Source organism: Euphorbia lathyris, chromosome 4 (genome assembly GCF_963576675.1).
Source record: "Euphorbia lathyris chromosome 4, ddEupLath1.1, whole genome shotgun sequence".
Taxonomy (NCBI): domain Eukaryota; kingdom Viridiplantae; phylum Streptophyta; class Magnoliopsida; order Malpighiales; family Euphorbiaceae; genus Euphorbia; species Euphorbia lathyris.
The window spans coordinates 11,410,680-11,482,768 of NC_088913.1; the positions used below are offsets into that span (position 1 = coordinate 11,410,680).

Genomic DNA, 72,089 nt, shown 5'->3' on the forward strand with positions numbered 1-72,089 from the left:
CATCTAATAGCAAATAAAATAATATTAAGTTTAGATATTGTGAACTAACACAAAACTATATAGTTTTCTACAAAACTAAAATTTGTTCATAAATGTTCTAATCGAGCATGCTCGCGAGCTTTCGAGCCGAGCTTTGGCCTGTTCAAGCTCGGCTCGTTTACGAACCAAGCCAGTAAATCGTGTTCACAAGCGGCTCGTTTACAAATCGAGCCGAATCGAGCTGAGCTTTTATCGAGCCGATCACTGAGCCGCTCATGAGCGGCTCTGCTCATTTACAGCCCTAAGTCTGGACCTCCTCAAACCTGTACATAAAATGGATTGTATTTAAGATTTCCCCTAAAAGTCCGAGTCAAGCCTATCCCTCTATAATAATAATAATAATAATAATAATAATAATAATAATAATAATAATAATAATAATAATAATAATAATAATAATAATAATAATAATAATAATAATAATAATAATAATAATAATAATAATAATAATAATAATAATAATAATAATAATAATAATAATAATAATAATAATAATAATAATAATAATAATAATAATAATAATAATAATAATAATAATAATAATAATAATAATAATAATAATAATAATAATAATAATAATAATAATAATAATAATAATAATAATAATAATAATAATAATAATAATAATAATAATAATAATAATAATAATAATAATAATAATAATAATAATAATAATAATAATAATAATAATAATAATAATAATAATAATAATAATAATAATAATAATAATAATAATAATAATAATAATAATAATAATAATAATAATAATAATAATAATAATAATAATAATAATAATAATAATAATAATAATAATAATAATAATAATAATAATAATAATAATAATAATAATAATAATAATAATAATAATAATAATAATAATAATAATAATAATAATAATAATAATAATAATAATAATAATAATAATAATAATAATAATAATAATAATAATAATAATAATAATAATAATAATAATAATAATAATAATAATAATAATAATAATAATAATAATAATAATAATAATAATAATAATAATAATAATAATAATAATAATAATAATAATAATAATAATAATAATAATAATAATAATAATAATAATAATAATAATAATAATAATAATAATAATAATAATAATAATAATAATAATAATAATAATAATAATAATAATAATATTCTTTCTTTCTTACCTAGATTCAATATTTTAGTGTTTTGTTAATCTTTTTTAAGTTTATATTAGTTGAGTTCTATATAATTAATTAATTAATTAAATTTTAGTTTGTTCTATTTTTATGGCATAACAGTCATTTGACTCTCCAAACTCAAATTTTAAAGTCAATGAGAATCTTAAACCATCAAAATTATCAATTAGATCTTCGAGTCAAGTAAAAAATCATCAATTGAGTCTTCGTTCTATCCTAAAATAAAATACTGTGACTATTTGATATGGATTGTAATGATCTTTGTCTTGGCTCAAAATATGCTTGGGTAAAAAGGATCTGAAACTGTTCAACCGAATGATTTTCGAGAATGACACAATTGATGATTTTTGCTTAGGATGATGACTCAATTAATGATTTTTGGTTAGTTTAGAGACTTGATTCATGATTTTGATAGTTAAGATTCTTTGAAGTTTAATTAACTTTAGATTTAACTTATTTTTTAAATATAAATATATTAATTAGACGGATTGGATTATGTTTGGAATTAGTTTTCTTAACTTTGGCTCTGTTCGTGCTCATTCCATATATAATGTGGAGTGGGGTTGGATAAGCTAGATAACTATCAAGTTAAGTAAACCCCTGCCTGACCAGACTCATAAACATGTCTAATCACAACCAACCACTTAAAATAGAAAAAGCGAAAATTAAAAGTCTATTTGATTCAGCTGTTAGCTAATAACTGTTGTTGTTAGCTGTTTGTTATTAACCTAACCAAACGAGTTTGGCAATGTTGAGGAAAGAGTTTTTCGTGAAAAGCTCAAAAAGCTGCAGTTTCAAGAAAAAATGCTAAATGCTGCTATTACATAAATCTAACCAAAACCTATATTTTCTGCGTTCGGAGTGAAACGCTAAATGCTCTTCTGAAAAGCTGAAACAAACACCCCTAACTTGCTCTAAATGCCATGAAAATATGCAATCCTGTGTGTTATTCTTGCATTGCCAAAGCAATTATTCACCATTTACAGATAACAATCAAACTCAAAAAGATTCAATTTTTCTGCAATAAATCATGCAAGTTCTTAACAAAAGTATCAACATATGTTTCTTGCATATCTTTATCCAGTAGAAACTTTCTCCACCTAGCATGATTCCTCTTCATCGCCATAGCCACTTCACTATCCGCGCTCATAGCAGATTCGATAGCATTGCTCAAACTCGCCTTCGAAATCCACCCGTTTTCTTGCCTCTTCACTTCAACTGCAACTTTCAATTCTTCCACCATTAGCATAGCGTGCACAACATGATCAAACTTCGGCGGAACAAGAACTATCTGGCAATTGCTCGCCATAGCTTCCCACATAGAACTCGAGCCACCGTGGCTAACAAAGCACCCAACAGACGGATGGTTCAGTATCTGCTCCTGTGGAACCCATCCTCCATATACCAAACCTCTTTCTTGAACCCTTTCTTCAAACCCATCAGGCATTGCTTCTTCCATAGTTAAGCAATCACTTGGTTGAGATAAGGCAGCAAGAAACGGCATCCCACATAACTCAAACCCGAGAAGTAGCTCTTGGAACTGATTCTTTTGTAGTATGTTTTGGCTCCCAAATGCACAGAACACCACAGAACCTGGTTGAAACTTGTTGAGCCATTTTTCGCATTTCTCGTCGAGGGGTGCTTCAGCTTTTTTCAGCAAGAGAGGCCCTGTTAGGAGTACTGGCTTTGCAAGATGTTGTGCAATATGATCAGCGAAACGAGCTTCAATTTCGTAGCAAGTCCTAATTGCTAACGCATCACTCTCCTTTGCACCGGTGTGTAATCTCTCATAAAAAGACACCCCACTGCCGAACTGATCAGCAACGGGTTTGATAGAAAACTCCGCCCGGACCTTCTCTACGTATTTCACGGTTCCAATGATCATTTCCTTACAAGGTACTATGACTAGAGATAGCAAAGCTGCACATACAATGCTGTACCTAATAGACTTAAAGCCTAACTCTCTACCTATAGAAGGAACCCAGAAAGCGAAATCGAAAAGCACGAAATCAGGCATGATTGTGGCTAAAATGGCTTGAACTTGGTCTCTTGTTTGATCAAAGGCTGTGCAGAGGTGGCTCTGGAGTGAAATGGGTATGTCAGATAGAGTTTCAACACCAGGAGGAAGGCCTTCACCATGAGGAATGGTGAGAGGAAAGAAGTGAATGAGGTTTGGGAATCTGTTGAGTTTGGCTAGTTTTGGCTCAACTCTTTTAGGTAATAAGAAAGAGATTCTGTGACCTCTTTCAGCAAGTTTATTAGAGAGGTGAAGATAGGGTATGAAATGCCCAAATGCAAGCCATGGATACATAGCTATGTGAAGATCTGAGCTGCTCTTCATCTTGCTATGCTATCTGTCAAAACAGTTTATCGTAATCGTGTTATGTGATCTATCTATTCTAGAGATAGGGTGCAAATGTAGCTTTATAGTTAACGAGGGAGAACAGATTTAGACTCTACATTTAAAATTTAAAATCGTGCAATGTTTTGTAGATGGAACAATTGCAAATTTCAATAACGGCAGATTCAACAGGAGCATACCAAATGTTAGTACTGCAACATTGTACGGTTTAATAAGTGGAGTCTAAATTTGTTTTCCCCATAACCATATGGTGCAGACGGGAACCAAATTAACGAGAAATTGACTTTTGTTGAAATGTGTCATTAATGAAGTCTAAAAGTGCTATATATATTGCACATATGTCGTTAATGAAGTCTAAAATTGCTCGATTTATAAACTGTTAGTGTTAACATTGCACGAGATTTTATACCTGAAGTCTAAACACATAGCTAAATTACGGGGGGAGAACAATTTTAGACTCTACATTTACAATCGTGCAATATTAACATTAATTTTGTAGATGGAACAATTGCAAATTCGACTAACGGAGGATTCAACAGGAGCCTACCAAATGTTAGTACTACAACATTGTATGGTTTAATAAGTGGAGTTTAAATTTGTTTTTCCTGTAACCATAGTACTATATTCATAGCTTGTGTGGTGCAGACGGGAACCAAATTAACGAGAAATCAACTTTTGTTAAAATGTGTTATTAATGAAGTCTAAAAGTGCTAAATCTATAAACCATTAGTGCTAACATTGCATATGTGTGGTTAATGAAGTCTAAAATTGCTCGATCTATAAACTGTTAGTGCTAACATTGCACGTGATTTTATACGTGAAGTCTAAACACATAGCTAAATTACCGAGGGAGAACACATTTAGACTCTACATTTAAAATCGTGCAATATTAGCATTAATTTTGTAGATGGAACAATTGCAAATTCGACTGACCGAAGATTCAACAGGAGCCTACCAAATGTTAGTACTAGAATATTGTACCGTTTAATACGTGAAGTCTAAATCTGTTTTCCCCTATAATCGTAAGACTAAATTCATAGCTTAGGTGGAGCAGACCTGCAATCAAGTTAACGAGAAATCGACTTTTGTTGAAATGTGTTATTAATGAAGTCTAAAAGTGCTATATCTATAAACCCTTTGTGCTAACATTGCACATGTGTGGTTATTAATGAAGTCTAAAATTGCTCGATCTATAAACCGTTAGTGCTACCATTTGCACGGGATTTTATACATGAAGTCTAAACACATAGCTAAATTACCGAGGGAGAACAAATTTAGACTCTACATTTAAAATCGTGCAATATTAGCATTAATTTTGTAGATGGAACAATTGCAAATTCCACTAACGGAAGATTCAACAGGAGCCTACCAAATGTTAGTACTACAACATTGTACCGTTTAATAAGTGGAGTTTAAATTTGCTTTCCCTATAACCATAGTACTAAATTCATAGCTTGGATGGTGCAGATGGGAACCAAATTAACGAGAAATCTGACTTTTGTTGAAATGAGTTATTAATGAAGTCTAAAAGTGCTATATCTATAAAATATTAGTGCTAACATTGCATATGTGTGGTTAATGAAGTCTAAAATTGCTCGATCTATAAACCGTTAGTGCTAACATTGCACGGGATTTTATGTGTGAAGTCTAAACACACAGCTAAATTACTGAAGGAGAACAAATTTAGCCTCTACATTTAATATCGTGCAATGTTAGCATTAACATTTTGTAGGTGGAACAATTGCAAATTCCACTAACGGCAGATTCAACAGGAGCCTACCAAATGTTAGTACTACAACATTGTACGGTTTAATATGTGGAGTTTAAATTTGTTTTCCCTATAACAATAGTACTAAATTCATAGCTTAGGTGGTGCAGACGGGAACCAAATTAACGAGAAATTGACTGTTGTTGAAATGTGTCACTAATGAAGTCTAAAAGTGCTATATATATTGCACATATGTCGTTAATGAAGTCTAAAATTGCTCGATCTATAAACCGTTAGTGCTAACATTGCACGGGATTTTATATGTGAAGTGTAAACACATAGCTAAATTACCGAGGGAGAACAATTTTAGACTCTACATTTAAATTTGTGCAATGTAAGAATTAACTTTTTGTAGATGGGACAATTGCAAATTCCACTAACGGCAGATTCAACAGGAGCATACCAAATGTTAGTACTACAACATTGTACGGTTTATAAGTGGAGTTTAAATTTGTTTTCCCTATAACCATAGTACTAAATTCATAGCTTGGATGGTGCAGACGGAACTAAATTATTGAGAAATCGACTTTTGTTGAAATGTGTTATTAATGAAGTCTAAAAGTGCTACATCTATAAAACATTAGCGCTAACATTGCACATGTGTGGTTAATGAAGTCTAAAATTGCTCGATCTTTAAACCGTTAGTGCTAACACTGCACGGATTTTATACCTGAAGTCTAAACACACAGCTAAATTACCGAGGGAGAACAAATTTAGACTCTACATTCAAAATCGTGCAATCTTAGCATTAATTTTGTAGATGGAACAAATGCAAATTCGACCAACGGAAGATTCAACAGGAGCCTACCAAATGTTAGTACTACAACATTATATTGTTTAATAAGTGGAGTCTAAATTCATAGCTTAGATGGTGCAGACGTGCAATCAAATTAACGAGAAATTGATTTTTGTTGACAGTTTGTCATTAATGAAGTCTAAAATTGGTCGGATCTTACCACAGATTAATATAAGATCTACGATTATCAGCTTGAGCTTTTAGTTCCATCGGTTTCACGACAGATATATAAATTCGTTAGTCCTAACATTGCACGGTTTTATATGCGAAGTGTACCCAAATAAGCATTTAGCTTATAGCTTTTGTTATCATATTCATACAGAATAAACATAACCCAGACCAAATCTTACAAATTCAATTAAAATTCAGAGCTGCACTTTCAAGAATTAGATCGGAGTTAACTCAATAAAGAAAACCAGACAGAATTTCATGAATTCAATGAAAAATTCAGAGCTGCGCTTTCTAGAATCAGGTCGAAGTGTACTCAATTCAGTTAGGGATTATTGGATTACGCTTGATGCTGAAATTAATCAAACTCAAATAGCATTATTACTTACCGGAGTAACCGACTGATCTGAGAATAAGCTGATCAAGGGCAAGGCACCGGCACTTCTCCTTGGGATTTGCAGCACCGATGGCAAGTTTAACCGCAAAGATAGATAAAGTATGAAAATACTTGTATCATTTACCCGCCAACCTTAATCAATAAATGTTGCCGGGATCCCTCTGCCACACCAGCAGTAGCGCTGATGTGGCACAATTTGAGCTCAGTCTGGATTGTCCGGGATCGTACTTAAAAAAATTCAAAGAGTTAAAGAGTATAATATTAGTCTCATTTAAGGTATTGTTTAGTGTGGTTTTTTTTAGATTTTTATGTGGTTTTTTTTAGATTTTTATGTGGTTTTTTTTTAGATTTTTAACCAAACATATCTTAGCTTTCACAAGTTACAGTAGATACAAAATGTGGTCATGTTCCTTTGTTATTTTCTGTCTGTCTATTTATGCCAAATATAACAGTTAAAAAACTAAAAAAAAAAAAAAATAGACACAATGATCAAGGGGTTAATATTGATTAGACCTGGACATGGGCCGGCGAGCCCGCCCGTCCAACCAGGCCCAGGCCCATTTAGCCGGGCTTGGACACATGGAAATACTGTTAGGCCGGGCTGGGCCCAAACCCGTATAAACCCGTCAAAAACTGGGCGGGATTGGGCTTTACAATTTTTATATCGGGCAGGCCCGACCCGGCCCGATATACTATATATATATTTATATAAATTATAATATATGTATATAAATTATAATATATTTTTATAAACACAAATATAAATAATTTTTTTCAAAAAAAAAACTTTACTATTATATATTTCAGGAAAAAAACTTTGCTGTTTAACTTATAATATACATATATTTATATAAATTATAATATATACATATTTATATAAATTATAAATTATAATATATTTTTTAATATATAGATAGGTTTGGACGGGCGGGCTTAGGATTCATATCTTCGGCCCGAGCCCGGCCCGAGCCCAGCCCGAGCCCGAGCCCGAGCCCGATTAAATTTCTTGCGGGTTGGGCTGGGCTTGGGCTCGCCAAACTTTATTAAAAGCCCGACAGGTCCGGTCCGGCCCATGCCCAGGTCTAATATTGATAAAAGATAGAAATCTTATAATGTGTTTTTCGAAATAAGAGGACTAAACAGTGTGTTAGATAAAAAAGATGAGACTAATAAATTATTTATCTAATTATTAATGACATTATATTCATTTGGCTCGTCAAATTAAAGCTTTGAAGTCAATTAACATCTTAAACTATTAAAAATCATCAATCAGTTTTTTAAAATAAGCAAAAATTATTAATTGAGTATTTTATATATATCATAATAGTCTATGTGTTGGTTCAAAATGAATTTAGAAAAAAGGATTTCAACTGTTCAACTGAATGATTTTCGATGAGACCTCAATTGATGATTTTTGTCTAGAATGGAGACTCAATTAATAACTTTTGCTTAGTTCAGAGACTCGATTGATGATTTTGATATTTTAAGATCCTAATTGACTTTGAAAGCTTAGTTTGAGGAGTCAAATGAGTATTATGCCACTATTAATTATTCATTCTCTGGAGCCTTATTTGATAACTCATTTAATCACTAAAATTAAAATATTAAACATTTATTTAAGTTAAGTATGTCTGATAAGAGTGATTTCTCTGCTACTTAAATTAATCAATTAAGTTAAAATTATTTATTTTGATATGTCAAAATATTTAACTTAACATTTTAAGTTTTTTTTGGTAAGAAAGGAAAGGAAAAAAACAAAACCAACAAAAAACCTACACCGGGATCAGTCTAGTCCTCTAGGAGAGAAGGCAAAAGAAAAGAAGGAGGAACAGATAGGGTAGAAACACCTAACATTCTCCCATGCCCAGCAGCTGCTAAGCGATCCGCCACGCGGTTTTGCTCCCTAAAAATATGGGAGAAATTAAGATACTCAAAGGCAGGACGAAGCCTCAAAATAGCTTTGATGAGATTCTGGCTCTTCAGACAAACAGCCTGGCTATCTGAAATCCTGTTAATAGCCTCCAGATTATCAGATTCCACCGAGAGCTTTTTAACACCCATGCGAATGGCGAGTTTAATACCTGACAAGATACCCCAGAGCTCCGCAGCTTAACATTTTAAGTTAAATATTATCAAATAATATTTTTATATTTAGCACTTATTTTTAGTATTTATCAAACTGTTAAATCATTTAATACTTTCGGCACTTATAATATTCAATACTTAAAATTCAGTACTTAGTTTTTCACAACTAATTTTCAGTTTTATCATTTTTAGAGTATCCCTTAAAAATGTGTTAATCCACCCGCTAAAAATAATATAAAGGGCAAAGTATAAAAAAATGCTCGTGGTTTGCTTCATTTGCAAATAGAGAAATGTGGTTTAAAAGTTTACGAATAGATGTATGTGCTATGTTTTTTTACAAAACAAAGTATTTGAAATTACACTGTTAAGTTCGGATGACAATCAATAACATTTTTAAATTTTTTTAATTACATTTATATATTGACATAACACATAGCCCAAAATCAAATTTCAATGGTATAAAATGAACTTAAATATCAATTTAGTTTATAAACTGTCAAATTAATAAAAAAATGTAAAATGTCCACTATATAATTTATTGTTTCGATTAGAGAGTAGTTCTTTGGGGGTTGTGTTTTATCGATATATAAGAATAATTTTTTTAGACAAAAATACATAGGTAAATAATTTTTAATCCCTTAGTTTATGTATATTACACTAGTCAGTCACTCTATTTTTAGAAACATACTATAACGTCCCTGAGTTTTGACAAAACTAAATGATTCGGGATCTGAATCAGGGCCTGAAGGCCCAGGAGGGCCCAAAGCCCAAGCACCCTCTATAAATACACAGCTCATCTTGGGAATCCAGACGGGTAACTCTTTCTATTTCTTACACAATTGATTAATAAACGCTCTTGAGCTACTAATTGTCTTGCTCGTCGGAGTATCCGCAGGGACCTTTCCCGGCGTAGGGACGAGCAATCGGAGAGCCAGATATCATCACCGAAGGCCAGGATCACTGTATTCACATTCCCATATTATTTGGTGCGGTGAACGTGGACTACAAGTGACTCCAGAGCTTCAAACAAGATGCAAACCCCTAATGACTCGGCACCAACTGTAGTACCCGAAGCTGGAGCAACCAGCTCCATGACGCACGCCGGAGGCGTGATCCCAAACCTTCCGATCTCCCCCAGAAACCTTGGGCCTTTGATGGAGGAGGTAAGCCCTGAAGAGGAGGAGACCTTTAACACCACTCAACTCCTCAGCGCAATCCAAGGTTTTCAAACGACCCAGGCCGTACACACGGCGGCTCAGATGAAGATATTAGACCAGCAGAGAAGCCTGCAGGAGGAGAACGCCAAAATTTGGCAATACCTTAAAGAGGCGGCAGAGATACAGAAGGAGGGAGCCTTGCCAGAGCAAGCCCTAGAAGCGATGGTCATCGCGGGAAGAGGAGCCGGGGCCGTTGCGACCAGAGAGGGCGAGGAGCGGCGAGAGGGGACTACAGTCGCGAATAGCGAAGAGTTGTTGGAGCTGAAGATTCAGCGTTTTCTCGACAAAAGGGCCCTCGGGGGCGTGATGGGAGGAAGCATCACCTCCAGCAAAACACCACTGGTGCAAAGGATCATCGAGAAGAGGTTCCCGCGCGACTGGAAAGCTCCTCGACTAACCCAATATTCAGGGACCGAGGATCCCAACGACCATGTGGCATCGTTCATGAGCACCATCAATTTATACTCAAAGGATGAGGACATCATGTGCAAGGTCTTCCCTGTTGGTCCCTTGTTTAGTTGCAAGTATAGTTCCAAGGGGGGGGGTTAGGAACTATTTAAACTTTTTGCAATTTAGGCAGACTTTTTTTTTTAAAAAGAGTTTGAACAGCGGCGCTGAGTAAACAGTAAGGTACTGGCTTAGTCAACAAGTGACTAGGTCAGTTTCTTAGCTTAAGTCAGGAGATAGCACTTAGAGTCTATTCCTGAGCTCAGACGTTCAACGCGCACAACTCAACTTGACCTCTTTACTTGGTCAGTTTTGATTATTTAAAGCAAGCAATATAAATAAGGAGTTAAGGTAAGAAATACTTCACTCAGCAGATTTATCCAGGTTCGGCTTCTTCTAAGCCTACGTCCTGTCCCCGGAACACGTTCCGAGATTTCAAATACTCTACTGAGCTCTTTAAAGGTAGAGCCTCAAACCTTTTACAATATCAGCAATTGAGTATGACAAGAGTACCTTCCTCTATACTTCTACTCAATCCTAATCTCCCCGCTGAGTACTTAAAACCGAGTACTCAGCCTCTCCTTTCTATCTCTAGAAATGATAAGTGTTTTGTCCTAATACAAAGATGTGCTAAGACACTTTAGACGATTTACAATCACTCTAGACTTTTACACAGATATGAGAAATGTGGTGTAAGAATTTTTGCTTTGCTTCTTGCTTGCAGAACTTGTAGAGATTTGGTCAGCGTAATGGCTTGATCAAGTTCTGTGTATTATGAAGCTTGTGATGGCACTATTTATAGAGATGTCTGGACGTCGGTCATTTCGAATTTCGAAATAACCGTTGGAGGGAAACGGATATGTGTCGTTGTCATCCCGACTTGCTCAGAGCTGTCGACCAATCACAATCGTGTATCTTCTGTCCTCGGTCAACTCAGCAGATGGTCTCTCCTTTTATGGTAAAGTCAACTGGACAGTATACTGTGTCGTCTGAACTTTGCCAAAAGAGGAAACACTTTGTCTGGAAGTTTTCCTTTGCCAGCTGCTGTCTTGTACGCTTTGTCGAGATGACTCAGCAGCTTCATTGTGAAGTTGTTCCCGAAGGTCTTCTAGATCCTTCCGTTTGCTGAGTCGCGTTTTTGTTCAAAAACGGCAACGTCTTGACATACGCGGGCCGAGTGTACTGAGTTGGGCCTTGGCTTCCGTATTGGGCTTGGGCCTTTCGATTCTTATGTCTTATAGTATTTTAACTCAACATTGAACAAACACATTAGTAGAATTAAATCAAAGCATTTAAACTTATTGTGTTTAGAATATGTATATATATTATACTTAACCAATTTTGTCAAATCAAAATTATGTGGAAAGGTGTTTCAACATTCCCCACCACTCTCTCATCCAATGCGCAGGAATGGTATCGGGGACTTGCTTCAGAATCCATTGATTCTTTTGATCTCCTAAAGGATCTTTTCCTCTCCCGCTTTGCCGCAGTGGCAAAGGTCAGGAAAATCAGTTCGGACCTCAACGGGCTCAAGGAGCGAACAACCGAGCCTCTGCGCAATTTCCTCTCAAGGTTTCATCACATGTCCTCGCAAGTTAAAGGCCTCAACCTGGAGATGGCCCACGACGCCTTAGCAAAAGGGACCACTTGCGAGCCTCTAAAGCAGAAGTGTTTCCGAAAGATGCCGAGATCTTTCGAAGAGCTGATGACCATGGCACAGACGTTTGTCCGATACGATAATTGTGACCGTCCCACCGGCTACGAGGAGACAGAAAGGGACAAGGCCAAAGGCGACACGCACAAGCAAGATAGAGGCAGGACGGTCCCGGAATCGCGTAAGGAGGCCCGAGTCCGTAAGGAGGCTCCGATGCCCTTTCCGGCCCGAACCGAGCGCGCCAACCCGGAGCGAAGGAGAGATCGATCCCGAGGCAAGGAAGTTCATTACGCTATTCAGAGTCAACCTCGCCGATTCACACAGCAGGTTCCGGCCGGAGACAAAGGCAAAACCCGGGCAGAAAAGGAATACTGTAAGTATCACAGATCCTCCGGACATTCCACGGAGAACTGCTATCAACTACAAAAGGAGATCGAGCGGATCACGGAGCAGGGAGCGCCACCAAAGGCGAGCAGGCAAAGGGAGCAAAGCCCGAAGCAGAGGGACGCGGGGCGAGCAGAGGAGCCAAAGAGGCCAAGGTACCATGGGGAAATACACGTCATAAGGGAAGGAGCACCAGCACTTTTCGCACCGCCCGAGTGCTCCCGTAAGAGAAAGGCGATCGGGCAGACACTAACGGTGCAACCTCCACTCCGTACCAGCCACTCGGAGGCCCTTGTTGTCACCATTAGCATCGCAGGTTTTAAAACACACCAAGTGCTTGTGGACACAGGAAGTTCGGTGAACTTTCTCACCTGGGCAGCACTCCGCGCAATGAAGAATACTCGCACCGCCCTCCGAGCCGGGACTTTCCCTTTGGTTGGCCTCTTAGAAATCGAAGTGCCGATAAAAGGAGTTATTACACTACCGACTATCTTCGCCGAAGGGGTCGAGGAACTCGAGGATACCGCAGAGTGGGTGGTGGTCGATATCCCCCTGGCTTACAATGCTATTATCGGAAGGCCTCTTCTGGCCGCCCTGAGGGCCACGGTGGATATCTCCGGACTATGCTTGACTTTTCCCCTTCCGCGTGGAAAGATCACCATCCAGGGAGATCGTATGCTGGCCAAGAAATTGTAATGGGAGGCGACTCAGCCTCGAACAGCGCTCTACCTAGAGGACGGTCTGATGGACATGAGGGGTTACAATCCCGTGCCTATTGAACTAGTTGATGACTGTATCCTCGGGGACAACAAGATAGTGAAAATGGGAACGAAACTCGCTTCCCCACTGGCCGAAGAGATCAAGGCTGTCCTAACAGAGCATTCAGATGTGTTCGCTTGGTGCACCGGGGACATCACGGGGGTCGCACCTGAGAAAGCAATGCACAAGCTGAATATCGACCCCTCTGTTGAACCAGTGAAGCAAAGGATGCGAGTGCAGGTGAAAGACAAGCAGGCAGCAGTAAAAGCAGAGATCGACAAACTCCTAGCTGTAAAATTTATCCGTGAGGTCAACTATCCAGACTGGCTTTCTAACGTTGTACTTATAAAGAAAGCCAGCGGAAAGTACCGCATGTGTGTAGATTTCACGAATGTCAATAAAGCTTGCCCCAAGGATTCTTATCCGCTGCCTAACATAGATCAACTCCTCAATCAAACTGCCAGTCGCAAGATCTTGTCTCAGTTTGACGCCATAGCCGGTTTCCAGCAGATCCCTTTGGACCCGGCCGACGCCGAGAAAACCTCTTTCATTACACACGAAGGCACATATTGTTACAATGTCATGCCTTTCGGGTTAAAGAATGCAGGGGCCACGTACCAGCGTTTGGTAGATAAGATGTTCGCCCATCTCATTGGTAAGACAGTACAGGTGTATATCGACGACATGGTGGTCCTAAGCACCGAAGAGGGCGACCATTCGCAAGACTTAGCAGAAGTATTTAAAATCTTCAGAGCCTATAACCTCAAGCTGAATCTGGAAAAATGTTTCTTCAGAATTCGCAGTGGCAAATTCCTGGGTTGCGTGGTATCAGAAAAGGGCATCGAGCCTAACCCCGCAAAAATCGAAGCAATTCTAGCAATGGAACCACCGCGCGATCTGCAAGGGGTACAAAGGCTCAATGGAAGAATCATCGCTCTGGGACGTTTCATCTCATGCTCGGCGCAGCGATGTCTCCCCTTCTATAAAGCAATCAAGAAGGAGCACCCCTTTAGGTGGTCTACAGATTGCCAGGCCGCGTTCAATGCCGTAAAAACTTTCCTCGCAACACCCCCTCTGCTCTCGGTGCCAAAACCAGAGCAGGAATTCACTTATATTTCACCATCACAGATGAAACAGTAGGGGTCGTTTTAACTCAAGAAGAGGGGACGGAGCTTTTTCCAATCTACTTTCTGAGCAAAGTGCTGAAGGGAGCCGAAATCCGATACTCCGAGGTGGAAAAAGCCCTATTCGCCATCACTCAAGCTTCAGAACGTCTGAGACCATATTTCCAAGCACACACGGTCGTGGTCAGGACCAATTATCCGCTAAAAAAGGCCGTCCAGAGACCAGAGGTTTCCGGGCGTATCACCAACTAGTCCGTTCGTCTCTCCCAGTTTGACGTCCGTTTTGAGCCCCGCACGATGATCAAAGCTCAGGCCTTATCTGATTTTATTATCGAATTTACCGGCTGTGCTAACACCAAACCTACGACAATGGCAGCTCGCACTGACGACATCTGGACTATGAGCATTGATGGATCCTGCGCTCCAGGATGGGCAGGCGCTGGTATAGCCATTCAAGGACTCGGCAATCTCCACATGCGGTACGCCGTCCGGCTAAATTTTCCGACCACTAATAATCAGGCCGAGTATGAGGCCTTGATCGCCGCCCTTCGGCTATCAAAAACAATAGTGAGCGGACGGCTGATAATATGCTCGGACTCGGAGCTTGTCGTCAGCCATGTCAGCGGCACTTACCAGGCAAAGGACCCGACAATGTGCCAATACCTGGCCCTCGCCACATCCCTACTCAATGATCTCAAAACAAAAGGAGTAACCCTTGACCTGATACTAGTACCACGAGAGGAGAACGAGGAAGCAGACGCTATCGCCGCGCTTGCAGCAAGCGAACGATCTAGTGACCCGCTCACCTTAATCGAAATTGCAAGCGCCCCAGCTATTCGCACCGAGAGTTCGCTACAGATCGACTCAGCAGACGTCGCGGCAGGAGGATGGAGAAGCCCAATTATCAGATATCTTCAGAATGGGACACTCCCAGCAGATCGGACAGCGGCATCCCTCGTGGTCCGGCGTTCTTGGCGTTATGCATTACATGATGGCTTACTTTATCGCAAATCTGCCATGCATCCCTGGTTGCGGTGTGTATCCGAGGAAGAGGGAGATCACTGTCTTAAGGAAATTCACCAGGGCATATGTAGCTCGCATCAGGGCACCTGGACAATTGCAAAGAAAGCCCGGCTCCAGGGGTTCTACTGGCAGACCATGGATTCCGACGCAACGCGTCTGGTTCGCAGTTGTCAGGCATGTCAACTACACGCCAATACCCATCACGCCTCAGCGGCTCCATTCAAAGGTATCATCACACCCTGGCCATTCACGGTATGGGGCATCGACCTGCTAGGCCCTTTCCCAATGGCTTTAGCATAAAAGCGTTTCGTGGTCATGGCAGTCGATCACTTTACCAAATGGATCGAAGCTGAGGCCCTTGCCAAGATAACCGCTGACAACGTTATCAGTTTTCTCAAACGAATAATTATTTACCGATTCAGGGTCCCTCACTCCTTTATCACTGATAATGGGAAGCAGTTCGACTACAGTCAGTTTCGCAATTTCTGCGCAGACTAGGGTATCAGAGGACGGTACACGTCGGTAGCTCACCCTCAGAGCAACAGCCTCACGAAGGTAAGCAACCGAACGCTCCTTCAAGGGATCAAAGCACGTTTATCCGACCAAGGCAGGGCATGCCCGATCACATTGCGGCAATCTTATGGTCATACCGCACCACCCCTCATACGGGAACAGGACGTACCCCCTTTTTTCCTCGCTTATGGGGCAGAAGCAATGGCACCATCTGAAGTCATTCTTCGCTCCCCCCGACAGACCAGTTTCGAAGAGGTCGACAACAGCGCGGAGCTCAGGGAAGCCAGCAATCGACTCGAGGAAGAGCGCCTTAATGCTCTTTTGCATATCACGGCCCATAAGCAGAACATCGCGCGCTATCATGATAGAAGAGTTCGCCCCCGCACTTTTCAGGTCGGAGACCTTGTGCTCAGAGACGCCGCGGCTGCGCAATCCCCTTTAGCTCAGGGAAAGCTCGGCCAATCATGGGAGGGACCGTACAAGATCGACACTGTTCTCCATAATGGAGCTTACAAGATCGCCTCTTTAGACGGGATGGTTTACAACAATAGCTGGAATATCCAAACGTTAAAGAGATATTATCAATAACTTGTACACGAATCACGATTCATAGAGATGTTTTGGTTACATCGTCTAACTATCATTTTGTTAACGATTTTGAGCGAGCAGAACTTTATTGCGCTCTCCGCCAACTAAGCATTCAAATGCTAGCATCAGGCTCTTCGATCATATCGAACGCCTCCTACATCGTCTAACTATCATTTTGTTAACGATTTTGAGCGAGCAGAACTTTATCGCGTTCTCCGCCAACTAAGCATTCAAATGCTAGCATCAGGCTCTTCGATCATATCGAACGCCTCCTACATCGTCTAACTATCATTTTGTTAACGATTTTGAGCGAGCAGAACTTTATCGCGTTCTCCGCCAACTAAGCATTCAAATGCTAGCATCAGGCTCTTCGATCATATCGAACGCCTCCTACATCGTCTAACTATTATTTTGTTAACGATTTTAAACGAGCAGAACTTTATCGCGTTCTCCACCAACTAAGCATTCAAATGCTAGCATCAAGCTCTTCGATCATATCGAACGCCTCCTACATCCTCTAATATCGAACGCCTCCTACATCGTCTAACTATCATTTTGTTAACGATTTTGAGCGAGCAGAACTTTATCGCGTTCTCCGCCAACTAAGCATTCAAATGCTAGCATCAAGCTCTTCGATCATATCGAACGCCTCCTACATCATCTAACTATCATTTTGTTAACGATTTTGAGCGAGCAGAACTTTATCGCGTTCTCCGCCAACTAAGCATTCAAATGCTAGCATCAGGCTCTTCGATCATATCGAACGCCTCCTACATCGTCTAACTATCATTTTGTTAACGATCTTGAGCGAGCAGAACTCCATCGCGTTCTCCGCCAAACAAACATTCAAATGTTAACATCGGGCTCTTCGAACATGTCGAACGCCTATTACGTCATCTCACAATCCCACATTATGAACGATTTGGAGTACGCAGAACTCCACCCCTTTCTTTGCTCCATTTAATTTATAAATAAAATAATAAAACTCCTCGAGCATCCGAGTATAACATCCGAATGTTATCGTTCGAGTCTCTCCACAACATTCAAGTCTTATCACGTGAAAAGCGCATAGATTAAAATAAACTCGCAAACTATAAGGTCAACTACGATATCAAACTACAACAAGGTCACTCCTGCTACAAAGAGCCATTACAAACATTCCTATGGCTACAGCAAACGTATAAGCAACCCTAACACATTCAGGTAGATTGAGGACGATCAGGGTTCGGGATAGCCTCCTCATCCATCAAATCTTGATGCATCGCTCTCCAGTCCACGCACTCATCGGTATTATGGCCGTTCTGCCTATGATACAAACAGGCTTTGCCCACATGGGTCACACGATGATTAGGATTAGCAGGAACGGGACCAAGACTTCCCTGCCTCGCAAACTCCAAGAAAACCACACTTCGAGGTTTGATGGGATCGACGAATGTCGGTCCATATGGACGCGTTGGCGAGGCATGGCGCCCTACTCGCCGGTACTCCGTCTTATGAGGCAAGTTTATCACCCTTTCCATCTCATCGGCTAGCAGCCTCTTTATCCAGGAAGGATGCAGATTGAGCACCGGAGCGACGGTTTCATCGGGGTGGAGATACCCGATGCCCTCATGAGACCATATTTTCTTTTCTGTTGAAGAAAGCGTGCTAACAACGACCTCACAGGAATCAGTGACGGATCCGGTATAGGGAATAGAATTCTCACTCTCCACTTTCCTCCTTTGAGAGGCCCAGTCTCGGTTCATCCAAACAGGGGACGAATACCTCACTTTCCTTTCCAGATCGTTCTCCTCAGACGGGGGACAATAAACATAGGGATGTGGCATCGCTGATATTACCTTCTGCACCTCCAACATGCGGGCTGGATCGACGACGTCCCGAAGCGACATTTCCCCGAGAAAATTAGCTAAAGAAGAAAAGGAAAGGGCGAAAGAGAAATGACAAGTCCACAACGAAAAATCCGGCTCCTATTTATAGCACAACGGAGAAAAGACATGAAAGACATCACAATGAACTACAATCAAATCAACTTGCAGGACATAATTAGAACACTACAATATCACAAAAAAGATTCAGATTGTACGAATCATCATTACATCTTTGAAAACAAAATGGACAAAGTACAAACTGCCTACTGCTTCTTGAAACGACCACAAAATTCGACAGCCTTCGCCTGGGCAGCTTTGTCATACACATTCGGAGCAAAGATCACCTCCGGAGGAACTTCGTAACCGGCGGAATAAGCAGCGGTGATCAGCATCATATGATCCAGCTTTATGAGTTTCTCCTCGCACTGACCAGCGAGAGCACGAAGATCAGCAGCCTCTTTCCGCGCAGCTTCCAGTTGTTGCCTAAGAGAGTCATTCTCCTCGGCCAGCACTGCCGCCCGTCCCGTTTTCTCCTTCAAAGTCTCCGCTACTCGACGAGTCCACCCAACAGCCATCCTGAGCAACACCCTGTACGCATAAATCTCCTCGACATCTTGTTTCAACCTCTGGGAGAGCTCCACTCGACCGGCCGTCTCTACTTTCAGCTTCTCGGACAAAACGGTAATCTCGGCCGCACGACGATCCAGGAGCTCCCGCGCAGCTACCAATTTCTTATTTGCCTCCTCGAGATCGCCGACAGATTTCCGCAGACCGTCTTCCGTATCACGAAAAACTTGATCATCATTAACGCACATGTCGAAAACCCTGGTTGCATTCTGGATAGCCTACTTAAGATAACACAAGTTAAAAGACGAAAATCATGAAAAGCAAACCAAGGCTAACAGTGCGGATAGGAGAACCCACCACACCAAGGGCCGATAAGGTCTCCAGGCCCATGTTCATTTTTGAAGCCCCCTCCATCCGCTGATGCTCCTCGGGGACCCTGGCAACGCGAGCCATCGTGCGAGCTAGATCGGAAGTCATCATATCCGAGTGCACCGATAAGTTCATAACATAGTCCCTGAACTTGGAGATTTTCGTTTCCATCCTCTTAACCATTTCCGGATGATCTCCTACTCGATCCGGCACGTCAGCAGACAGCTCAGTCCCGCCGTCAGAGCAGGGCTTCTTGGCACCCTCGCTGGCACCAGCTGCATTTTCACCAACAGGCTCTTCCCCGGCCACATATTCATCAACAGTTTTCCCCGTATCTCTTTTTCGCTTCCGAGCAAGCACCCCATGATTCGGACTGCCGCCTTTTTCTTCTTCAAGGACGATCACCCCCACATCGCCCTCAAGCTCCTTGGCAACTGGATCATTCACGGGCTTTCCTTGCGGAACATCAACTAATCCGTCAGCATCTTCTCGCACATCAATAACCCCTCCCATAATTTTCACCACTTGGTTCGCATCCTCGAGCGAGGAAAACGAAGCCAATGAACCCGAAGCACCTCCGAACGCCTCATCAGCGGTCTCCAGACCAACACTGAATTCATCAGGGTCAAAATCCATGCTGACACGGGGATCTCCTGGACCTGCAAAATACAGAAGGGAGAAAGAACACTAAGACATTCCGAATACACAACAACATATTACGTGCGATATAATTCACAAGGTAAAATAAAATCCCAGCCCCTCACCTACAACGACAACATTTACGGAGATCGCCTCTAATTCCGCCAATTCTCCAGCTTTGAAGTTATATCCTCGTTTCCATTTCTCAAAATCCTCAGCCGACCACCCTCTAAGTTGAGCCATCCGCCATTGATTCCAAATGTAGTAACCGGCGGCCAGGAAATGACGAACTAACTCATCTATATCCTGCTTATGATCCTTATCCGACGGGAGACCTTTCAAATACTTCACCAAATTCTCCTCGAAAGGCAGCTTCGGGCGGGTTTTCAGCCATCGACTGGAGTCCATAGGGTCGTCGTTCTATACCACCCTAAAAGGAAAGTCCCCGTCGAGCTTCCTCACCAAGAAGTAGCGGTGGTGGTATTCGGATAATTTATCTTTCAATCCACCTATCACTTTGAACTTCTGGTGTGAGAACGTGACATGTTGAGATCGTTGCCCCTTGCTTGGTTTAAAAAACTCGCGAAAGACTAGACTTGTTGCTCGATACCTGGCAGATCGGCACAGGGAGTAGAAGGCGACCATCATTCTCCAGCCGTTCGGATGTATTTGCCTAGGGCACAGATCGTATTCCTTCAGCACTTCTACAAAAAAGGGTAGGAGCGGCAGCCGCATCCCCGATTCTAACTGCTCCTCGTAAACGATGAGCTCATTTGCGCCACCCGCAGAATGGGCTCTATTTTCTTCGCCCAGCGCAACCAATTCGTAAGGCTCCCCGAGTCGGTACACCACAGATATCGCCGGCAGGTCTGCTGAGACGATTATACTATAGGCATCTTCGACCGAAAGGGATTCCGGCCTCTTAGGATGCTCGGCTCTCTCAAAGCGCTTACCCTCGATACTAGAAGTCCCAAGAGATCGAGTCCACACCCTCTCGCGCATTTCCTCGTAAATCACGGCAAGGGGCCGCTCCGCAGTAATCAGACCGTCCGGCACAACCACTACCACCTCTAGGACGCTGGCAGGACGATCGAAGGTAGGCGGCGGACGAACAACGGATTTCTTTCTTTTCTTCGCCGCACCGGCCACTGCGCTATTTTCACTATCCTTTTCCGCTCGCCTTTTTCGCGATACCGTTCGCGTCCGTGAAGCGTCTCGAAGCGTGAAGTCACCAGGGGCAACCGGCGGCAGTCTGCTTAGGGCTCCCCGTGAAGAACCCTCTGACATAATACCCCTCCCCAGAAAAGTCGAAATAAAACAAAGAAAAACGCAAAGCCAAGGCCAAGAGATTATACGACTAACCTTAGTAAAAGTTACGACAAACTCTGACGCGAGGAATCTCCCGAAGAGCAACAATTTTCGGATGACCGCCAAATATTCAGTGCACGGGCAAATCAGGGCAGGCCGACACGATCGCAGAAGAACCCACAGGAAGCAAAAGCAGACAGAGAAAATTTTTCTCTGAAAAAATTGGAAGATGAAATAAAGAGATTTCATCTTACCTCTTCTGGTATTTATAGTTGGGGGGGGGGGGGGGTAAAAGGCGCCGGCACAGCTCATTTTTTCAATAAATTCTTACGGCGCATGCGGGGGATTTAATTACAGACGTAATTAATGCGGCGCTACAAACAAAAAGCGCATGCAGTAATCCCAAAGGTTTCTTCCAGATTAGTCCGAAGAGCTCTTCTTACAATTGTCCGCCATTTATCTGGGCGAGAAACAGATGCAGTCCCGTATCTTCTCGCATTAAATACTCGGCTTAGCTCTTCGGCGGGGGGGACTACTTGATTCGGGATATGAATCAGGGCCTGAAGGCCCAGGAAGGCCCAAGACCCAGGAGGGCCCAAAGCCCAAGCACCCTCTATAAATACACAGCTCATCTTGGGAATCCAGACGGGTAACTCTTTCTATCTCTTACACAATTGATTAATAAACGCTCTTGAGCTACTAATTGTCTTGCTCGTCGGAGTATCCGCAGGGACCTTTCCCGGCGCAGGGACGAGCAATCGGAGAGCTAGATATCATCACCGAAGGCCAGGATCACTGTATTCACATTCCCAGATTACTAAATATTTAGTCCATCCATCCATAAATTGTATATAAAATGACAAATTTACTTTTTTTTATCACTACTTAATTTTGATATATATTTAATTAAATTTTAGGGTAATTAATTTATTAGTCCCTATATTTTGACAAAACACACTGTTTAGTCCCTGTATTTTTAAAAACACACGGTAAGGTCCCTAACTTTTTTCTCGACGAACTGTTTAGTCCCTAATGTTTTTCTCGATGAACTGTTTAGTCCCTAACATGAGTTGAGAATATGGAGGAAATTAAACTCACCATTAAGAGTAAGAAGATTTCCACCTTCAATTCGAACACGAAGAGTAAGCGATAGAGATTTGAGTCAATTTCTACCTTCAATTCAAACATGAAGAGTGAGCATGAGTGATTCGATTATGGGTTAGAGATTCAATCCTTCGATTTCTACCTTCAATTCAAACAGGAAGAATGAGCATGAGTGATTCGATTATGGGTTAGAGATTCAATCATCGATTATGGGTTAGGGATTCAATCCTTTCTCCATTTTTTTTGTGAGCGCGAGTTGTGAAAGAAAGATATAGAGGTGTGAATTGCTTTTGACTGATAAATAGTAAAGGGTAATTTAGTCATTTCCAAATTCATAAACGGTAAAAAACTAACAAACAGACGGAATGATTAAACAGTTCATTGAGAAAAAGGTTAGGGACCTTATCGTGTGTTTTTGAAAACACAGGGACGAAACAGTGTGTTTTGTCAAAATATAGGGACTAACAAATTAATTACCCTAAATTTTATAACTTTGTTTGTTATAGGCTTAATACATCATTTGCCTCATGAACTTGTCCAAAAAGCTTGATTGGTCTCTTGAACTTTCAAAATATCTCGATAACCCCCTCAATTTGTATAAAATGTTCAGTTAGCTCCATGAACTTACGCAAAATGTAATCAATTGGTCACTCAGTTATTGCACACGTCTTAAAAAAAGTAAAACGACTAAGATCGGAGGTATATGGTTTTAATATTAGCAAAGATAAGTTTTATAGTTGAACAAGTAATAACTTCCTTTTTAATCTATTTTTGAATTATGTAATAAATTCTACGATGCGTGGAATACATCTTCTACATTTAATTTACTTTTTTACAATCGAGTGATCAATTGATTATATTTTATGCAATTTCAAGAGGCTAACTGAACATTTTATACACATTGAGAGGGCTATTGAGACACTTTGCTAAGATCAATCAAGTTTTTTGGACAAGTTCAAAAATGATGTATTAAGCCTTTGTTATATTAATATAAGAATGTAAAGAATTATTAGTATAATAAAATTATATTAATATTTAGTCAATTTTTTTATTAAAATAAATAATCAATTTTATAATCATAATCTAAATAAATATATCTTTTCTATAATATTTATTTTACGTGGCAGGCGGATTTACAGTGGGGACAATGGGGCACTTGCCCCCACTGAGATCTAATAATGTCTAAAATTCTGTGTATGTAATTTTTTATATTTGGAGTTTGCCCCCATCTTCCATTGTTGCCGCCGCATAGCTTCTGGTTGGAGTTAAAAAATTGAAGATAAAGTAGTTTAGGTTTTAATTGTTTTAGTTTTCTGCTTTGGAAAACCACGTCGTCCCTCATAAGTGGAACAACGTCGTTTTGCAAAAGCATAAAGAAGGAAACAGGTTAATTTAAAATTCAATTATTCATTTTTTTTCCTAAATGAAATAAAACTGTCAGGTTTAAAAGTAGAGACAACGAAATAAAATAGTAAAAAATGAAAATGATGAATTCTTTGTTTTCTATTCAAGGGTACCTCGACTCCCACAATTGGTTTATCCAATTTTTTTGACTTTTTATTATTCTTATTATTCTTTTACCATATCATTCTTATTAGGATAAAAGAAAAAAAATTGACAACATCACACTCAAAGTATTAAAATTCAACTAATGTTTAGCTATAATCAGAATAGTGAAATGGATCCTTGAATACTAAAATTAATTTAATCTAAATCAAACTTTAAATAAAAATTTCACTTTTAAATTGACAAATTTTGATAAATTAATTCGAATACAATCATTTTTAATCGCAAAAATTCATCAAAATTTATAATTTAAAGTTTGAGTTAATATCAAAATTTTGATTTAAGTTAAATTAATCCTAACTGCCAAGTTTAAAGACTATTTTGACTCTTAATTCGTTATCATTTACTATATTTAACTCTTTTTTATACTCATCCTATATTTAACTCATTAACAAAACAGTTTAGCAATTTAACATTTTATATTTAAACAATTTAGCAATTACAAAAGCCTTTTACAAAATTCTTAAACAATTTATTTTGATATATTATAATAAAAATTATTTATTTTATATTTTCTAAAAAAATATTTATTTATATTAGTATTAATTATTTGTGTAATTTTTTTATGGGTTAAGGTGCAAAAATACCCCTAACGTTTTGGGTCAGGAGCAATTTTACCCCTAACGTCTAAAATGATGCAATTTTGCCCCTAACGTTTGTAGCCAAGAGCAATTTTACTCATAACGTTGGTAATTTGGGTCAATTTCAGACACTATTATAAAACACAGATATTTTTGTTCATTATTTTGTACCAATTGCATACCAATTCATTCTAAAACAAAGGATATCATGTTTTTTATAATTTAATAATAGAATTGGAGATTAATATTTATAAATTCGGTGAATTTTTTGAATTTTTTTGTCTAATTTGTACAAAAGACAGTATATTTTTTTTATTATTTTTTTTCACATCCCAACATATGTTTATGATTTGTTACTGATAAAATGACGCACATGTGAAGTGTAGATGATAAGATTCATGACCGAGAAGACAGTTTGATGAATTATTTCTGAAATGGACCCAATTTATCAACATTAGGGCTAAAATTGCTCTTGGGTACAAATGTTAGGGGTAAAATTACACCATTTTAGACGTTAGGAGTAAAATTGCTCCTGACCCAAAATGTTAGGGGTATTTTTGCACCTTAACCCTTTTTTTTATTTTACACTACATCAATTTGCCCCTACTAGTTATAAATCCTGGATCCGTCCCTATACACTGTTATATTTCTAATTTATTAATTAATAATCAATTAAATTAAATATAAGTTAAATAGGTATTAATATTTTTTAACCTAGTCAGTAAAATCAAAATTTTAGAAATAATTACTAATTAATTTTAATACATATTATTTTAGTAAAAAATATATTTTTATAATTTATTTGATTGTTCGGTTAGAGGTTCGTCGCACACTCTTTAGGTGAATTCTATTCCAATTAAAGTTTTCTAAATACATTAGTACTCGTACTCGAGATCTCTATTGTTGGAATTAATTGGATATGGATCCAATTAGGCCCGCCCGAAATGGAACGGGCCCAAACCTAATAAAAATTAAGGTTAGGTGATCTATTTATTCAGTATAAATAGAAACCCTAATCTATCATAATTCTAAGAGAATTAGAAGAGAGTCAGAAATTAGGTTTTGAGATACAGGATCTCCAGAGAATTTTTTCTCTCCTCTTTTTCCCTAAGCCGTCGCCCCTCTCTCTATTTTTGGGATTCGTCGTCGCTTTAGTTCGTGAACCAATTGTCTTCCTCTCCCAATTCTATTGGCGTGATTGAAGGCTTGACCGATGATACTAGATCGGGTGATTGATCTGAAATCCTTCCGCTGCAAATCAAGAACGGGATCTGTGCTACAAGAGGTAACTCGTAAACCCGTTTACTTATTCGGATAAATATATATGTTGTGAATATATGTTTATTCCAACATTGGTATCAGAGCCATTGGATCTAGTATTCCGTCTTTACTGCGAATCCGTTTGCGTTTGAATCTTTTTTGAAAGATTAAAAATAATTCATTGTTATTATTTTTTATGATTATACACTGGAATTGATTGATTGCGTGATTAAATTGAATTAGGGTTCGATTTAAACGTTTTTTACTCAATTAAACCCGTTTTAGGTTTCTGTTACCTTCTGATTTTTCGTTCCGCTCGTCAAATCGGAAAACCGACCACACCATCGAGTTTAGAGACCCCGAAAACCCTAGGTTCCATATATTTTTCATCGCCGGAATCGGCCGGGAAGGCGGCGCGTGGCCTTCACGCGCCACCTTGGGGGGAGAAAATGCGTGTCTCCCCCCAGCCCGCCATGCGGCAGGTGCTGGTTGGCCAGCCGGTGCCGCGCTGGCGCCAACTGGACCAACCAGCGCGCGCCACGTGGCAGAGGCCCCTCCACACGCGCCAGGCGCGTGAGGCCTCTTTCCGTGACCAATTTTTTCCCATTTTTTTTACAGAAACACGTTTCTGAATTTTTCTGATTTTTTGGGTATTTTTTCAATTTTTTTGGATGGACATTTTATACAATCTCTTTTAATTAGGTATATTAAATATTTTAAATATGTTATAAATGTTTTATAAACTCTCTAAAAATATTTTATAAAATTGTTTATGTGTTATAAATGATTTTAAATCAGATTTAAGGAGGTCCCTACCACTATGACAATCGAGATATGTTTTGATTGGAAAAAGGTCTATGCATGTGGCACTAACCTTTTCTAGTGTTTCTTTGTTTTTGGATAGTCATGGCAATCATTAGATTCACCCCAGTGGAGCCTGTAACGGACAATCAAGTGGCTATCAGGAAGATATTTCGCATTAGACTTTTGAAATGCAGAATGTCTAAGGAAGTGTGATGGGATGATTCATATGCTATTATGCGTCACATGATCGAGGTACATGACCTTATGCAGTGCCTCATCCTTATGGGAGATTTTGACGGAGGTCATGATCAAATAATATTATTCTCCGGCCTTCTTGAAACCCTAAAGTCCTCTCCAAGACTCCATAGGCTATATTTACATAGCTTTAACAGTTTTGGCTTGAATTATGAACATTCCGTGTTATTGTTCTTAAATGAGCTAGATGAGCTGAATGTCACCTTACCTATAAGTGACGATGGAGTGAGACTGAGGTCCGGGAGACAACTTAGGTCTATCCAATACAGGAGGGTTTTCGGGGTGATGCCTGAAATGTTGAGGAGATCTGTGATTCGTTTCTTCCCTCGCCCGTTCCGTGTAGGAGAAATTCCCTACATGGAAGAGATGGAAGATTTTTATGTTGGTTAAATGAACCATTTTTGTTTTTGGTGTGGTTGTGGATTTAATTTTTGGAACAAATTTTTTCTTTGGGGTTTATTATTCCAGTGTTATAATTTTTGTTAGGATTTCTATTGGAATTTTTGTTTTCTAATGGATTTTTAATAAAAAAAATTTCAAATATGTTTGGATAATTGTTTATTTATAGTGTGATTATTCAAATATATTTGGATAACCATTGGGATCCTAATTTAATTATTATTCGATTTTGATTGGATAATTTTTGGTATGTTGGATTGGAATTGATGAGCTTGAATAATTTTATGTGAGCATTTAATTGCGATTTATTAAATCAGTGATTAGTTATTATTGATTTAATGATTATCTTCGACCTTAGTAGTTAAGATTAGTCAACATTAAGATCGAAATAATAAATCAAAAGTCATCTTAATTCCTTACAATAACCATATTTTTGTAATAAGTTGTAAAATGTGAAATGATGCTCTCCGACTGTTCTTTGGGTTGCTTGAGCTATTGAAGAAGTTGCGCTCTTCCCTTTGGTAACTCTTTTTCTCTCTATTATCTAAATAATGAATGAATCTTTACTTGTTTATGTAATCGTGAAGTTGAGTTTTTAAATCCTGCTTTTGTTGTTCATTCTTTCAGATTTTATATCTTATTATCGCTTTGAATTTCTCATTTTGGTTAATTGGACAAAAATGTGGCCAAAGTGTTTGATAAAATGCGTCAATGCATATGTACTTTGTTCCTTGAATTGGATATTTTATGTGCTGTATTTTATTTGAAGTCTAATTAATTTTAGGTTGATTAGCAGTTTCTTGTGAACAATTCTTATGTTGTCTATGTCTCAAATGGCTTTGTTCAACTTGTCCAAGCTCGTTTATAGTCTATATTTAGGTAGCTTTGCGATGTCTACACTGGTAGTAAATGAGAGATTTGATGTTTGAGAAGAGTTATGAAGTTGCAGATAGGATAAGCATAGGGAGTCACAACGAAATAATTTATTTTCTATATGCTTGTTAGAGAATGTTATGTTTTTATTCAAGAGATAATTTCAGTAAAATGTAGACAAAATGCATAAATGTAGAGAGGCACCTGTTTGAATATGAGTTTCTTAAGCTTCAAGTGCTAAAAAATTACACACACATTCTCTGAGGTAAAATGCATTCATAGTTATTGAAAGTTGGGGTTTGGTTGACACTTCATTTTCTTTTTAAATAAAATCACCGAACTTCAAATTTGATTTCAGTAAAGTCATTCCGAGAAATTTTTCTACAAAAATGCCCGAATGTTGACATGACACTGGTAGAAATGTCTGACTTTTATGGCTGATGTGGCAGGCACATGTGTGCCATATGTCACGCCACACAATTTTTTTAAAAGTGAATAGATTGATGAAGTTTAGGATGTACTATTTCATGAATATTGTTCAATTTCGTTTTCTTTTATAAAATTATTAAAATTGATGCATCATGCATGTCATGGCATGTAGTAACTTGCAGTCCACAATTCAAAATTGAGGATGAACTACTTTCTTCAAATTTTTATTTTATGATATGTTTTTCCGCATTGTTGAATGGCGGAAAAAGTATCAGAAACCACTCTCGGAGCCATTTGACCACCCCAAAATTCTAAATACTTTAAATTGTCACCTTAAAAACATAAAACATTTTCCATATTACAACAAATTGCAAATAGTTTAAATGTCACCTTAACAATATAAAACATTTCCCATATTACAACAAATTGCAAATTAACTCTAGAAAAAAGATCGTAGTGCAATGTCACAAGCTGCAGCGTGCAATTTAATATGTTGGACGTCTACTCTTAATGGAGCAGTGCCAAAAAAGAGGGTCTGGAGATGTTGCCTGGCTCCGCCAGTGGTTCTAACTACTGGTAACAAGAAATGGTAATCTTTAAGTTCATCAATGGCCTTCAGGACTTGTGGCATTGTGTCTTTAATTGATTGAGCTGGTTGGTACATGCCCAATATAGAGGCATATCTACCCAACTCCTCTATGCAAATTTCATTATGTTCTGTTGCCAAAAAAGAGCACAATAGCAAGCATCTATGTCCCTCGTTGGACAATTGGCTATGAGTGTTCCCCTGACTTTGATAAATGACACCAAGTTCAGACACAATAGATTGCAGAAGCTCAGATTCGGAACCGTTTTCACATTCAATTAGCCTTTTTACCTTAAATGCTATAGGAAGACACTTAACTTGTTCTATGATCTTGTATGCCTCAAATTTGTAGGAGTCTTGAAGTGGACTGTTCCTTATCGTCTCGCTGATAGACCTCTCTTCGTTTATGGTTAAGGGATCAAGAAGAATCTTCCTTTGACAGTTCATAGCCTCACAAACTGATATTCTAGGCGTTGTTAACAGAATTTTGAGACCAACAGCGGATGGGATTCCAATCGAATCCAAAGCAAGTTCTCTCCAAACATCATCTAGCACTAAAAGCTTCTTCTTCTCATCCTGTAGTCTCTGCATCAATTTGCATGCTCTCTGTTGCACGCTACTTTCCACCTCGAAACCAACTTGCAGCTGGACTGCAACTTGGTTTTGAATAGCTCCGATGACTGGATAGCGACTCACATGTATGAAAACACATTCATCGAATAGCTTCAGTTTTAAAGCTTGATCTGATGTATGCTTTGCCAAAGAGGTTTTGCCTACTCCTGGCATCCCGTGTAGTCCAATCACGTTGACACTATCAGTCTGTAATGCTTCCACAATGCGGACTAGAGCTGATTCTGCTGATTGATAGAGTATAAGTTCTCCAGATTGAGTGAATTCTGTAATATGAACATTAGGTGTAAGAGATTCGTTTGGAGAATTGGTGAATCCATCATTTCTAACATGTGCCTCTACATATGTTCGCAATTGTAGACTCTCCTGTTTGAATCCTGTAGTTCTAGGCTCTCCGACCACTGAATATCTTCTCCCGATCCTTAAAATAATATCACGAACCAAATCATGCATCGTATAAGCACCTGTCAGCATTTCAGATTCTTGCAACAAATGGGAATTTCTCAGCTCATCAACTTCCTCAGATAATTCTCCCTGTAGGTCTTGAACACCAGTTTGCAAAGAGTTTTGACAGAACCCCAATTGGAATGCGTAGCTAGCTAGTTGCGGGACAAAAACTGCGTAATCTTCTGGGAACAAAGCACACATCAGTAAACATCTCTTGGTTTCTTCTCTTGGCAATAGATCAAAACTGAACTTTAGACATCTATAAGCATTTTTCTCTTTGCTTATGTCTCAAATGTCTTCAATTTCACCTTCTCGGAGCTTCTTATACGCTACTCGCCATGTACCCTTTTCAGTTTTACCTCTGAGAGCCTTTCCTACTGACATGATTGCCAGAGGTAAGCCCCCACATGCTTTTGCTACCTTTTTCGCCTCATCTGCCAAGGAATCATCATTTAAATTGGCAGCACTTTTAAACAAACACCATGCTTCATCTTTTTTCAAGATATCAAGTAGAATCCTATTTTGACATCCCATAGCCTCGCAAGCTGGTTTTCTACGTGTTGTTAGCAAAATTTTGCAGTTCTTGAGTTCATGAACAGGTGGGATTCCGATTTCACTTAGATTGAGCTCTCCCCAAACATCGTCAAGCACTAAAAGCTTCGTCTTGTCATCCTGCAGCCGCAACATTAGTCTGCTTGCCTTTTGTTGCATACTGCTCGTCTCATCAAAAACCAGTTGCAGCAGCTCAGCTAGTTGATTTTGAATGCGACTCATGTCTGGTTTCTCTGATACAATTACTATCAAATATTCATCAAAAAGCTCCTTTTTCGTAGCTTCTTTTTGTACTTGTTTTGCCAAGGTTGTTTTCCCCGCACCAGGCATCCCATGCAGTCCGATTATATTGACACCATCAGTTACTAGTGCAGTCATGATTTGAGCAAGAGCGGATTCTGAAGCTTTAGAGGGCATGAAAACATCGGATTGGACAAATCCGATATTTGGGAGATTAGGTTCATGTGTAAGCTCTTGGGGTAATTTCCCATGCTCATCTTTCAGATTCTTGAGGGTTGTTATCAATCCATCAGCTTCTTTACCTCTACTGTATCGCCAGAACCAATTTGGACACGAATTATTCAAGCAACGCGGATCTTGTTTCATTGCAGTTTGTAGAACATCAACATCATCCATCGCTTGCTTTGTGTCTTTGGACCACTTTTCTACAGTTTTATTGGCTACCTTTGTATTCTTTTTCTCCTGCTCAAGCTTGTGCTCCAAATCTTGTTGAACTGCAGTAAGTGCACTTTTTCCTTCATTCAGCTCTTTCTGAAGTTGCTTAAAACAGCACATGTAGCAACATTGTTTTACGATTGCTTTCACTCCCTTTTCCACATAATTTGCAGCAATGGAGAGAGCCGTCCCCCCAGCTGATTCTAGAAGACATGACATGTTTGCTTCTCTGAAACAGAAAAATCTGATATGCTGAAATAATCAAAATGATAATTTACATTGTTATACATGCGGAGATTCAATGTCACAAAATAATAGATTAGGAATACAAACATATTTGCTAGGTCAGGGTTAACATCACAAAATAATAGATCAATGGCTAAACACAAACATTTTTGATAGATTATGACCAATTAAAATATATATATTTTTTTTCTTTTTTTTTTTAATTTTTTTTACAAAGAGAGTACTTTGAGTAATCAATTTGATTTAATTGTTTAGTGTGACAATTCAAATATGGATACACTCATTGATTTGCAGACTTAACTAAAATCCATCAGGCCCACAGAGCCCAATCACCCACCTCACATGGCTCAACATTCAGAGACGCACTCAAGGGTAAAGTAGTCTTTCTATACCAATCCACAACCTATATTAAGGGAACACTACTCCCACATAGAAGGATAAGGTTAGTTTTCGGATACTACATCATTTTGAGTAACCAAAATCGCTTACTCATTATTTTTAATTCAAAATTAAGCTTGATACTTATGTTAGTTTTACTTTTATCTGCAACTAGAATTACCCTTATTCTCTACAATTTTCTGGTAATAATAAACTTTTTATTTTCCTAAAAAACAAAAAATAGATATCTAAATTATATATAGAGGGCTAAAATCAAATGCTAGAACAAGCAGTACAGATTACCTACTGTTGACATTTTGGGCTAGGGGAGACTACCTCGTACTTATAAATGACTCGTTACTTTTACAGCTAGCCAATGTGAGATACTTAACACTTGGTTTGAACAGTGTATGTATACAGTTCAAATTGGTACTTCCCAGGAGGTGTATTTTACAGCGGTGTAAATTGAATTATATTGCTACTAAAGTTATAGCTCCTAAACTTCATTTCGTGATATAAAAGTCCTTAAATTTTATTTTTTCATAATATAAAGTCCTAATCAAAGAAATTTTTTTTTTTAAAAAATTAACGAAATGTTGGCCACCTAATAGATTTTCCTAGTCTCCTGTATTTGTCCACAAAATTTAACATCCTACCCTATATTTTTAGAAACGTCCTATTTACTCTTCTGAACTTGGTTAAAGTGACCTATTGACTTCTCTAAGTTCACGTGATAGAGCAAAGGGAAAGTTTGGACAAATTGAAGAACGTATCACTTTAGATAAGTTCAGGATTTTACTGTAAGAATGTTCAAGTCTTATAGTTCTTTTTAAGAAAGTTTATGTAGTTAATAGACCAGGAAAATGAATACTTTTTTGACCTTTCCAGTTTGTCCAAAATTATGAAAATAATATATAATACAAGAAAATAAACTTTCTTAGAGTTTACCTTTAGGCTTTATCAGTGTTTACTGTCTTCAAAAGCTACACCTCTGCTCCGATCACCTTACGTATTTGGTTGGTTGTGAGGAAAGCTTAAACTCAAAGAAAGGGAAAACACAAGCACCAAAGTTTTGATGACAGCTGCATAAAAAATTAATAAGTCATACATGTTGCAACTTATGTGATAACAGGCTAAATTATGTTATGTCGTCTTCATCTTGTAATAAAATATTCCAACTTGGAAGTCAAAGTCATGCTAATATTATTTATATATGAATATGATCAACACAATAACGACAAATGTAAAATAATAGAAGGGTATCGATCTATAAGGACAAAGTTTTAATATTGGTGCTTACTGTATTTTTATAATTGATTAGAGCTAGATCAGGGTGTTTGGTTTAATTATTTGAGAAATTTTTCTTCCAATTCAACAATAATCCAAAAGTGTTTGTGAATATATATATATATATGAGAAAGGCTAGAGGTGAGCAAATTGAACCGAATGCAATCTCCTGTGATGGATCTTTTGCCAGAAACTGATCCAGTCAGAAGTAAGTTCAATATTAGCATGGGCATGATGAAGAGAGCTTCCTATATCAAAGCCAAGTATGAGGAACTTACAATGATTCGTCTTTATCGACTTTTAGAGGAAGATATGGGAATTGAGAAATTTGCACTTGATCCATACATGAAATATATAATAGAAGGCGTATTGCAATGGTGGGCTGATGAGAATTCAGAGTCTTCAGACAGAGAGATTGATGAGGACAACGAAGATAAAGATGAAGTAAAACCAAATGATAAAATTAGTGAAAAGGAAATGGTGCAAAATTATGAAGATTCTAAAAAGAGGAAGATGCTTGAAAAAGAAATCAAAGCATCAGACAAGAAGCAAAGCAAGCATGTGGAAGAAGAAACAAATGACAACAAAAGTGCAGAAGGTATTGAGAAAGCCTCTGATAAAATCAAGCATGTACCCGAGAACAAATGTGAGGTCAAGCTAATGAAGGAATTGAAGGAGACATCTTCCAGTGAAGGATTGTCATCAAACGCATCTGAAAAGGAAATCAAGGAAGTTAAAAAGAGAAAGGAAGGAGTGAAAGAGCTCGAGGGCATTAACATGAATAATATTGTGTCAACTTCACGTAGAAGGTGCACTACAACAAAACCCAAAATACCAGTTGCCAGTGATAATAGTGATGTTGATGGTACTGACGAAGATGATTGGGAAGACGACGATGATGAGGAAGAAGAAGAAAATGATAGAGATAATAATGTGGATGGTGGAATACTCAGTGAAGAGGTCGATAACAATGAATTTCGAAGAAAACGTTGGAGATAATAATGGGTATGATGGCGGCTAGAGTGAAGAGGTCAACAACGTTGAAGGTTGAAGATGTCAATAGATTAAGAGATATTCTTGGTAAGGGATAAAAAAAATTATAAATTTAAGGGGGTGTGTTAGAAATAATAAATTTATAATTAATAGTCTTTATATTGGTGGTTATTAAGTTGTTTTAGAATAACTTATAAGAAGTTATGTGATGTTAAGTTACACTCTTAATTAGTGATTAAGAGTTATTAAATGTTATTTATTAGGTTTGTAATAGTTACATTTTCATGTACTATAAATAGTTATCTTGTATAGGCTAAAAGTGAAGAAGCACAAGTTAAAGAGAAATACAATTTAAAAGAAAAGCTTCCTCCTATATTTCTTTCACTTCTGATATTCTTCTTTTCTATCCAACAAATTGGTATCAGAGCCAACAAACCAAATAAGATCTTTTTGAAACTGAACATTTCGGTTTGGTTTGATCTAAACTAAACCAAATTAGTTTGGTTCATCTTGGTTCGGGTATAGGAAAGGCCAATACATTAGAACAGAGAGTTGTCTCGCGCCTCTAGGTATCTCTACCTATCCACCTGTGTCGGTTTTGGGAAGAGTGATTAATAGGACAAGGCGAAAAAGTAGAGAATGACTCACTTAATCATTAAACAAAACGAGCACAAAAGAGTAGAGGTGGCAACGGGGAGGGGGATTGTCCGTAAACCACGGTTATCCGAACCAACGGGGATAGGGAAACAACTGTAAAAAGTGGGGATGAGATGGGGATAGGTAAACTTTTTTTCCCGAAATCTAAATGTGGATGAGGATAGGGATTGCTATATGCGCCCTGTGGGGATCCTGCCCCGTTACTTATATATCCCCGTGAAAATATCCGAATAAACTTATTAATTTTAAATATCACTAGAATTAATTAATACCTAAATTGATTATATAGCTAAATTAATACTTAAATTAATTATATAGTTAAATTAATGCCTAAATAATACCTGAAGCATACCTAAATTAATTATGTGCAAACCTACTAATTTGAAACAATTGAATCAATTAAACTTAATTCATTTTATTCACATATCAGAGGCTATTATTCTAACCCTTATTTTATTGAATTAGTTAAACTAAACATAGCAGGAGCTATTCTAATTTCAACATGAGTTATTCTAACCCTTATTCTAAATTGAGGCGAGCAGATTGGTGAAATATTATAACAGTTGTGTTGCCATTAGCAATCATCAAACGCGAACATACTTCTCCTTATACGTATGCTAATTTCCATCTAAATTGGACCAAATTATGTCCTGGAGTCAACATCACAAAATAATAGAGTTGGACGCAAACACAAATATTTTAATAGAGTTGGAGGCAAACACAAATATTTTTGATAGTTCAGGAGTCAACATCACAAAATAATAGATCAGTGGGTGAACAAAAACATTTTTAATAGATTAGGGGCTAATGATTTAAGCTTATGATCTATCAACATGGTTTTCTTTTTTCCATATGAGAGGACTTTGAGTAATCAATTTGGTTTAATTGTTTATTCTGACAATTCAAATTCTGACAATCACTCATTGATGTGCAGACTTAACTAAAGCCCATTAAGCCCACATAGCCCAACCACCACCTCACAGGGCTCAACATTCAGTAAGAGGAGCACTCAAGGGTATTCTAGTCTTTCTACACCAATCCACAACCTATAAAAGAGGAACACTACTCCCACAAAGAAGGATAAAGGTTAGTTTTACTCTCTCTCTACTCTCTCTTATTATTAGCATACCCTTTTAGACTTATCTTAAAAGAAGACTTAACTTTAACTAAAGCAAAGTCGGTGTTGGGATAAAACGGAAAATTAAAAACTGAAAAAATGGATATAAAATTTTAAACGTTTGAATATTAAATGTTGAAAAGTCCACAAGGAGCACAAGGCAAGAGACTTTTGAACAGACCTTGCCTAGGACTTATTAGGCACAAGATGTTGAGCTAGGCGGACGCGCCTTTAACAGCTATGTTTAGGATATAAAATGTAATCCAGGAAAGGTGTTGTTATTAAGGATGAGAGAAGAAGTTTTGAGTTGTAAATTGTAATTGAACTGAAATTCCATAGAATAATTAACGTTGAAAACATAACAATAAAGCTAGAAAAATAATTACCCACTAAGAAAATGGTCTATGAACACAATATGAGAAAACTAATTCCTAAAAATAAGGAACAACAACTAAAGAAAGATTCAGTAGTCTGTCGTATTGCCTTGAATCAGTATAACACACTACGATAGGAAGCAACGGGGTTCCAAGTCAGATTAGGTCGTGGGTTCCAAGTCGGATTAGGTTAGATTGAGTATTATAAATACTCCATTATGTAAACCTAATTTGTAATATGATTTTCGCCTCCTAATAAATATTATTCTCCTTCTGCCAGTGGACTAGCCAATACAACGTTGGTGAACCACGTAAATCTGTGTTTCGATTGTTTGTTTATTTATCTTTCGTTAATTCCGAACAACATAGCCCTATACACGTTTCTAACACTCTTACCATAGGAAGTACAAATACCAACTTTCTGCCTTAGAAACTCGAACTTGGTGACTGGAAGTAGACCTGGAAATTATCGTGTTCGAGTCGTGTTCGTGTCGTGTCATTTCGGGTTCGTGTCAAAAAGAGTAAACCCAACCCAACCCAAAAACTTTCGTGTCAAAGTCGTGTTAACCTATTCGGGTTAGTGTCGATTTCGTGTCGTGTTTTCGGGTTACATGTAATTTTGTTATGCGTATATATTAATAATAACTCTTAAAAATATAAGAAGATTTGGTACTGTTTTTAAACATTTTATATCATTTTTAGATTAGTATGCTAACAATAATTATCGAAAAGTTCGATAATATCATGTTAGAGGGTTATGTAATGTGTTTATAACAATTTAGGAAATTCAAATTAATATTTGCAATTAATAATTATAATTTTATTATCTTTATTAATAAAGTGACATAAAAAACATGAGAGAATATAACAATAATTTTCAATATCCATGTCATTTCGTGTCGTTTTCGGGTTCACATATCAACACTAACCCAACCCAAAAATTAGCGTGTCAGTTTCGTGTCAACCCAAAAATGACCCATTACCTATTAAGCTCAACACTAACACTAAAAATCCGTGTCGTGTTCGTGTCGTGTAATCGGGTCGTGTGTCATTTTGCCACCTCTAACTGGAAGTGGTTTTGTGAACAAATCCGCCAGCTGATCTTGAGATCTGCACAGTATACCAGAATCACAAATTCTTCTTTCTGCATTTCTCTAAGGAAAACAACTTGATGTTGAAATGTTTTGTTTTCTGTGAAACATGGGATTATGGGAAATAGCAATTGCAACTTGGTTGTCAACAAAAATCTTGGTGCTTTCTTTCTGCTCCAGATTCAGATCCATTGAAATCTTCGACAACCACAAAGCTTGATTAATAGTAGCTGCTACAGCAACAGATTCAATATCCTTCATCTTTTGTAGCTCAAAGTCCCGAATTTTCTTTACCGTCTTTAATGACATGATGCGGGTGAAGATGGTTGCTGAAACTGCAGCAGACAAGCAGGCTTTCGCCTTGGACTTCCTTGTCTTCTCTTTGTGTGCTTTGATTTGTGCCATGGTGGGATTGTTTGGAAGTTCTAGAATTTCATAATCTGCTTCCACTGCTTCTCAAAGATCCAAAGCTTCCAGGTATGTTTCCATGTGAATTGCCCATATTTGGTAGTTATCTCCATTGAACATAGGTGGAACAACTAGGGAGAAACTTGCTTCCGCTTCCATGATTGCTTAAACTCACACACAAGTCCCTTAAGAAGAAGGTTCTGATACCAATGTGTTGTTATTAAGAATGAGAGAAAGAAGTTTTGAGTTGTAATTGAACTGAAATTCCATAGAATAATTAACATTGCAAAACATTACAAAAAAAAAAAAATAACAATCCACTAAAAAAGTGGTCCATGAACATAGAACTAAAAATAAGGAACAGCAATTAAAGAAAGATTCATGAGTCCTATACACGTTTCTAACAAAGCGCAACCTAAAAGAAAAAATGGGTCAAGCATATAGGGGGTGGAGATATGATAGTGGAACAAGCAGCCTCGCCGAAAACGAGAAGCAGAACCCAATTGAAGCAACTCAAGATGCTTCTAACAACGTCACCACAAAGGAGATTCACTAGAAAATTAACCAGACATGCAAAGAAAGGAGACATAGGCGATGTCGGACGAGCTGTCGGACGAGCTGTCGATGCCGAAAAAGGATGTCCAACGCGCCCTCATGTGCCGACGTGTGTGGCTCGGCAATTCCGACAACTGGATGGTGCAATCTGGCTTATCGACGGCAGGGGAAACAAGCGAGGGAGGTGGTGAGATAAGTTTAGATGAAAAGATACGGGATAATGTTCAAATTATAGTTACTGGGGAAGAGTTGATTTAGCTTCCACGTACAAAACAATACAATTTTAAATCTAGTGTTTACCAGAGCAGACACCACAATTTCAAGCCTCAATAAAAAAAAGTCGATTTTGTTTTTCAATTATAGGTTCATGTTCTAGTCAGCCTCCAACCTAACCTACAGTGTTATGGTGATCAAATAAAACTTGAAAGTGTATATAATAATGAAAAACACTCATTGGAGGACTCATAATAGGAGGATGGGAGGATGGACGCGACAAGTATTGCTGGTTTGCCAATGGTGACTCAGTCTATTGGAACTAAGCAATTCGTCAATGAGAAATTGGTGACTAAAGCATTGAAAATTGTTGTATCTGCTGCGATTCAAACAATGGACACTCTATCATGGAATCAGATTGTACTAAAAGTTTAAGCTCATATTCAAGGGTCAACAATATCTTTTATATTAATCTCTGAACACAAGACACGTGAGGGTTTGAAGTGTGTACAATACAGGTCCATCTTACCATACCAGATTATCAAAATTCGGATTGACATCCAAAAATTACCTACTTGTCATCCACTCAACGTTTCCGCCCAAGAAATTTGCTTTACTTGACAACATAAAGAAAAGTAGTGATAATTCACCTAATACCACTGTATACTTAAAAGATGCATCATACGTAAAATATATGCATATAACTTAAACAAAAGTAAAATAAAAAAATCTCCAGTTTGCTATAGGTCTGTAGTAGTACTATGCTTCTTTTATAAATTATTTAAAATTGCACAAGAGTATTTTTATTTTGTTTTTTTTAAATTACATTTACATATATTATTGACAAAACATATATCCCCAAATCGAATTGCAGTTGTGTAAAATGAACTTAAACATCAATTTAGTTCATAAACTGCTAAATTAGTAAAAAACGTAAAACGTCCACCATATGATTTATGGTTCGATTTAAGGAGCTATGTTGGGGGCGTTGTGATTGTCGATATGTAAGAATAATTTTTCGAATATAAAAATGTCATTGTTTGTATTCATAACTTAACCACATGTTGGGCAAACTAGGTAGTTTTTTTTTTTACTTCTCCCCAATTAAAAAGGTAACAATTATCAATATGAAATATGAAGAGATGTCATCGTAGAAAATAATTAGGCGGAATACTTATTCTATTAACCTTTGAAGAATATTTATACACATTACAGAATCCTATGTGAAGTATGAGTGTTATACAGAACAGATTCCTATATGTGATAGGATAGCTATACAAGAGACTAAATAGGAAAAGGAACCAAGCAAGACTTCTAGCACTAACTAACAACTTATATGTCAACACTCCCCCTCAAGTTGGTGCATAGATATTACACATGCCCAACTTGGATAATGTTCCATAGAACTGACCATTTGAGACGGCGTGAGTCATTATATCTGCTAGCTGGTCTGAACTTTTCCTGTGTGGAATTTCAATCTCACCAGAATCCAAATTGTCTTTAATGTAGTTCCTGTCAAGTTCTACATGTTTAGTTCTGTCATGTTGAATTGGATTGTTTGCAATCTCAATGGCTGCCATATTGTCGCAGAACAAGACCATAGGTTTTTTTGGTCCATACCCAAGTTCTTGTAAGGGAATCTTCAACCAAGTGAGTTTGGTTGCTCCATGATGCATTGCACGATACTCTGCTTCAGCACTTGATAATGCTACAACATTTTGTTTCTTGCTTCTCCAAGTTACCAAGTTTCCTCCCACAAATGATAAGTAGCCTGAAGTAGATTTTCTGTCTGTTTTGTCTTCGGCAAAATCAAAATCTGTATATGCCACAATATCTAGATGATCATTCTTAGTGAACATGACACCTTTTCCTGGAGAAGACTTGAGATAGGCCAGAATCCGATTTACTGCATTCATGTGACACTCGCTCGGATTATGCATAAACTGGCTCACAACGCCAACTGCATATGTCAAATCAGGTCTAGTGTGAGTCAAATAAATCAATTTTCCCACAATTCTCTGGTACCTTTCTTTGTTGGTTGGAACTTGATTTGGATAGATGGACAACCCATGATTAACTTCAATAGGAGTATCTATTGGCTTGCATGCAGAATATCCGGTTTCAGCCAAAAGATCCAAAACATACTTCTGTTGAGAGAGGAACACTCCTTGCTTTGACCGAGATACTTCTATACCTAAGAAGTATTTTAGAGCTCCAAGATCCTTCATATCGAACTCCTTAGCCAAGTAATTCCGAAGCTTCTCGATTTCATTATCATTATTACCTGTAACAATCATGTCATCAACATAGACAAGAAGTATGGTAATATTCTCATGGTCTCTTCTAAAAAACAAAGTATGATCGCCAAGAGCTTGTTTGAATCCATACTTCTTCATGGCGTAACTTAATCTCCCAAACCATGCTCTAGGTGATTGTTTCAGCCCATACAATGCCTTCCTCAACCTACACACCTTGCCATCTTCTAAATCAAATCCTGGGGGAGGATCCATATAAACTTCCTCAATTAAGTCACCATGGAGAAAGGCATTTTTTACGTCAAATTGCCTCAATGACCAATCTAAATTGGCTGCAAGTGATAGTACAACTCGAACAGTATTCATTTTTGCCACTGGAGCAAAATTCTCTTGGTAATCGATGCCATAGGTTTGTGTATAACCATTGGAAACTAACCTGGCCTTGTACCTTTCTACTGTTCCATCTGATATGTATTTCACTGTAAATACCCACTTACATCCCACAGTCTGTTTTTCTTGAGGCAGATTCGACATTTCCCAAGTAGCATTTTTTTGAAGAGCCGCTGCCTTCCATTTTGGGTCAGCTAAGGCTTCCTGAAAATTATTAGGTATTGAATCCGAAGATAACTGGAGAGCAAAGGTTAGATTTGCTTGAGATAGGCGATGATATGATACAAAGTTGGATATTGGATAGGCAATATTAGAAGAGTTAAAGAACCCAAACCTATCTGGTTCTTTTCGCTCACGAGTAGGATATCTCTTAACCTGATCATTATTAGAAGAAGGAATCGGAACAACAGATTGATCCAAACAAGAGTTTTGGTTTTCAGGGAACTGGAGATTTACCTCAGAGTCAATCTTTGAAGAGTCATCCGATGGCATGGTATTATCATTGAGAGGAGGATCTGTCCCATTTCTACGAGAATACTTTTGTTGAAATAGCCTAGCTGATCTCTCTCCCTCAGATTCAGTCGCCTTGTCATCACCATTTTGTTCATCATACTGCCAAAACCTCTTTTTTGCTAACCATAATTGTTCCTCTTCCTTACTATTAATCTCCCCCTGAAGAGGAATACGTGACACATCCCTAGAAAAGTATGACTCTTTTTCACTAAACTCTACATCCATGGAAACATAGTATTTGTTTGTAGGTGGATGAAAGCATTTATATCCCTTTTGAGTGTTGGAATAGCCTAAAAAAACACATTTGAGTGCCCGTGGATCAAGTTTATCACGATGTGTGGAGTGAATATGAACATAACAGACACAACCAAAGATTTTAGGACAAATATTTAAACAATCTGGTATAGAGTGAAATCTAGAGAGCATCCTCAAAGGAGTTTGGAAGTCAAGACGACGAGAAGGCATGTGATTAAAAAGGAAAACAACAGTCATGACAGCATCAGCCTAAAAGGTTTTCGGAACATGCATAGTGAAACATAAGGATCTTGCTATTTCAAGAATATGTCTATTCTTACGTTCTGCTATACCATTCTGTTGTGGTGTGTAAGCACATGTGGTTTGGTGAAGTATGCCATGCTGTGTCATGAAAGCAAGAAGAGATTGATTCACAAACTCACGACCATTATCAGAATGAAACACTTTGATTTGGACACCAAATTGAGTAAGAATCATTTTATAAAATTGAGGAATAAGCTGTATAACATCATTCTTAGATTTCATCAAATATACCCACGTTACTCTAGTGCAATCATCAATAAAAGAGACAAAATATTTGTAACCCAAAGCAGATGTAGTAGAAAAAGGCCCCCAAACATCTATATGAACATATGAAAAAGGAGCAGTACTTTTATTAGAGCTGACTTTGAAAGGAACACGATGATTTTTGGCATAAATGCATTGTTCACATCGCAAACTTGCAACTGAAACATTCTTAAATAAATGAGGGAACAAGTGTTCTAAATATGAAAAGGATGAATGGCCTAAACGATAATGCCAGAGTACAATTTTCTCTCTATCAGAATTCCCACTTTCCACATGAAGACTATGGGTACCAGCAGACATCTCCATTTTATTACCCTCTAGGTAGTAGATTCCTCCTCTCTCCTTACCAATGCCAATCGTCATCTTCGTAAGATTGTCCTGAAATACACAATGCGTAGAGGTAAAAATTACAGAACAATTAAGAGTCTTTGTAATCTTACTAATAGAAATAAGGTTATTTGAGAGATCTGGAGCAAATAATACGGTTGACATAGAAAGATTTGGAGAAAGAGAAACTGTCCCAGCCTTTGTAATAGGCATGACACTTCCATTAGCAACCTGGACAGACTTAATAGGTGGAGGTGTTAGAGAGCTAAGGATACAAGAGTTATTAGTCATGTGATCAGACGCCCCTGAATCAATAACCCAATCATTTGAGGTGGCTAAAACACAAGACATACAAGAATTACCTTCTTGAGGTGACATCCTAGAAACATGAGAGGCGGAAGGCAGCAAAACGGAAGGCAACGAGTTGCTTGTAACGACATTCTGTGTAGTCTTCCTGTTCTTTCTCTCAACTTGTTTGAGTTTGTACCATTCTGGATAACCATGCTTCTTCCAACAAATGTCTTCAGTATGGTTGCTCTTGTGACAATAAGTGCAAAAACGTTATTGAGCATTTGAAGATTCTGGTTTAGGTGTATATTTATGAGCAACTAAAGCAGAACCTTCAAAATGGATTTCTACCCCCATAGTAAGATGTCGTTGTACTTCACGACGAACCATAGAATAAGCTTCTTCAACACTCGGCAAAGGAGAAGTAGCCAATATTCTGCTACTGACTTGGTCTAGGTTGTGATCTAGTCCTGCAAGGAAGATGTAGACTCTATCTTCAGCAATACGCTTCCTTTGTTGTTCGATATCAACAGTGCAGGTCATCTCAATTGGCCTTCGCTAATCGAGTTCCATGAAGATTGAGTTTAGTTCGTTGTAGTATTCAGTAAGAGATTTGCCATTTTGGTTCAATTGAAAGGATTTCCTCATCAGTTCATAGGTTTGAGAAGAATCAGACACATCCAAATAGCTCCTTTTGATTGCATCCCATACTTCCTTGGCTGTCCCAAACTGGACAAAGTGTGACATCAGATTGTCGCTCATTGAATTAATGAGCCATGACTTAACTAATGCATTTTCAGCCTCCTATTCATCATGTTCAACACTATCAGTGGCTGGTACAACGACTTTCCCATTGATGTATCCCATTTTTTTCCTTCCAGCGATGTGCATCTCCAAAATTTTTGACCAAACCCGATAATTAGAGCCATCCAATTTTACATGAATGGATGAAGGAATATCTTGAATGGTGACAGAGGAGAATTTCTTGATGGTAGAATTTTCATCAGTTTTAGGAGGCATATTGGATGGTGCGGCTAGGGTTTTGAAAAGGAAAGAGGAAAATAATTAGGTTAAACCTTTCTCTGATATGCGGCTAGGTTATGCCAAAGTAGAGTAGGTTATGAGGCTAGGGTTTTGAAAGAAAAAGGAATAGGGTTATGCGGCTAGGTTAAACCTTTCTCTGATATGCGGCTAGGTTATGCCAGAGTAGAGTAGGTTATGCGGCTAGGGTTTTGAAAAAAGAATAGTGCGGCTTGGTTGAACCTTGCTCTGATACCAAGTAGAAAATAATTAGGCGGAATACTTATTCTATTAACCTTTGAAGAATATTTATACACATTACAGAATCCTATGTGAAGTAGGAGTGTTATACAGAACAGATTCCTATATGTGGTAGGATAGCTATACAAGAGACTAAATAGGAAAAGGAACCAAGCAAGACTTCTAGCACTAACTAACAACTTATATGTCAACAAAACAGGGTATTTTCTTCAGTAATCTAGTCATTATTTTGAAACTTTTTAGATGTCTTTATCCTAAAAAATTAAAGCTCCATACACAGATTGAATGGATTTTTCTGTTGATCAGTTGGTGTTCGAACCCCCTCTAGATCCGTCGTTTCTTGGATCAATATTGTAAGTGATAGTCGGTAATAACCTTCCAGCTGGACCCCCACATTTAATTTGAAAACGATATTTTCCTATTCGCCTACTTGCTTCAATGCTAAGGCCTAGACCAAGCGGGTCAAGCACGGAGCACCCATGGTAAATGAAAAGTAAGCTGCAAACCATTACATAAGGTGCAATGGCTAATGCACGATTTGAATTGACTCGTGTTACGTATTTGCCCGAAGCATATGCCAATGCTAGTTCTACAATGGCTATCCCAAGCGACACTAATTGAAAGTTCTCATATCTTGCACGAGCCCGCTCTGTGAATGCTGAACCGCTCTGAAAGTAAACAGCACTTATAGAAGAGAAGAATGACACAATATTGAATATCACAAATGCTTTGAAAGTTGTTTTATCTGCATGAATCGGGTTCCCTTTTGCAGCGCCATCGGTTGTATAGCCGCCAGGTACTGTGAAGGCTGCCGAAAAGCTAATTGTGGTTACCAGCGTTGCTACTGTTGAAACACCTTTCCACATAATTTTGATTTGACAAAATTGTTTAAGTATAATTGAAATACATATTCTAAAAACACACTAAGTTTAAATGCTTTGATTTATTCTACTAATGTGTTTGTTCAATGTTGAGTTAAAATTGTTTATAAGTCACAAGAATTAAAAGGCCCAAGCCCAATACGGAAGTCAAGGCCCAAGTCAAACAACTCAGTACAACTCGGCCCGCGTTTGTTAAAACGCTGTCGCTTTGGACAAAACGCAACTCAGCAAAAGAAAGATCTAGAAGACCTTCGGGAACAACTTCAAGATGAAGCTACTGAGTAGTCTCGACAAAGCGTACAAGACAGCAGCTGGCTAATGAAAACTTCCAGACAAAGTATTTCTACTTTGGGTAAAGTTCAGACGACACAGTATGCTGTCCAGTTGACTTTACCATAAAAGGAGAGACAGTCTGCTGAGCTGACCGAGGACAGAAGATACACAATTTTGATTGGCCGAGAGCTCAGAGCAAGTCAGGATGACAACGACAGGTAGCCATTTCCCTCCAACGGTTATTTCGAAATTCGAAATGACCGATGCCCAGACGTCTCTATAAATAGTGCCATCAGAAGCTTCACTCTAGACAGAACTTGATCAAGCCATTACGCTGACCAAATTTCTACACAAGTTCTGTAAGCAAAGAAGCAAAGCAAATCTTACACTACAATTCTTATATCTGTGTAAAAGTCTAGAGTGATTATTTCAATCGTCTAAAGTGTCTTAGCAAATCTTTGTATAGGACAAAACACTTATCATTTCTAGAGATAGAAAGGAGAGGCTGAGTACTCGGTTTTAGTACTCAGCGAGAGATTAGAATTGAGTAGAGGTATAGAGGAAGGTACTCTTGTTATACTCAGTTGCTAAGATTGTAAAAGGTTTGAGGCTCTACCTTTAAAGAGCTCAGTAGAGGATTCGAAATCTCGGAACGTGTTCCGGGGATAGGACGTAGGCTTAGAAGAAGCCGAACCTGGATAAATCTGCTGAGTAAAGTATTTCTTACCTTTAACTCCTTATTTATATTGCTTGCTTAAAATAACCAAAAACTGACCAAGTAAAGAGGTCAAGTTTGAGTTGTGCGCGTTAAACGTCTGAGCTCAGGAATAGACTCTAAGTGCTATCTCCTGACTCAAGCTAAGAAACTGACCTAGTCACCAGTTGACTAAGCCAGTATCTTGCTGTTTACTCAGCGCCGCTGTTAAAACCTTTTTCCTTAGAAAAAGAAGTCTGCCCTAATTGCAAAAAAAAGTTTAAATAGTTCCTAACCCCCCCCCCCCCCCTTGGAACTATACTTGCAACCTTACAAGGGACCAACAAGTGGTATCAGAGCATAAAAGCTCACTGTAAAAGGTCTAACAACCTTGAGCTGATCCCTACCATGGGCGAAAACAGCACTCGGTTTCTCCCTGGAAACCAAACAACTCAGATACTGCCTAAGGGGCTGTCCATTACTAGGCCTCCCCTATTCTTCGGGTCAAACTATACCTTCTGGAAGAATAGGATGAAAAATTTCATTCCGGCTACAAACATGAGTGCCTGGCTATCTATAGTCCAAGGCCCATTTGTACCTGTCGAAGTTGTGGCTGGCCAAACAGTTGTAAAAGCTGAGGCCAAATGGACAGAGGATGATCTTAAGAAGCTCCAAAACCATGCTTCGGCTATCAATATGCTTCACTGTGCGCTCGATGCTGCAGAATATAATAAAATCTCAGGTTGTGAGTCGGCACAAGAGATCTGGAGAAAGCTGGAAGTCACTTACGAGGGAACAAATAAAGTAAAGGAGTCCAAGGTGAATCAGCAGATGAGACTGTACGAGCTGTTCGAGATGAACAATGATGAGGGCATTTCAGACATGAATGCAAGGTTCACCAACATCATTAATGACCTCAAGAGACTTGGAAAAAGCTTCACTGAGGAAGAACAAGTCAAAAAGATACTCAGGAGTCTTCCTAAAGATTGGCAAGCAAAGAAGACAGCAGTTGAGGAAGCTCAGGATTTAACCACCTACAAATATGACGAACTCATCAGTTCATTGCTGACCCATGAGATATCTATGAAGAACTTCGAGGTGAAGGAAAAATCTGAAGACAAGAAGCAGAAATCCCTTGTCATGAAAGCTGACTCCACTGACGGGAGCTCAACTGATGATGAGGAGATGGCTATGTTCACAAGGAAGATGAAAAGGCTATTCAGGAAAAATGACAAATACTCTAAGAAGCCTTACGGAAAGTTTGATAAGTATAAAGCTGACTCAAGTGACAGCAAATACAAAAAGGACAGCTCAAAGCCCATTACATGCTTTGAGTGCCATCAAACTGGCCATATTAAGTCAAGCTGCCCCACACTGAGGAAAGACAAGAAGAGCGGGAAGAAGGCAATGTTGGCTACTTGGAGTGACAATGATGAGTCTTCATCCACAGAAACTGAGGCCACCGAGTCAGCGAAGATATGCTTCATGGCTGACGAACTTGTTGAGCCATGCATCTCTGAGCATGCTGACCTATCCGCCGCATCAGATGACGAGGAGCAATCAAATGAGGTAATTACTCTTCCCCAGCTCAGAAACGATATGGTTAATGCCCTGAGTGATCTCTAAACACTTATCAAGAAGTGTAATAAGAAAGTTAGAGCACTCAGCAGGCGCTGTGACGAAGTGGAAGAGGTCAAACTGAGTGACCTCAGATTCCTTCTTCAGGACAATACAACTCTGCATGATAATATGAAAATCATACACGAGTCTGTCTCTGAAGTCCAGTCAGTTTCAAAGAAACTGAGAAAGGACATCACAACTATCCAGAACCAACTAAATGTTCAAATAAAAGAAACAGTCCTCTGAGAACTCAGTACCAAGGTACTCAGTAGAGATGGAATCCCCAGCGAAAAGTCCAGTGTGACTTTTGTGGGAAGTTAGGACACACCACTAAGGTGTGCTGGCACGCTCAGCACCGGGGTGCTGACAAGTCAGTGAAACATCCTAAACAGAAGGTCAGTTGTGACTTCTGTGGAAAGAATGGCCATACTGTCCATGTATGCCGCCATAAAATAAAATATGATGCTTTACCTGTTGCACCTAACAAGCAAGGATCCAAAAAGAATTGGGTACCTAAAAGTAACTAGTTACAATGCAGGTAAGCCTGAGATGTGCCGAGAAGTCAAAGATGTGGTATATTGACAGCGCATGCTCAAGGCATATGACGGGTGATGAAACTCAGTTCATCACGTTTGAGCGTAAACGAGGAGGAAGTGTAAGTTTTGGAGACAACAAGAAGGGTAAGATAGTAGGGTCAGGAACCATCGGAGGTAATCCTACTATTGAATCTGTCTCCCTAGTCAGCGGACTCAAATATAACTTACTCAGCGTAGCTCAGCTATGTGACAATGGGAGAAAAGTTATATTTGATGCTACTGGATGTAAAATATACGAGGGTAATACAAATGAGTTAATTTTAACTGCCCCTCGGATAGATAATGTCTTTATGCTAGACTTAGAGAAAAAGTTTTCAAAAACTGTGTGCTTAGTATCAAAGGAAGAAAATTCCTGGCTATGGCACAGGAGACTTGGTCATGTAAGCATGGACCTCCTGGCCAAATTAGCAAGAAAGCAATTGGTTGAGGGACTGCCCGAACTTAAATTTGAAAAAGATCAACTATGCCACGCTTGCCAAGCTGGAAAACAAACCAAACAATCTTTTCATAGCAAAAATATTGTCTCAACTAAACGTCCGTTAGAGTTACTACACTTGGATCTCTTCGGTCCAGTCCAGCCACTGAGTCTGGGTGGAAGAAGATTTTCCTTGGTCATTGTAGATGACTTCTCTCGGTATACGTGGGTCATCTTGCTGACCAGCAAGGATGAAACCTTTGAGACATTTTCAAATTTGGTTAGAAAAATTGAAAATGAAAAAGACCTAAAATTAGCTCACATCCGTAGTGATAATGGCGGAGAATTCAAAAACCAAAAGTTTGTTGAATTCTGTGAAGCCAGCGGCATTGACCACAATTTTTCTGCTCCTAGAACACCTCAGCAAAATGGGGTTGTAGAAAGGAAGAACAGAACTCTGGTTGAAATAGCCAGGACAATGCTGGATGAGCATAGGCTTCCAAAGTATTTTTGGGGAGAGGCTGTTAACACATCGTGCTATATTCTTAATAGGGCTCTAGTTAGACCTATACTCAAGAAAACCCCCTATGAACTTTGGAAAGGACGAAAGCCCAATATTGGATACTTTCGTGCCTTTGGCTGTAGATGTTTTATTTTAAATACCAAAGATAGCTTAGCAAAGTTTGATTCAAAAGCTGATGAGGCTATCTTCTTGGGCTACTCAACAAACAGCAAAACATACAGAGTTTTTAATAAGCGAACTCAAGTTTTAGAAGAGTCAGTACATGTAGAGTTCGACGAAACTAACCCTGCAGGTAGATACCAGCCGCTGACCGAAGATGATCCACACTCAGTAACCACTGCTGACCAAGAACCAGAGACTGAGTCATTCACGAAAAGGCTGACCAAGAGTAAGAGTGAACCTAAGATTACTTTTACTGACCCATCTACTTCTGCAGAGATTGTTGAAACAGAAACAACACAAGACATAAATCTACCCAAAGAGATAAGGATCCCAAGAGGGCACTCAGAGAGTGCGATCCTTGATTCTGCTGGGAATACCCTGATGACGAGGAATCAACTCAGGAAGTACCTCAGCAATGTTGCTTTCGTCTCAGTTCAAGAACCGAAGAATTTCGCTGAAGCTGAGTACGATGAATTCTGGATGAACGCAATGCAAGAGGAGCTCGATCAATTCAGAAGAAACGATGTATGGGAGCTAGTGCCTCATCCAAAGAGTCAAAAGACCATTGGAACAAGATGGGTCTTCAGGAACAAGATGGATGAACAAGGGAATGTAGTCAGGAACAAAGCAAGGCTTGTAGCTCAGGGCTACAGTCAGCAAGAAGGTATTGACTACGGTGAGACCTTTGCCCCAGTGGCAAGGCTAGAGGCAATTAGAATTCTATGTGCATATGCATCTTACATGAACTTTAAATTATTCCAAATGGATGTCAAAAGTGCATTTCTTAATGGAGTTATAAACGAGGAGGTTTATATAAATCAACCTCCAGGTTTTGAGGACCCTAAGTTCCCAAACCATGTTTACAAACTCAAAAAGGCTCTGTACGGCCTCAAACAAGCACCACGTGCTTTGTATGAGAGGCTGACCAGTTTCCTGCTGACTAGAAATTACGTCAGGGACAAAGCTGATACAACCTTATTCATTAAGAGAAAGGGTAAAGATACCCTGCTGGCCCAAATTTATGTTGATGATATAATATTTGGTGCAACTAACGAATCAATGTGCAAGGAGTTTAGCAAACAAATGCAGACTGAGTTTGAAATGTCCATGATGGGAGAACTCAACTTCTTCCTCGGTCTTCAAATTAAACAAGGAAAGAATGGCATCTTCATCAGTCAAGCCAAATATGCCAAGGAGATATTAAAGAAATATGATTTGGAAAATTGCAAGCCAATATCCACTCCTATGGGCACTGACACTGTCCTCTGCGCTGACGAGAATGGTAAGTCAGTAGACAGCAAATTATATCGAGGTATGATAGGCTCTCTACTTTACTTAACAGCCAGTAGACCGGACATTCAGTTTTCAGTATGCTACTGTGCTAGATATCAATCTAACCCTAAGGAATCTCATTACATTGCTGTAAAAAGAATCCTTAGATATTTGCAAAGCTCAGTGAACGCAGGTTTATGGTATCCAAATACTCATGATTTTACACTCATCGGATACACTGACGCTGACTATGGACGGGATAAGCTGGACCGTAAAAGCACCTCTGGAGGATGTCACTTCTTAGGAAGCTGTCTTGTATCCTGGTTCAGCAAAAAGCAGGCGTTAGTAGCCTTGTCTACCACTGAAGCTGAGTACATTGTTGCTGGTCATTGTGTTGCTCAAGTCCTATGGATTAAGCAACAGCTTGAAGACTATGGTGTTCAAACAAAGACAATTGAAGTCAAATGTGACAACAAAAGTGCAATTGATCTTTCAAAGAACCCAATTCAACACAGCAGAATGAAGCATGTCAGCATCAGACATCACTTCATTAGAGACCATGTACTCAAAGGTGAGATCAAGCTGACCTTTGTCCCAACGGACGAACAGCTTGCGGATATCTTCACGAAGCCACTGGCCCGTGAGCAGTTCAGCATACTGAGAGAAGCTATTGGTATGTTTAATCCTCTTCAGTAAATTCCTGAACTAAATGAATATGCATGCTGAGTGAATTACTATGCTGAATGATTGATTGTTTGCTGAGTAACTCATCGAAACTGACTGAACATCAAATACTGAGTAAACTTGCACACTGAGTAAATTAGTTTAAACTTAAACTTAGAAATCATCCCTTTATGCAATACTGACCACTCAGAATATCAAACGATTAGTATTCTAAACGCTGAGTGTTATATCAGTTAGAATCATTGCAAAAGCACGCGTATTGCCCTAGAATGACGTATACGTCGTATGTGTCATAAATGCCAGGATTATTGTCGGTTCACAATCCCGAGGCAAAACTAACACATGGATTCGATAAGATCCATTTCTCACCTCTATAAATAATGGGTAATTCCCCATTTTTATTCTTTACGCTTATCGAACTCTCAAGCAAAGAAATTCCTTCTCTCTCAAAATCCCTCTAAGCTTTCCCATCCTCAAAATGACTAAGGTTTCCTACAACGTCTCCGGTGCTGGCCACTCTAAACCCAGCTCCGATGACACTTCCAGGCAAACCTCTATGCCGGAACCTACCAAAATAACCTCGCCGAGCAAAGGAAAAGCTGGCCAAACCTCTGGTCAGGGAAAACCTGTAAAATTCAGGACCTACTCCAAGGTCTTCGAGAACATCCGCAAATGGAAAGTTGAACCCTCGAGATGGGTATCAGAAAACTTCGTACAAAACGAACAACCTTTCTGCGAGTGGATTTCAAAAAATGGCTGGACGGAGCTGTTTTCGGTTAGGGATGAAACCTATCCTGACCTGGTAAGGGAGTTTTACCACAACCTCAAAGTTGCAAATGACAACACTGACTACCTGTGCACTGTGGTGAAAGAGAAAACCATCTTCATCAACCCTCTCTACATAGGAAATCTTCTCAAATTGAAAACTGAGGGAGCAAGGCTGAGAAGATCTGGAGATCGGGATGGAACTGGGTATGAACACAACTTCTGTAAACCTGAGGGCCACTCAGGAGAAGTCTCAGCCTCATCCATGGGTCAGCACCAGAAGATGGCTCATTATTTGCTGACCTACTTTATCTACCCAAAGATCAACTGCACTACATCAGCAACTAATTTCGAGCAATGCTTTATATGGCATATGCTGACGTACACTCCCATTAATATGCCAGTCTTTCTCATTGCTAGTTTCCTTCGAAGCACTGGCACGATGCGGCTTGGATCACTCATCACCAGAATCCTCATTGACCATAAGGTTGATCTCGAAGGTGAGGAGAAGACTCGAGGAACTGAGATCACAGCTGCCTCGCTGAGAGCATTAAAGTTTGGACAGCCTTTGAAGAAAGGTAAAGCTGCTGCTGCTGCTAGACAAGCTGAGGGAACTACTGAGCCAAAGAAAGGGCGAAGGACTAAGGCCCCAGCTTCCCGCAAAAGGAAAACTGCTGAGACTCCTTCCAAAAATGTTGAGTCTCCAGCAAAAAGGCAGAAGTCAGCTGGAAAGTCAGCTGAGAAACGAAGCAGGCAAGGTGTGCCTGGAACTGAGGAAACTGCTGCACAACCTCAGAAGAAGCAGAAACCTTCTACACTGACTCCTCTCAACGCTATACCTACTGATTTCGTTGTACCGGGTGACTCTCACTTCACTCAGTGTCAAGGTACAATAGCTGAGTCCAAAGAACATGAGGTACAACTAGATGATCACTTCATCTCTCAAGTTGAGGAAGAACTTGATGGTGATAGTACCGAAGAAGAAGAAGAAGAGGCCAGCGGTCAGGATGACACTGAGGACTCTGAGGAGACAGCAAGTGAAAACGAGACTGAGCAGGCCAATGCTGGGTTTGCTGCTGAAGATGAGCAAGTACTTGATCAACACAACGTTGATCCAGTCCAAGAACAAGCTGACCAGCCTCATGATGAGCAACATGAATCTTCTCCTTCTCACTCAGGAGATGCTACTCAAACTGTCACTCCACCTCGTAGAAGACAAAAGTTGGTTAAGGCCAGTGAGAAGCCTGTCAGTGAAGATTTTGTGCCACCACCAACTCTTCCTGACTTTACCATTTCAAAGACAACTAAGGACCCCTCCTCAGTAAAGCTGAAATTTTTCAAACGTCAACCAACTTCCACTACATCGGCGCCATTAGAAAAGCAAGCCTCTGTTTCTTCTCAACAGGAACATGCCGACCAAAATGCTTCTGCCACCTCAACTAGTCAGGTTGAGCCGATTATTGTTCATGCAATTTCTTCAAGCATGGTGCTGACTCCACACACTTCTGCCATCAGCACAGACAGTATTCGGATTACCACTTCTCAAACTCAACTCTCTGCCGATCAATCAACTATCCCAGAAACTCAAGTGCAGATTGAGAATGCTATTCCAGTCACTGACCAGGTCACTCCTTTCACTCCTCTTCCTTCCGGTCACACTGATGTCCCTGAAGGCTCTCAAAGCTATGTGAATTCCACTGAGTTCGGCAAAAAGCTCATTGACTCAGTTCAAGCGTTGATCAGAGACCTTCAACATTCCACTCCTCCTGCTGCTGGGTCTTCATCTATTGAGACTACTCAGCTCTCCCAGGCCACTTAGCTTCTCAACGAAGTTAAGGGACTCAAGGACTTGCTGAACGTCATCATATCTTTTCAAGCACAGCAAGCTAAGCAGGATTCAATAGCCAAGCTGGCTGAAATTCAGCTGACAACCGTGCAACACTTGAACTCTTTACAAGAACAAGTTCAGAAACTGTCAGCTGTGCACACCGACTATGCCACCTCATCTGAAGTAAAGATGCTTTTTGCTCAGCTTCACACCGAGCAACTTAAGACAAATGAGCAAATGGTCTCTTACAATCAGTGCTCAATCGAGCAAATAGGTGAGGCTATTCGCTTGCTTAATTTGAATAAGCAAGAGATGGATACTGACGCGCTGAAACAGCATGAGATGCAGACGATCATCCAACAAACTTTCAACCACATTCGTCATAACAATATTCAACGTCAGTATTACGACACAGCTCTCTTGAAGACCTTTCACCAAATCTTTGCTGGTCTTACTGACGCTCTTATCTGGCAAGGCAAAGCTCAAGCGTTTAGCGTCAATATGCTCAGTGCGGCTGACCTCAACATAACCGCAGAGGTATCAACTGATGGAGTTGCAATTTTTGACGGCGTCAATGAAAGCGCTGAGAAACTTAAAGAGCTATCCCAAGAACTGACTCGAGCTGCCTTAACTGATGCTTTCAGACTTCCTCCTCCTGATGCTGACAAAACGGGGGAGAAAGAACATGCAGCTAGAGCTCAACATGAGCGAAGTCAGTCGCAACACAAGAAAAAGAAATAGATAGGCTAGCTCAGTATAGACTAAGTCAGATGTAATCTTTATGCCTTATCTATAAGTTTTGCTTGTAAACACTGACTTCCATCAATATATCATATCTGCATCTTTTATTCTTATTCCTGAGTTATGATATATGTTATTACATGTTATTGTGTACTAAGTCATTACGTATATTAAATTAAATCAGCTTTTATACTTATAAATTTTATTGACTGAATCAAATGCTGATAACATGTTTGACATTGTCATATGTGCTTATAAAACATTGTTTGTTAAGAATCCATTGAACAACAAATTACTCAGCGCACTCTATATGATTAAACCTTCCGCTTTATACTGAGTAAATAGAATATGTTTAATAAGCTGACCTATATCTAAAAACTGATCTTAGACTTACTCAATTAAACCTTTAAATGTTTAGAGTAAAACTAAGGCCTTGTTTGATAAGCCACTTAATGACTTAAATTAAAATATTAAGCACTTATTTAATTTAAGTGCGTTTGATAACAATTAATTCTCCACCACTTAAATTAATAAATTAAGTTAAAAAGCACTTATTTTGGTAAGTCAAAATTTTTAACTTAACATTTTAAGTTAAACATTATCAACCAATATTTTTATAATAATTATATCACTCAATATTTTCAACACTTATAATATTCAGCACTTAAAATTCAGTACTTATTTTTTCAGCACTTAATTTTCAGTTTTATCAAACAATACCTAAGTCAGTAGCTCAACCCTTATGGGGGAGTTTGCTAAATTATACTAGGTCAACTATCATGGGGGAGCTCATACTGAGTTCCTCGCTGAATAGTTTTGCCAACATCAAAATGGGGGAGTTTGTTGAAACATCTTTCCACATAATTTTGATTTGACAAAATTGTTTAAGTATAATTGAAATACATATTCTAAAAACACACTAAGTTTAAATGCTTTGATTTATTCTACTAATGTGTTTGTTCAATGTTGAGTTAAAATTGTTTATAAGTCACAAGAATTAAAAGGCCCAAGCCCAATACGGAAGTCAAGGCCCAAGTCAAACAACTCAGTACAACTCGGCCCGCGTTTGTTAAAACGCTGTCGCTTTGGACAAAACGCAACTCAGCAAAAGAAGGATCTAGAAGACCTTCGGGAACAACTTCAAGATGAAGCTACTGAGTAGTCTCGACAAAGCGTACAAGACAGCAGCTGGCTAATGAAAACTTCCAGACAAAGTATTTCTACTTTGGGTAAAGTTCAGATGACACAGTATGCTGTCCAGTTGACTTTACCATAAAAGGAGAGACAGTCTGCTGAGCTGACCGAGGACAGAAGATACATAATTCTAATTTCTCGAGAGCTCTGAGCAAGTCAGGATGACAACGACAGGTAGCCGTTTCCCTCCAACGGTTATTTCGAAATTCGAAATGACCGATGCCCAAACGTCTCTATAAATAGTGCCATCAGAAGCTTCACTCTACACAGAACTTGATCAAGCCATTATGCTGACCAAATTTCTACACAAGTTCTGCAAGCAAAGAAGCAAAGCAAATCTTACACTACAATTCTTATATCTGTGTAAAAGTCTAGAGTGATTATTTCAATCGTCTAAAGTGTCTTAGCAAATCTTTGTATAGGACAAAACACTTATCATTTCTAGAGATAGAAAGGAGAGGCTGAGTACTCGGTTTTAGTACTCAGCGAGAGATTAGGATTGAGTAGAGGTATAGAGGAAGGTACTCTTGTTATACTCAATTGCTAAGATTGTAAAAGGTTTGAGGCTCTACCTTTAAAGAGCTCACTAGAGGATTCGAAATCTCGGAACATGTTCCGGGGACAGGACGTAGGCTTAGAAGAAGCCGAACCTGGATAAATCTGCTGAGTAAAGTATTTCTTACCTTTAACTCCTTATTTATATTGCTTGCTTAAAATAACCAAAAACTGACCAAGTAAAGAGGTCAAGTTTGAGTTGTGCGCGTTAAACGTCTGAGCTCAGGAATAGACTCTAAGTGCTATCTCCTGACTCAAGCTAAGAAATTGACCTAGTCACCAGTTGACTAAGCCAGTATCTTGCTGTTTACTCAGCGCCGCTATTAAAACCTTTTTCCTTAGAAAAAGAAGTCTGCCCTAATTGCAAAAAAAAGTTTAAATAGTTCCTAACCCCCCCTTGGAACTATACTTGCAACCTTACAAGGGACCAACAGCTACTACGAGGAAGAAATCGGGAAATTTTAAATAGCTTTTTTTATAACATTCCAAACGTTCCTTGATGCCCAAAGCTAGTGGTTTAAGCTCAGGTTTTCTATTCAGCCATTCATTGAAGAAACCCCTCATAAAATGTTGTAATAATCAGGCCTTGCTGGTTCCTTTTAATAAAGATCCAACCTTTGCCTTCTTAAAACCGTACTGGACAAAGAGCATAGAATTATAAAATAGTTAAGTTAATAAACTAATAGTCAATTAGCAAATTACACAGTCCTCGAAATGTCAAAGTGCGAAATAATAAAGACACGTACCTCTATAAAATGTAGCAAATAGATGTCATAAAGTGCTTTAAATTCCTTGTTTGTGGCATTGATGTTTACCCTTGTATCCGTTGCTAGCATTTCAATGAGTTTGTGATTATTATTATCATAAAGGGTAGCCAAATGCAAAGGGGTGTTTCCATCTTCATCTGGCTCGTTCAAGAGGCCAGCAAGTTGTGAGTTGCCTAAAATATACTTGATAACAAGTAGCTCGCCTGATAGGATTGCAAGATGAAGTGCTGTTTGGGATTTCTTATTAGTTAGTTCGAAAATGTCAGGACAAGTTTGTATTATCTCTTTTAACACATCGATTTCCCCTCCAAAAGCTGCAACATGAAAAGCTGAATTGCCTTCATCATCTAAGAGGTATGCTGCTGCCCCTGAAATGTCATGTTTCAACAATATTTTAACTGCTTCAACTGCACCACAGGCCGCAGCAGCATAGTGAAGAGGTGTCCAACCTAGTTCCTCGTCGGCTTCTTTGATAGTTTCGGGTCTTTTCTCCACAAGTTCTTCCATCATTTTTAAAGCTTGCATTAAAAGCAAAGTTTTAGATCTTCTATGAGGTGCTCAATCCACCAAAATCGAAAATAAGTGGTATCATAATGTATTTTTGCCTAAAATTAATTACCTGATTTGTTAGAGACGACTTCATGTAGCTCTGATAGAATCAGCAACAGATCGGTTTGGAATTTTGTTGTGGAGTTATCTATTCTCCACAATCTCGGGTTAAACGCTCGTCATCATAGGTCCCCTCGAATCATTGAAGTTAGATGGCAGCCCCCTCCGTCTGATTGGATTAAAGCTAACACTGATGCCTCCGTGATCTCGGGTAGAGCTGGTTGCGGTGTGGTTTTCGAAATAGTCAGGGGCATCCCCTTGGGTCATTTGCCTTCCCCCTTGATTGTGCTTTGGTACACATGGCGGAATTGCAAGCCGCTATTTTTGCAGTTTCAATTGCGAGGTCACGTGGATGGACTCGTCTCTAGATTGAAAGTGACTCGACTTACGTTATTCGAATTTTCCGTGCCCGTGTGCAAATCATTCCCTAGACAATGCGTGTGGATTGGTTAAATTGTTTAGATTCAATGACGCATATTCAGGTGATTGTCTCTCATGTGTTCCGTGAGGGAAATCAAGTGGCGGACGCTCTTGCTAATTACGGACGTCTGGCCTCAGATTTACAAATGTGGAATACCCTTCCAGACTTCTGCTCCCTTCTTTCTAGAGATAATGCCCTTGGTAGGGATATGTTTAGATTTTCTTAAAACATTCTTTGTACTGGTTTCATACTTTTTTCATCTCTTCATTTATATATTTGGTTCTTTGCCTTTTCGAGGATGCCAACCTGGTTGGACTTCCCATGGGGCTAGATCCGTATTTCAATTAAAAAAAAGAGACGACTTCATGTAACGCCGTAAGTCCCTTAGGACCCATATGAGAAAATGAAGGTGAAGAAAGACGAATGATCAAGATTGCAATGTCTATGAAGGAGTATGAAGCAGCAATATAAAGTGGAGATTCATCCGAATAATTGCAGAAACTAGACAATTCTGGATCTGTTTCGAGTAAACACTTCACCACATTATATTCACCATTTCGAACTGCACAGTGCAAAGCAGTGTCTCCATCCCTGTTCTTCTTTCGAATCACATTGTGCCTTCTGTAGGAAATTAGGCTAAGGTATAGCAGCAGAAATATAAATTTTTTAACCTATTTCCATTTAACCACAAGATCCGTTAACCGTTATTTCATATAAAGAAGGATAAGAAGAAATACCTTTTAGAAGTTCTATCTACCGTTGCAAACGAAGTGCCCACAACTTCAAAAGAGATAGAAACTGTCTACCAATCTGCCCCTATCCGAAACAAACCTTCCAGACCTCCGAACGACAATCCCTTCGGTGGAAACGTGGCAGAATATGTCTAGAAGCTCCTGTCCAAATATCGCGACGATCCGACGATGCAATCTCCGGGAATCCGCGAAATCGTGAACTGACCTGATGTAGGAGTAGTAAAACGAATTTCTCCCTTTTGTTTGTTTTTCTTCTTCGAGTTTCCAAACACGAAATAAAACACGGGAAGATTAATTTAGTATCAACCGTTGAATAGCAACCAAAGTAGATTGCCTCTAATTAATCAACACAAGATCAAGGATAAAAGAAATAGATGAAATTAATTGATCAAACGAAGCCGTAGAGAAATCTCGTCCTCGAACTAGGGGTGTCAAATTTTCTCTCTCTTGGACTAGGTGAATTTCGAAAATCACAAGTAGGGTATGGCTTGCTTGGATCTCGAAAATCTCAAGGGAAGGGGTATTTATAATCTCTTGTATCTAATCCCTAGTTAGATAGAATTAGGTTACTGAATAGGAATTCCATTCGGAATAGAATTCCTAATTATTATCTCACTATATATCTAATATATTAAGGATAATAATAATAACCTTATTGGATAATAATAGGAGTATATTAATCTAATTAAAACTCCTCACTTAATTATCTCTTAATTAATTTAATTCATATTCCTAATCTAATTAGGATTAACAAAATCAAATTAATTATTCATGTATATCACTACATGAATTTCGACCCCCTTATGTCCATGGGCCTTATTGGGCTCAATTGAGCTTCTATCAATTAATTAACATCTATCTCTCTTTTAGGTTCCAAGTCTTATGTGTGATCCATTAGGTTCTTATTGCTTCTAGCCGTATGCAACGTTATTAAATTAATTTTCAAAGAATTATATTTAATCTTTGCATAACGGAATGATGTACAGAGTATGTGATTAGCAAGTCCGTAATCATTCCCCCAGAGCTATAAGAAGATAGGTTGATTCTGTCGTTAACCTTTCCGTATTAGTTACAGTATAATTCGATCCTTTATCAACTACATCCTTGAACTGAATCTTATGACTATGGGTGATGTCAAGTCACATATAGCGAGACGTTCGTTTTACATGTACAGGCCGAGTCAACTCAAAAAGATAGGTTAAGTGAAATCTGTATTTCTTACTCTTAAGCTATCACCTTGCAAGGATTTAGAGTCGAGTCTTCCACAAGCGATCCATGGATGTATCTCCCATTTATCGGGAGTGATAAATGCTCAATCGAATATATAACGACTCCACAATTACTTCCTGTGATACCCAACGTCTACTGTTCACACCCCAGAGTCATCTCTGTTAAGGATCGTGTTACACCAGAGTCAAAGCATCACATTCCGTAATCCAGAATACCAATTAATATTCCTTTGAGTCTGAGGATTAGTTATACCTATTAATACCAATGAGATGAACATGTGACAAGGATGAATCTACCCATCCTGTTATCTCAAATCGGATCCCCAATCCTAATGAACAACGTTTCATCGGATCTATGTAACTGTCCAGATATCTGTATATATGAAGCTTGTGAGATCAGCTTTCTGTCGGACAGAAGACATTGTTACATACAAGTCTCAACAGTGATATGTCAATCCCAAACATATCACTTGACTTGGGGTGGTTTTAAGTTTATCAGTTTACTATAAAGTTTTGTCTCACTTCATGCTTGTATGAACACTTTATAATCACTTTAAATAAACTTACGGATTTCCTTTTATTAGAATTTATTTAGTGCTTAAAAGGGATTGCCTTTATATAGTTATAAAACATATATCTCATTAAACAAACGATATAAAGAACAATTCATTTACATTAAGTTTGTATCCTAGAACAATTGTCTATAGGACACTAAACCCCAACATACTCCCACTTGGACTAAAGCCAATTGTTTCTAAAACTTATCCCAGTAGAAGTTAAATGACGATCATGTACTTTCTAGGTTAAAGGCTTTGTCAACGGATCTGCAACGTTGTCCTCTGTAGGTACTCTTTCTATTCTCACATCTCCTCTAGCCACAATCTCTCTAATGATGTGGTATCGCTTAAGGTAATGCTTGGATGCATTATGAGACCGTGGTTCCTTTGCTTGCGCAATGGCTCCATTGTTATCACAGTACAGTGTAATGGGATTGACAATGTCAGGCACCACACCTAGTTCTGTAATGAACTTTCTAATCCAAACCGCTTCCTTTGCTGCTTCCGCAGCTGTGATATACTCTGACTCGGTCGTAGAGAAAGCTACGCTTCCCTGCTTGGAACTCTTCCAACTGACCGCGCCCCCATTCAAGATAAACAGGTATCCTGATTGGGATTTATAATCATTCTCATCTGTGAGATGACTTGCGTCTGAAAATCCTTCTATTTTCAGATCACCTTCTCCGTACACTAGGAACATATCTTTAGTTCTTCTCAAGTACTTAAGAATGTTCTTGACGGCAATCCAATGCTAGTCTCCCGGATTCCCTTGGTAACGACTCGTTACAGATAACGCGAACGCTACGTCAGGTCTAGTGCATATCATAGCATACATAATCGAACCGATTGCGCTGGCGTACGGGACTACAGCCATGCGTCTTTTATCATCATCAGTTTTAGGACATTGATGATTGTTTAACTTTACTCCATGTAACATGGGTAAGTTACCTCGTTTCGATTCAAGCATGCTAAACCGATTTAACACCTTTTCAATGTATGTAGCCTGTGAAAGACCAAGCAGTCTTCTCGATCTATCTCTATAGATCTTTATACCAAGTATATAAGCTGCTTCACTAAGGTCTTTCATTGAAAAGTTACCAGATAACCATACTTTCACTGACTGTAAGAGAGCAGCGTCATTTCCCATTAATAATATATCGTCCACATATAGTATGAGAAATGCTATAGAGCTCCCACTTGCTTTCTTGTAAATGCAAGCTTCTTCGCAATTTTGTTCAAAACCAAATTGTTTTATGGTTTCGTCAAAACGCTTATTCCAGCTTCTAGATGCTTGCTTGAGTCCATAAATGGATCTCTGAAGTTTGCAAACTTTATTTGCATCCTTCGATATGAAACCTTCAGGCTGCATCATATATACATCCTCAAGCAGGTTTCCGTTTAGGAAAGCTGTTTTCACATCCATTTGCCAAATCTCATAATCGTAGTGAGCGGCAATTGCAAGCATGATTCTGATTGATTTGGACATAGCCACAGGAGAGAAAGTTTCGTCATAATCAATTCCTTGCTTCTGACGATATCCTTTCGCTACTAACCTAGCTTTGTAGGTGCTAACCTTTCCATCCATGTCTGTCTTCTTTTGAAGATCCACCTGCACCCAATGGGTATTATCCCTTCGGGTGGATCAACCAAAGTCCACACTTGGTTAGTATACATGGAATCCATTTCAGAATCCATGGCCTCAAGCCATGCTTTAGAATCTGGACTAGTAAGAGCCTCTTCATAGTTTTCGGGTTCGTCGTCTAACACGGGAACCTCATTATCATCTCCCACTAGAAAACCATATCTAACTGGGAGTTCACGAACTCTTTGTGATCCAAAAATAGGTGGCACTGGAGTCTTATCTAATGGGACTCCTTCGGGTACCTCAACCGCCTCTGTTGTTTCAGTCGGTGTTTCTTCTTCTTGAACTTCGTCAAGTTCAATCATGCTTCCCTTTTTTGTTTCTTCGAGAAACTCTTTCTCTAAGAAGGTTGCGTGCTTGGATACGATTACTTTCTGATCATCTGGATGATAGAAGTAACATCCCATAGTTTCCTTAGGGTATCCAATGAAGAAACATTTATCAGATTTCAAATCTAGTTTGTCGGACGCAATGCGTTTGACAAAGGCTGAACAACCCCATACTCTCATAAATGAAAACACGGGTTTCCTACCAACGAACAATTCATATGGTGTGGAACTAGCGGATTTAGTTGGTACTCGATTTAGGGTGAAGAGGGAAGTTTCTAAGGCATAGCCCCAGAACGTCTTTGGAAGTAAGGCCATGCTCATCATGGATCGTACCATATCTAATAGGGTACGGTTTCTCCTCTCGGACACACCATTGTGTTGTGGTGTATAGGGAGGTGTCCATTGTGAGCATATCCCACATTCAGTTAGATAATTCAGAAAATCATCTGAAAGATATTCGCCACCTCGATCAGATCGAAGCGTCTTTATTTTCTTTCCTAATTGATTTTCTACTTCATTCTTGAAGCATTTGAATTTCTCAAAAGCTTCTGACTTGTGCTTCATCAAGTAGATGTAACCATATCGGGTATGGTCATCTATGAAGCTTATGAAGAATCTGAATCCTCCTCTTGCTTGAACTGACATAGGACCACATACATATGAATGAATGAGTCCTAGAGTGTCTGATACACGCTCACCTTTATTGCTAAAGGGTGTCTTTGTCATTTTACCTTTTAAACATGATTCGCATGTTTCCAATGATTCGGGATTGATTGGATCTATAAGTCCATCTGAATGTAGCTTTAGCATGCGTCTCTTGTTTATATGGCCTAAACGACAATGCCACAAGTAAGTTGAATTATCTAGCTTATGTCTTTTGGTATCAATTGCAAAAACAGGAATTTTGTCATCTAACACATAAATCCCATTTTGTGATATTCCTGAAAAATAAAAGATCGAATCTTTATAAAAATTGCAACTCTTGTCTTTTATTGAAATATGAAAAGCCGTCGTCAACAAGGCGGCTAATAGAAATAATATTTCTAGATATTCCTGAAATATCCTCAGGCTGCATCCGGTATCAAGTACCAAAAGATTCAGACTGTGAAATTTCAATATAAAACATACCAGATGTTGAAGTCCCAGCTTCTTCCCCTTTTGAGGAAGGCTAGGTACACCAACAGTTTCTTTTCCAATGCCCGTCTTTACCACAGAAGTGGCACTCTCCTTTGGGCTTCTTCACTTCCTTTCCCTTAGCTTTGTAGGGCACGACTTTCTTACCTTTCTTGGGATAATTAGGATTGGGATAGCTCATTTTCCTTTTCTTTGATCCCTCAATGACAAGAGCCGGTATGGCTTTGTCTTTCTTCATATTGGGCTCAACTGACTTGAGCATATTTGCAAGCTCTTCAAGAGAGGTTTGCAAGTCATTCATCTGATAGTTCATAATGAACTGTGAATAACTTTCTGGGAGGGATTGAAGAATTAAGTCTATACTTAATTCGTTATCCATCGCAAATCCAATACTAGAAAGTTTGGTAATGTAGCCAATCATCTTGACACAATGTGTCATGATAGATGTGCCCTCTTTCATCCTACTACGATATAGCAACTTGGATATCTCGTAGCGTTCGCACCTGGTTTGTTTCCAAAACAATTCCTTTAGGTGCATGATGATGGAATAGGCATCCATTTCCTCATGTTGCCTTTGTAATTCCGGTGTCATCGATGCAAGTATGATGCATCCGGCATGATCATCATCAGCCTTATGCTTCTGGTAAGCATCAATTTCCTCAATGGGAGCATCATCAGCAGGGAGAGGGGGTATCGATGTATCAAGTACATACCCTATTTTATCGAACTTCAAAACAATTTTGAGGTTACGAAACCAGTCGGTGAAGTTTGAACCATTCAATTTGTTATCGGTAAGAATGTTTTGCAGATTGGTTTTACTCATGATTATAAGAGTGGGTTTAATTAAACCTGAGAGTGAGAAAGAGTAAACGTATGTCATTCATTTGCTTAAAGTATATTAATCTAAAATTATAGGCCTTTTAGTTTATTTTAGATTGCTCCCACTATTTTGCCAAATTAATAGCCCTCCATATTAATTCGAAGAATTTCACAAATCCTTTAGTGAGCTAGGATCATAACTCCTGAGATTTCGCCTTGAGTTTACTCAACAAGATAGTCTCATTCATTAGGTAGATTCATGTAATCAATCACATTTTTAATGTGATTCCTAGGTTATTGGGTTACTAACCACATTAGTAACTAATATGCTATTCATATTAATCCCAACCGTCTTGCCCATTAGTTTATGACAACATGAGTTTACTCATCCAATTATCATAATCTAATTTAAGTATTACCCCATATTCATGAAAAATGATTTTCGATAATTCAGGTGTTACCGAAAGGACCCCGAGCTTGAGTTTACTCAACAACCCAAAGGCCCTCAGCACTGTCGGCTGAATTATAATATTAGGGAGGGGCAACCGATTTTAATAACTTGTTTATTTACTTAACTTTTTAATGAGGGATTTTATTTTAGGTCTCATAATCTAACTTAGTCTTGATTTGCTTTAGCATACATCAGACACATACATTCACATACATTGGCGTTATGGACATATCATCTAAATTATTTCGTCGAGCCAGAGACGGAATAAAAGGGCAAACCTAAGGAAATACTAACTATTACATATTTCTCTTTAGGCCCTCCGTCTTCTCCATGGCGCCTTGAAATTACATATTAATTTCTATACTACTAAAGAAAACTTCAATTGAATTGAAGGGAATCAGATGAGAGGAGAAATTACAATAGATAGTAGAAAGGTAGGACTCGCAGGCCCTATTTCAAAAATACCAAAAGACTAAAGAGGGTCCAAATATGTCCATAACTCCAAACATGCATAGACTCAATTAAATAAATTTAATTGGTTGATTACATAACTATCTTATGTAATATTTATGTTAATCACATTAACATATCAAATTAACTTTCATTCAATTTTACTTCTAATAGTTTCGTATCTTTTATATTAATCTTTAGATTAATATAACTATACAAAACTTTAATTATGCACGTCCCAATTATTTTGATTTTAATTCATTTAACATTTTGATTTACAAATTGGTAAAACAAACTTTTAAACAAATTTTCATTCGATAATCAAAACAGAAAACTATCAATTTCTGAAACATATATATTTAAATATAAAAATGATTTTAAATATATATATATATATATATATATATGGAGGAGTTTTCAATGGTGAGTCTCCACCCATGGTGAGTCAATAGGTGACCTGCTATAGCAGGTTACCAAGTTACCTAAATACATATTTCTCTCTCCATGATAAATACCATTACGTTTTTTAATAAAGTCTATTACGTTTTTTTAAAAAAGGTTTCTCTCACCACATTAAATTCTTCTTCTTCACCATCGCTATACCTCTGGTGTCTGGTTCTATAATAATTTTTGTATTAATCTTACTCATGGATACTAAATCTATATCTTTCTTTACGGTCTTTTTATGTTAATTTTTCTGATTGATTCGAGATCCATATCGTTATAATAAATACATATCATTCTTGTTAATTTTTTTCTGGCTGATTCGAAATATATATCGTTAACACCTCTGATTCGAAATATAATACATGGAAGGTATTTCGATTTCCTTTGATTCATAAATCGATTTTGGTTTCTGATTACGACCACCATTTTTATTAGTAACTTCATTCAAGTTCATGAAGTTGAAGATAAGCTTATGGATTTAAGTTGATTTATATAATTATGTATTCGGTTAATTTCTGATTTGGGATATACAATTAGAATTGGAAATTTGGGATTGGAGTATGATCAAGAAGATGTCTACATGGAAGTGATAAAACTATGGGTATATAAAGGTGTTGATGCTTCAATTATGAAAACTGCAACAATTTGTAACGAGAAATATGATCAAGAAGACGTATACATATTTTGCAGAAATTTGAAACATAAGTATGAAGAAGATGTCTTCTTATGCCATATATATCAGAATCGTATAACTATCAATAAAATCTATATACTATTTTAACGATGTAATCACTTTATGTAATATGTCTCACTCAATTGTTCACAATTCTTTCTGATTTGAGTATGAGTTGCAAATTGTTTAATTAAATGAAAGATATCCTTTTTTTTGTATTGTTTTTTTAAGTTACTAAAAAAATAACAACCATGAGATATAACATTGCTAAATTATGTTGTAGCTAATATTAAATGAGCAATGAAAAGGTACAACAAGTAAAGATTGACATTCGATGAACTAATCAATATTGCTATCAGAGTTCTCTTCCAAATCGTCATCCTTAAATTTATGACAATTCCTTGAATCATGACCAGTCCGACCACACGTTTTACAATGGTTAGGAGTATTTCTTTTTCTTTTGGTCTGGCCTTTGTTTTGGGGTTTTGATGAAGAAGCAACCTGCTTTGATTTCAGCGTAGTAGCCACGGTAGGTCGACCCCTTGGTTTGCTAACAATGGAGTCCAAAACAGGATCATGAAACGTTCCTTCAGCATTTTGACGATGTTCGGTCTCGACCTCTGCGGGGTATTTGGACAATTCCACATTCAATGCAGATACAACTTGCATAGCCCTTTGAAAAGATTTGTCTGATTTTGAAGGAAGGTATGAAGTTATACCACAATTCTTTGAAAGTGATCCGTACCTCAAATTTCTAGCTGATTCTGGATGAGGGTACTTTCTTTCCTCATGGTTGGTTAAATAATCAAAATGTTTAGCATCTTTCAGCCAACGACGATTGACCAAACAATCAGGAAAATTCAGTATCTCCAAACTCTTCATAGATGCAAAAATATGTCTGCATGGAATTCCTTTCGTCTCAAATGAATAGCAATCGCATTGAATTGTTGCTCGATCATCGGAAATCGTAACCATGCGCTTTGCCACTTTACCCCCGAATGGTTTTACATTACAAACAGCTTGATTCTCCTCACGGTCTATGATGGTAACATATTTTTCCGAGTGTTGCATCTCCCGCTTTATCCTTTTATAAATTTCCCTGGTGAAAATTGAAGAAACATCATCCTCCACACTTGGCATCGAAGTTTGGTTGGGCAATGTTTCGGTCATATTGGTTTTATAGTGCTCTTCCATCTTGTTGAAGTGTAACATTGACAGAGAAAACTCAAAGTGTTTGAAAAACTTCCACAATGATACTTTGTTATCCAAGTCTTTTTTCAACAAAGAATTCATTGACTCGCATCGGCCCGTAGCTTTTGCACCGCCAAATTAATGACCACGAAGAAAAGTGTCTGCCCACTGCTTTCTAGTTGCATAATGTGCCTCTATCCATGCATTGGCTTCCAAATTGTATTCTTTTACCATCCCATTCCATTTAATCTCCCATTCGGCCTCTTCGTAGTATCTAGTGTGTTACAAAAAAATATAAACCGCGTTATCAGTATTGAAACCAGTAATGAAATTAGTATCAAAGGGATCGTAAACTTAAAACCATAAATATAATTTTTTACCTGAAAATAAACTTTCTAAAATCTGTATTGAAACCTGAGGCTTTAATATGTGCAACTGCATTTTCCAATATGTGCCACGAGCAAATACGACGTGGAATTCCCGGCATTATAGCTTCTAGTGCTTTACTCATTGATCTGCAACCGTCCGTTAGTACTGTTTTCGGCATCTTGCCATCCATACACCCTAAAAATGTTTCCAATAGCCAAACATAATTTTCTGCTGTCTCATCTTGGAGGAGTGCAGATCCAAACACACCTGTCTTGTCATGATTGTTTGATCCAAGTAGAATAACCAATGGTTTTCCGTACCTGTAAGGAGTATTATGAATCAGATACAAAGAAGAGATCCAATAGTAAAAACTTATTAGATTTTATTGTAACTAAGAAGGGGTTTATGAAAACATACATGTTAGTCTTGTAAGTAGCATCAAAAGACAAACAATCGCCAAACAATTTGTAATCAATTTGGCAACTCCCATCAAACCAGAATAAATTTCTTAGCCGTCTATCCTCATCTACCTCATACTTGTAGAAAAACTTATCATCTGCTCCTTTTTTCGATTCAAGTAAACACATCGCTCTATTTGTGTCGGTATCATCCAAATTTGAATTATCTTTTGCAATTGCCCTGTACAGGTCTTTTTTCAGAAATCCTAAATCTTTCCAATTACCATTTACTTCTACAAAGTAATTGTAACATTGAAATGTATTAATTCCAGCTCTCTTCATTGAAAATGCTTGCTCCTTAGTAGGATCATCTATTTTTCTGTGAGACCTCAGAAATATTTTTTCGCTCGATACTGCTAGTTTGTGTGTATGGCTGGTATTGAAGCATTTAACTATCCAATTTTTATTTACCTTATCGATATTAATTCTGAATTCCGCTGCACACATCAATCTTGTTACAGGACGTACTTCCTGAATCCTATTTTCTGTATTACAATATTTTGGTTCTCGTTTACCTTCGCACGAGCAAACCCAACTTCTAACAACTATATCATTGTTTTTGTCTTTCCTTTTTAACTTTTTCCTAACACTAAACCCCACCAGCTTTGCATATAACATATAAAAAGACTCAGCTTGTTCAACACTTACAAGTCTCTTGTTATCGAAGTCCGATAACTGTATATCCATTGGATCTTTGTTGATTTCCAGAAAATCGAGCAGGCTATTCCACTCTTCAATATCTGGTTCGATCCATTTTCCGTCCGCCCCTGTTTCTACAACCAACTCATCTTCGTTGACATCGGTCGTCTCTTCCTCATGTCTTCCATCATTACTATTTTGGACATTGCGATCTTCACAATCAGCATGCTGTTTTGAGCTCTCCATATCCTTTCAACAATTGTATTTGAAATGAAATTTGTTGATAAAATGTTTACAGTAATCCAATTTACCGTTTGTGTTTATTTTAAATTCAAATTTTCGCGAGCCCCAACGTTATTAATGGACAGATGTGTCGACATTAATTACATATTGTAACCCCCCCAAAACACCTCTAATATTAGTATATGTAGAACGATTTCAATAATTTGAATTGGATGGGTTGGTTTGAGTTGTTTCAATTATAAAAGAGAGGTTGGGGTTTCGAACCCCCTGAATCTCATTTTATTTTTTGAGTCATTTATATATATTTGAACGTATATTTTTAAAAAGAATATGAAATATTAAATTGTGCTTTTATATAAAGACGACTTTTTAGAACGGTTTCTCTAATTTGCCTCCTATTTATGCAAATAAACTAAATTAAGACATACAAATTGATGTGGGTAAATTATTAATGTTATTAGTCTCACTAATATTTCATTAACATATTAAAAAGAACGGAGCGAGTCGTTACAATGTTTATGTTAAATATTTTTTATTTTCAAATAAGTGTATTTATTTTAACATAATTGAATTATTTAAGTAGTGGGGAAATAAGACTTGGCAATTTGTGATGCATTAAGAATAAATAGTAAAAAAAAACATATATCAAAACGATTCCAATTATACATACTACCAATTAATTCGCACGTTGTAAATAATGCACAATAGCTTACAAAAAAACATAATAACAATTGTAATTTAAATAAACGATTGTGCTTTTTCTAATAGTTCGGTTTTCCTCTTATTATAGTCCGACTTCGCAATCCACCAAGCTATTCGACATCTTTCTTTATTGGAGTTGAACTACAAAACAAATGGAAGAAAAATAGAATTAATAAAGTGTAGTGTATTTAAAAAAAATGAATTCTCAATGACTATTATAAATATTACCTGAAAAGTACTTGAATCAACCTGACAATGCTTGATCATAAATAAAATCACAAAAACTCCACAGTCAAAATTATTTGGTTGTCTAGGAACATTTCTTCCACGGACAATTGCAAAGCTAGCGAAGTTGTAATTTGCGGGTTTGCTTTTTAGTTGTTCCTTGAAGCCCATGTCTAACGCGCGTAACTACATTTATTAATATACATTATTTCATAAGAAGATAATAATTGTTTTTTGAACTGAAGTAGTATTAAAAATCAAATAAAACTTACAATTCCAACAATCAATGTCTTATGATATATTGGTGTGTCGGGATGAGCAAACGAGTCCCAAACTTCTACTACTCCCTTGTCAATCATAATCCGGGATAGAATGAAGTGATTTTTATGTAAAATAGGGATATAAATCTGATAGACGTCTTCTACATTAGAATTTATATAAGAATTATATACAAAATTTGAACTTATATCTATGTAGGTGCTTACTTCATTGCACTCGTCAAGTAGACCCATGTAGCGCTCGAAATATCTCATACGTTCCCAAGATTTGGACAATGGTAGATTATGATGAGGCAAGTGCTCTTTCTGTGTTTGGAGAAATATAAAAGGTTGGTACCAACAATGACATGTAAGTGTATCACAACAAAAATAATAATAAAAAAACCCTACCGTAATTCTTGTTGGTATATACCAGTTTATTTTACCACCATTTTTTGAGGTTGACCTTGCATGTTCTGTCAATATTGATGACACCATTGTAACAACCTGTTAATATGTAAAAAGATCAGCATCATATCTTGTATGCAATATTTTAGATATTTATTTACAAATAATACCTCAACTTCCAATTCTTCATTTGGTCCGAGAAAACGAAAATCAAACCGACTTAGTGAACAAATATCGGTTTGAGCTATAATTTCGCTGTATTAGATGAAATTAAACCTTTTTTAGAAAACCATAACAACTCCAATGATTAATGTAAAAAGAAATTGCAAAAAGAGTTTTAAAATTATACTTGGAACTTGCATTTGAGAAGATATATTCCAATAAAAGTATTTCTTTAGGAGATGTTTTGTGTTTTAAATTAAAATCTGAAAATGTCACAATTCTAGGAACTTCTGTCTGAAGTTTGTTGTTTACAGCTTCATTAGTA

At 38.1% G+C, this 72,089-nt stretch overlaps 3 protein-coding genes across 4 annotated transcripts; 1 reads left to right on the forward strand and 2 right to left on the reverse strand.

Moving 5' to 3' along the window:
- Positions 1-2,165: 2,165 nt before the first annotated feature.
- Positions 2,166-6,959, reverse strand: LOC136226529 (UDP-glycosyltransferase 79B6-like). Its single transcript, XM_066015061.1, has 2 exons — positions 6,719-6,959; positions 2,166-3,589 (listed from the first exon to the last, which is right to left on the reverse strand). The coding sequence occupies exon 2, from the start codon at positions 3,574-3,576 to the stop codon at positions 2,245-2,247; it is 1,332 nt and encodes a 443-aa protein (XP_065871133.1). The 5' UTR covers positions 3,577-3,589; positions 6,719-6,959; the 3' UTR covers positions 2,166-2,244.
- Positions 6,960-27,675: 20,716 nt separating this feature from the next.
- Positions 27,676-34,650, forward strand: LOC136225838 (uncharacterized). The gene is made up of 3 exons (XM_066013957.1): positions 27,676-27,761; positions 31,973-32,120; positions 33,534-34,650. Exon 3 carries the CDS (start codon positions 33,569-33,571, stop codon positions 34,340-34,342), a length of 774 nt encoding a protein of 257 aa, XP_065870029.1. The 5' UTR covers positions 27,676-27,761; positions 31,973-32,120; positions 33,534-33,568; the 3' UTR covers positions 34,343-34,650.
- On the reverse strand, positions 28,869-33,126 carry LOC136225837 (probable disease resistance protein At1g61310). 2 transcript variants are annotated; one of them, XM_066013955.1, is made up of 2 exons: positions 33,005-33,126; positions 28,869-31,684 (listed from the first exon to the last, which is right to left on the reverse strand). In XM_066013955.1, the coding sequence occupies exon 2, from the start codon at positions 30,404-30,406 to the stop codon at positions 28,982-28,984; it is 1,425 nt and encodes a 474-aa protein (XP_065870027.1). In that variant the 5' UTR covers positions 30,407-31,684; positions 33,005-33,126; the 3' UTR covers positions 28,869-28,981. Both variants share the same exon structure in this region, with proteins under 2 accessions (XP_065870027.1, XP_065870028.1).
- Positions 34,651-72,089: the final 37,439 nt, after the last annotated feature.

What these genes read in the sequence shown, in the direction of transcription:
- LOC136226529 (XM_066015061.1), bottom strand. Translation starts at nt 3,576, where the DNA reads ATGAAGAGCAGCTCAGATCTTCACATAGCTATGTATCCATGGCTTGCA.
- LOC136225837 (XM_066013955.1), bottom strand. Translation starts at nt 30,406, where the DNA reads ATGTGTGCTTTGTTCCCAGAAGATTACGCAGTTTTTGTCCCGCAACTA.
- LOC136225838 (XM_066013957.1), top strand. Translation starts at nt 33,569, where the DNA reads ATGGGCATGATGAAGAGAGCTTCCTATATCAAAGCCAAGTATGAGGAA.